At 38.3% G+C, this 60,948-nt stretch overlaps 1 pseudogene; it reads right to left on the minus strand.

The window, feature by feature from the left end:
* Positions 1-15,820: 15,820 nt before the first annotated feature.
* Positions 15,821-60,245, minus strand: LOC139715857 (anti-apoptotic protein NR13-like; annotated as a pseudogene).
* Between the last annotated feature and the right edge of the window lie 703 nt (positions 60,246-60,948).

Raw genomic sequence — 60,948 nt, forward strand, 5'->3', positions numbered from 1 at the left:
ATATATATATATATATGTTGATAAGGTAGTCCACGTGTTGGCAAGATAAAAAGATAAGTAACAAAGCTGCAACAAAGTTCATGCTGTATTCACCAAAAAAAAAAAACCGTTGGTGAATACAGCATGAACTTTGTTGCAGCTTTGTTACTTATATATATATATATATATATATATATGTATGTATGTAATGAATGTGTGTGTGCATACATGTGTGTTTAGATAACAGAAATCAAATAGTATATAAATTTAATTTAAATGGAAAGGGTTTTTTATTTCATTAAAAAGCAGGAATATAGTGGAGGTTTCATATTTTGAGGAAATATTTATTAAAAAATTGATATCTGTGATATTTCATGTATAAAGGTATAATTTGAGGTAAACTATAGTATCAATGATTTGGCCAAATTCCCTCATAATCATAAGCTGCCTAATCATCAACTTTTTTGATGAATTAACCATATATATACTGGTATTTCATCCACACTCTCATCACCATTTGATATTGTGCAAATTAGACTGATCTGTGAATTCTATCCCTTTGATTTGTGGCTGTTATTGAACATGCTGTGGCTCTTAGTAGATTTTGATGAAAATGTAGTGATGATGGAAACAAATTCTGTCTTAAAAATACCTTCAATCCTAAAATAATCCATTTATATGATTTACACATCTGTTGGCCCATCCATCACATATGAGCTCATTTCAGAAGAGATGTGTACATGACATGTCATGCCTCTATTCCAATCTTACAACTAAAAAAAAAAATGCACAAATAAGAGTACAAGTAGCTGGCATTGTTTGGGAAGGATCATGTTCAAGAAGAATTTTTGCTTAGAGTCCTGCATGTTTATAGGTTAAAGCAAATATATGTACTGCAACCCAAAATATTCATGGCATGAAATTTTTCACAAATTGGAGCCCATAGCCTTTTTCGCAGCATGAAATTTTCATGAATTGCCACTGGCATTCAATGCATAGTATAGACAAGAACTTGCATGTGCATTTTAATTTCGAGAATTTTGGCTCCTTTCGAAAATTTGCAATTTGCATTTTACAGTACCTCTGACATCATCAGTGATTGATCTTTCAAGAGACAAAAGTTTGTGGAAGGCGAATGACAGGTGAAGACGAAATATCAGTTACAGATTTTGATTATTAATATATCCTGCTACAATAACTGATCAACAACAGCACAGAAAAAAAAATTAATACCACTAATAATGGATGTAGCAGACTCAGAGTGTCTTTGTATCACACTGAGAAGCAAGCCAGGAAGGAAAATAGGGACCAAAGGTCATAATACCTCGGCACGATGAACAATGATTTTCCTTCCCGTCTAACTCCGCTGTCAAAGGTGAATTCCCCGCGACAACAATCAATGTCCTCAACATCCTGGTATGGTGGGTAATTATTCACAGAAGATCTGACAGACAAGTTTCACCTTACAAATTGAAGATGCAGGGGAATTTAAAGGGATGATATATAGTTTTGGTTGAGATGGGGATTCAGATTTTAACTTTTTGCGGGATAGTGATTAGAAACCATATATATATATATATATATATATATATATAATATCAAATAGCATACAATTCTAAGAGGAATTAAAAGCTAATTTGATGAAAATTGGTTTTTGAAATGGCCGAGATATTCTTGTACAAAGCAAATTTTATTAGGACCACATTGTTTTGCTTTGTTTTTGGATATATTATATCGCAGCTATTTCAAAAATGATCTTCATCAAATTAACTTTTGAATTGTTAAAATTGCATATGCTATAATTAATGTTTCATATAAATGGTTTCTAATTGTCTTAAAAAAATTGAAATCTGTCTCTCCATCTCAACCAAAACTAAACAATCCCTTTAAGGTAGGTCATACAGGTTGTATATCCACCAGGAAGAATACCAAAGCATTCATTGACACACATCAGTGAAATGCCATGGCCCACTGAACCAATGGGAAAACTTGCAAAGCACACAATATCGCAAATATTACTCAAAATGAGTGTTACTTTCTTAACCGCGAGCAGGTGAAACTCTTCGCTCCCTGTACAGCTATCTCTGTAAAATTTACCAAAAGGACAATTAATTATTTCTCCTTTTTTTTAACTTCATGCCAGAAGTTAACACATGTATCAAACACTGGAATATCAGAATGATTTTTCCTCATGATGTACCAGTAGTGATGGAAAGCATAACCTTATTTTACAAACGTTGTATCACCATTCCAGTCTCAAATTTATTATCTCTCTCTCTGGGTTTTTTTTCTTTCTTTCTCATCCAAATATACAAAGACCCACAGAAATGAATAGTGATAAAGATTATCATATCAACCTTTCATCCTTCTTGTTGTTTTTCTTTGTTTGCTTGGACCTGCAAGGTAATTACAGATTGATGACAGTGTATGTCTTCATTTACATTAATCATATGTCCCTACACAGTGGACCTTCTGTATCCCGATAATCCTATTGAAGATGGCTCCGTTTCATGACGCAACTTTACACTATGTGATCTGCCTGTTGCACTGTAGTAATCTTTAGCATCTCAAGGTGTATATACAACATATCGTCGCTGGGGTGATAAGACCTTGTATCTGCAATTTTGGTGAAAATGAGTTTCTTGGATTAATGGTCAAATAATGGGTTAAGTGATGTCCTGTCCAAATCCCAACTGTCTTACTCCAAAAATGAAGCCACCACGGCATGTCCAAGGAAAGGCTATCCCATTCGCCACAGTGCTTTGGCCGCCATGTTTTTTGGCTCTCCTGAACATTTGACATTTTGTAGATACGAGGTCTTATCGCCCCAGCGACGATATAATTATTGAGTGAAAAATGTTTAAAGTAAACAGACATTTTTGTAAGTTTAGGTGTCCACATGCACACATGCACACACACACACACACACACACACAAACACACACACACACACACACACACACACACACATAGTTTATACAGACAAACACAATTCTCATGTTCTTTTCTACTCAGCAATACTCGTTCTACCACCATTACTTTGCTCCTTCAAGAAATATGGCCAATTTGATCAAAAGATAAGAGTGCACTCCTTACAACAGGGGAAAGACAATGAAGAAACAGGACAACGTCTGTAGCTTTTATGCGCCAAATAATCTTATTCTTCATATTCATATTTTTCATATAATACAAACATATAGAGCAGGGCAGTATAATCAGATGTGGTTGTTGGAAAGACCAATCTTAACAAAAACAACAAGCAACAAGCTTTTGAAGACCACAGTTTTTGTATGTTTTCAAGGGAGAGCATGCATTCCAGAATTCACATCAACTCTGGGTCACATTTCATCTATAGAGGGCTCCCAACAACGATGACGATAGTACACACTACAAAACATTTCAAACAAAAGAACCAGCTATATTACTACAATGATGTACATTGTCCCACTTGTTGAATACAATCAACAACAACAAAAATACACATCTTCGAAATATCTTGCATGTCAAACAATGATGGGTGTACATACCTACCGAAGTCTGAAGTCGTGTGTATAATCATCATACACACAGTCTTCAGACTTTTTCTCCATTCTCATGCTAATCAAAATGTCTAGCAAACATGGTTAACACAGTGCACTAAAGTGATTTGCTCTTGAAAGTGCAGTCTCAGAGTTCATGCCACTTTTGGCTCCTGGTGAATTCAGAGAGAACAATGGCACTGAAACATCTAGTGGTAAATACATTTACAATGCTTGATACAGACTTAAAAGAATTAGAATGAGCTATATCAGAAATAAATACTTTTTTTTTTCTACATAATGTGATGATTCATCCCAATGATGTCCAAGAAACTGACCATCAAGCATATTTGCCATGTGTAGTAAATGTCTATCACTCACATAAAGTACTTTTTAAGTTTGGTTGTTGGTTTTTTGAACTACCAAAAATCCACGGCCTTCAAATTGAGGGATAGGATCAGCTGTATGTCAGAATTCTGAAGAAAATAGTTGGAATGACAGAAACAACGTACACAGGAAGTCTGTGACTGTCGCAATCCAACTAATCATTATATATAGTGACAAAAGAGACAATGCAACATTTTCAGCAGATAAAATCAAGTATAATTCACATTATAGAGATACTCTGTCAACTCTTCATTTGGACCTATGGCATCCTTGTTAAATTGTTTTTAAAAAAGGAGATGAATTACTCAATATGTGTCTCAGTGTTCATGCAACAAATAAAATGGGGTATTGTTCCAGATGACAATTCCAATGTATGAAGGACAAAGGAAGATGGATTTGAAAGCAATACATGTACCATAAGTCAGTGAGAACTTTACAAAAATCTTGAAAATTTAAAAATAAGGGCACCAAACATCAAGATCACTGTGGGGGGCTGCTTTTTTGTCAAACCTACCATAAAATCAGTACGAAAACTCCTCCCCACCCCCACCCCAACCACACTCTTGTACCTGGACTACTTGAGATACAGATTTCAGAAAAATATGTTTATTCCAGTATCAAACTACATCAACAAACAGCTGTAGACATAACTAGTGTACACACCAACATCAAACAAACACTCACAAAAAAAAATAACATCACCATAGTAACTAGTCCACTACCTATGCCCACTTTTCCTGTTTTCACATACGCACATGTACACAAAATAGAGCCGTTGATTTATGGAATCTACGCTGTATGTGCATTCCCTTCTGAACTGTGTATTTCATATCTGATAACACAGGTAAATGAGAAATAACATCAAATAGATGGACATTTTTCATATAAAGAAATCATACATCTACATCAGTTATCTTTGCACACACACACAAAAAATCCCTTTGACCATCCAAGTGTTTGCATCAGAAAATCTGATTGAAACGTAAGGTGGCACAGATGTACCTCACAGAGCAGCGAATGTTTGCATACAAAGTAAATTATAGGTTTCCTCAGGGTTCGTACACAGTTGCAATTAAATTCAGTTTCCATTGTCGCAAAGACAATTTTAACATGTTCAAAGGGTCTTTGAGACGAGACGTGAAAAGAAAAACTGCTTGTTACAATGAAAACTGCTTGCAAATTTGATTGCAACTGTTTAAGAATCCTGACAAAACCTACAATTCGCTACATTTGCAAAAACAATCAACATCAGTGAGATACCCAATACTGACATATCCAAATTTTATCGGTTCCCAAACAGTAAGAAGTGTGCTTCAACAGCAGAAAATTTAACCACCCTTGCCATTTTTGAGACAGTCAGTGACTGCCTACTGGTTTCAAACATTGTAATATGTTTGATAGCATATGGTGACTTGAACACCTTCTTTAACGAGCCCTCAGAGAGCCAAAAGATGCCATGAATTTGAATACATCAATTCACAGGCATACTGGGTGGCCAATAAAAGGATGAGCAGCATTTTTGACATTCAATAGTCTTAAGAGGACCAGGAGGACAGTTTCCCTATTTCCTCTTGAGTTGTTCAGTGACATCATCTTCCTGGTTATACTAGGCATGGTGAGGGAACCACAGGACTCCATTTCCAGCCAAACAGAAAAAAAGTGTTAACATTCTGATTTTTACACATTTTTGTGAGTGTGTGTCATGCACAACAGTCAAATGTCATACTTAATGTCCGTATGCATCACAAAATATGATTAATCCGTGCACATGTGCACACTTCTGTTGACAGCTGCCTACTGCAAGGTCTGCGACCTGCGTGTCAGCGTGAAAACACACTTAAAGCAAAGTACTGCTCTGGGCAATGCAACAAAAAAGACCGAACATGACAGGATTGGGGGGGGGGGGGGGGGTGGATATGAGCACCTTGTACAACACTATCAACATTTTACCATGCAATTCAATGTCCAGGTACATGGTTGCAAGTGGGAGATAGTGGCATGTTTAGTGGCAGCAGCTGCCCGCACCGAAATTACAAAGCGCAAGCTGCACAAAATGAGGCAACTATATCGCGCAGCATTGCAGGACAATTTGTCATTATTTGGTGCATTGTACTCGAAATTGAGCAGACACACATATTCAACTCTTTTTTTTCCTTCCTTCTAAGCAGTGGAAAACAAAAGTATGACATCAGAGTGGTTGAAACTCTGAAGAACACAACTGAAGTATCCTCCCAAACACACCCTCCATGATACCACAAGAAACATGGTACATCTCTCTTTTTGCTTCTGTGTGTATGCTGGTCTTTTCCTTTAACAAAATCTCCAGGCAAGTGTGAGTGTGTGTGTGTGTGTGTGTGCGTGTTTGGGGGGGGGGGGAGTGGTGATACTATCAAATCTCAAATAATCAAAAATAAAAAAAAACAGACAAAAGGACAATTAGTGATACATCATGAGAAGAGCGACCTTTGGAATCACATAGTAGAACAGGATCCTTACAACCTGTATTTCCTATGTTTACTAGCCAGGGCCATCATATCCTATACAACAAATGTTGTGCTATGACTCATACAATTTGTCATGGGGCTGTCTGAGAATACTCCCATTTCTGAAATCAAGACAGCAAACTGGGCAGGGGCAAGGAACTGATGAAGCTAGGGGAGCATTTCACAAACAAAACAATTGCTCATGTGCCTTTCATAAGAGATATCATTCTGAGATATAAATATTACATGTACAGCCCCAAATAGGTCAGGATAAGTTTGCTTTCAGCACCTCACTTGGCACATTAGAGGCATGCCCAACCAATAGCAAAACAGTGTAAACAGTCCTTCATTCCAACTGATGGACAATAAGGGAGAAAGAATGTACAGCTGTAGCTGACCACTAGCCATTAACAGCACGGACATTACTTGGCCACCATTGACAAGAATATTCAGGGGTCGAATACATTTACAGTGAGAGAGAGAGAGAAAAAAAAAAAACAATGTAGGGTTTTGAAGGCACACGTCTAACAACAGTCCTGTAAAAGGAAAGAGGGAGGGGCTAACAAAAGTTACAAAACCACGCAAGCAGCGTGGATGAACGCATTTGGTCCCAATGTCAAAACTTTCAATACATCGCTACACTGCAAATTTCTCTTCAGCATCTGACAGCTTCTACAACACAAACACAGAGCAGGCATCTGGGAATCATGACTCACGAAGGAAAGAAGAAGGGCAAAAATTTTCTATATAGACTAGATACCCTTAAAAAAAAAAAAAAAGGCTCATGACTGCCCCGTATGGTGAAGAAATCGTTATCTTTATAACAATACATGAACAACCTTACTTATCTTACACAATTACATGCTACTGTTAGTACTGGGAGGTATGTTCGGACAGTTTTATACACATAAATACATCGTACGTGAGTTCTCACAGCATTGTCGCTGCCACAGAACATGGGAATATGTACGACTTACCACTAATGAAAATACCAAACGAAAATAATGTGAAACAGAGAGATAACTTCATGCCAAAATAGCAGTCAACAGCTTCATACTATGGACACCTCATAACAAAAATACCTTACCAGGAGTCAGTAAAACATGTGCAAGATTCCAGTCAGGCAGAAAATTTTGATCGAAAACATTCACAGCGACCCACACATTATGCTGTGTCGGAGAAAATGGCAAGCAATAAAAATGTATAACTATAGTCTAATGTCAGTGCTAGTTCATACAATCAATATGGGATATCAGATTCAAACATAAATAAATAAAAACATTCAGAGAATATTGTAGATGCTGGGACACCAAGTTTCTGAAGGAGATTTATCTCAAGGATGTATAGAAAGGGAAAAAAAAAACAAACAAACAATGATTTTAACATAGTAAACACAGTTTCTTAACTACTTACGGGAAAGAAACACACCACACATTTAAACTTTACTCATTAACACATTGTACAAATTGATTGTCAGACAAGGAAGAAAACCAACCAAGTGTGGTTATCCTCTTAAATTACAAACAGAAAAAAAAATGACATATGGAACATTGTTTTTGGTTCACATGATGACTAATAAATTTCATTTCTAATCCATTACCAACTTGGGACAGTGTCGGAAGGATTGTAGCGAATGGGAACTTGAGAAATATTACACAGATCACTTTTTAAATTTTTCTTTTACCACACTGCATATAAATTACAATCCCATGACTGCAAAGTGAACTATCCTAATCTAATGCTGCGTAAACTGCAAGTCATCTTCAAAAAAAAAAAAGCTTGCTCATTTCTTCAGTGATAAGTTCTCTCTTATTTAATCCTCAATGTTTATGTACGAAAAAAGTATGGTATTGACATTTTGAAACGAGACCAAGTATCTCAAATGTGTAAATAAGCATTCAAAATGTACTGACTCTGTACTGGAATCTTTTAGATGAGAGGGACGTGAAGTCACTGTGATTTGGCTTAATTTGATGATTTAAATCTGACTCACAAGCTATGGACAAAATATCTTCAAACCAAAAAAAAACCCAAACAAACAAACAAACAAACAAACTCAAATTCAACCAATGACCTCACCTAAACATAATAATAAAATGCACTTTAAATACACTGACACAAGAGGCACAAACAGAAAAAGGTAGACCACAACAGCAGCTTTTAGCAAATAGATTCTATAGGGGCAATCAACAAGAGCAATCATATATCCTCATCTACTTACAAAACATTGTTGCACTTCTTAAATAGTATACACACTAATTACAGCATTTCATATAATGTAGGTAATCAACATCCCCTTTCCATACCACTCGCTGATCAGTCTTCCCCTCCCATTCACATTTAAATCAAACATGAATGAGATGCATATTCGTGCTACACAGACCAACCTAGCAACGCTTCTCTTGCAAATTAAGACCAGGAACTGATGGTGAATGATTCTCTGTAATTTTCTCCCTTCGTCCTAAACTCCACGGTAACACAGGTTTACCAAATGCGTCATTCCTGTTCGCATCTTTTTATGTGCACATTTTAGAACAAGACATTTAAATTTCGAAAATTCCTATTTAAAAATTTGTTTTTATTTGATGGAACTATGGATTTTGCAGGAGAAAAGAGGAAGAAGTCTACAATTGAAATATGTTGCCTCTTATGGAGCAACCGTAAGGAAAATCACCCAGGACAAAAAATAAGAGACCAATGTGAGTAGTGTGGTCTTTACTTCTCATTCAAATCACCACAGTCAATATTGTGGGACTACAGTAACCCAGAATTCCTTTCCTTTTTCAATGGAATGCTGTTTTGCCTTTCCTGTGATGCCAACCTCAAAATCCGAGTAGCAGAATACATTGGTAACAACTGATCATGCAGAATGCTCAAATATTTGGATACTCAGAAAATAGAACTGAAAACACTACATTACAAGATATAATTGATATAAAAATATATTTGACGAAGAACAAAGTGAGAAATGTGGCTGCTTATGCATGTGTTGTAAGCAAGAAATACATTTGCATATTCCATTTAACACTCTCACCTTCACTCCATTATTATTTTTTTTTTTGCCACATTATCATTTCTTGCTATCTTCTGTCTATGAACTTGTAGCATTTCCAAATACTGAAGTGACCTAGTTACCTGGCACTAATATGCTCGTGACTAAACTGGGAGTATGTGCACATATATCAACAGACAACAACCCAGGTTTACAGTATTTGTGTACACTGAGACAAGGTAACAAAAGATATATTTATACACACAATTTCAAATAAATACCCAAACACCACCGATGCCAAAAGATATCTGCAGATACTGAAATGTCTTAAAAAAAAGACTACAGGCATTTGTTTTGTAATGTTTTGTTTTTCCTTTAATAGGGCAGGCAGTGGAACCAGCAAAACACATAGAATAAAATAACTTACCAGGGCCCTGTTTTATCAAGAAATAAAATTGATTTTAAATGTCCTTACCACACAGGCTGCCACAGACTTACAGTTAAAATCAACTATATAATCAATTTTAACTATTCATAAAACAGGGCCCAGGTATTTTCTGCCCCCCCCCCCCCTCCCATAGCATAATATCAACAGCACCATGTGCCTTTATGTAAATATAACAAGACAGCAAAAACACATGTATGGACATGATACAATATACTGGCAATCAGACACACATTGTGGATATACATAAACTCGCCGTGATTGGATACAGAGCAGTAGGATTGCGTGTGTTTGTGTGTGTGTGTGTGTGTGTGTGTGTGTGTGTATGTGTGTGTGTGTGTGTATGTGTGCCTGTCTTGCACAAGAACAGAACATGCACACACAAACACATGTACACACTAGCTTTAAGCATTATATGTTTTTCAAATAACAGAGCAGGACTACAGAAAAATACAGCTGCTATCTTGGGATACACTCAAACCTCCTCCAGTTGTTGGGACTTTTTACAGCAGACAAAGAATATATTAAAAAAAACAAAAACAAAAACACATATTCAAAATAGTTCTTTACTCTGATAGGGTCAGGGGTGAGTTTCAAGCACAAATGCAATCAATACCAGTGCAAGTGTGTCAGTATACAGACCCTGTAATTAATTCTGGCAGTTGGGTCCAGAGTGTACCTGTGTATGTACAGTCTGTAGTACACACACCTGTGTAATATATCATTGGTGTGTCCTCTCTCATACGCTTGCAAACGGAAAACTCTGACATCTTGCTATTATCTGAAATGGGGCTGACTCAAAGAAGTAGTTGGCAGGTATGCAGCATGCATGAAAGTCTAATACAGCCCTAGTTACAAATACGTACCATATACGAAAGTTCATTACAGTAATTCAAAACCTTTCACCATTCAACACTCAGACATCACTGCGCAGGGGGATTGTGAGTGTGTTTGGTGAAAAACTCAATAGAAATGATAGCGCCCTCAGTGTCCATATACTATGTATCCTCCTGATACAGATTGGGGGCGTGCAAGAGAGAGAGAGAGAGAGAGAGAGAGGGAGGAGGAGGTGGAGGAGGAGGAGGAGGAGGAGGAGGAGGAGAGAGGGCTGGTATGTCCCAAACATGAGAATGAGTGCTTGAGTAAGAAGCAGCTGCCAAAACATATTATCTGCACATTCAATACCACATCAGAATATAATATTCAATGCTACGGGTGGGCCAGAAGCAACATTACCAAACTGCAGGCATTCCTTCTGAGAGATACAACATATATCTTATTGATGACAGTAACTTGAGAGAAAAAAAATGAATATTTCACAGAGATTGGTTTGACACACAACAAAGCAGAGCAAGCGCAAAGAGAGCATAGGGTAATGCACAAACTGTGTCATCTAGAAAGGCCAAGACATGTGGGGATGTCATAAAGAACTGGGATGTTGACAGAATACTGAAGTCCTATCGTCTCACTCACCACCTCCAACCATTTAAACAGCCAGCTGTTAAATGTCTACCACGCCGTACCTCAACTAGATTGGTGGGATCATATCAATGTACAGCTACATTCATATATCCAGTGTGTACACTGATTGAATTTTACTTAAAACTTATGATTAAATTCATCTTGAATCAATCTCATTGTTATCACCCAATACACGAGATTAAATATGATATTTAAGGCCTTTTGCTCTGTCATCACTACATGTATTTCACAACATCAAACAAGTTCCTAAAAATCATACAGAATAACTTACACCGTTGCTCCAAAACTGAGCTCTCAAAACATCAAACACTTTTTGCTTCAAAGTAGGACTAAGCCATCACGAAGAAAAACAAAATCACCGGTCAGGTTGGAAATGATGGCTTATGATTTAAACAATAGCCGGCACCCCCTAAATCATAACCTAGATACCAATCTGTGGCTACCCGAGATAACATGCCAACAATGGGTCATAATTCACAGTTAAACCTAAGACACTCACACCTACTATTCTATTAGTAGAAGTCACAGTGTCTGCTACCATTAAAAAAAATGAACAGAAAAAAGAAAAGACATTCACAAACAGCAACATCTAATTACGACTACATGAACGAGTTCCATCAACTCACGGTACAATATCCATCAATCATTCCATGAAGTGCCTAATGTCTGATGGGAGAATGGAATCCTTTTGCAGATGACAGAACATATACGCACATTACATTAAACATGTCACAAGACAACTAGAGTAGATGTATGCACAATGAACAGACACTAAAACACTACTCCTCACATGACAAAGTGCGACATGAACTGAATTCATGACCCAGTTTTCGACATGGCAGCTGCTTTCCAGTTTATGCCTAGTGATTCTTGCAGAGCCCTGTCGAGTTATTGAAAAACTTCCATCCTCCCTCAATGGTGTAATAGTTTACAAATCTTCATAATTTTTGTTTTTCACATGAACCTTATCACTGCACAGCAAATCAAGCAGGGTTTTATTGACCTCTACTTAGAATGCAAATCTTGGATTTTGTTTTGGTTTGGTTTGGATTTGGGTTAAATCCTAAAATGGTAACCAACAGAAAGTAGTATGGTAAATCTCTTTTATTGTTACAGCTTGGCGATGGACTGTGTTATGGTCATGAAGTAAAGACTAACAGTGAACTATTCGTGATGATTTCCATTCCATTCTAATTCTACTTCACATAAAATTTTTCTGATAAGATTTGAAAGCTACACATAAATTCATGTACAGGGTAAGGTAATATAACCAGTCGACTGAGGTATTCAAAAAATACTAAATGATGTTGTTCACGTTTTTTTTGCCATCCCAGCAAGAGTCAAGCAGGGATATACTCCACAAGAGTAAACTGGCAAGTACTTTATTGACACCTGTATTAATCATCACAAATAAATGAAACGGTACATAATTACGAGAAGTTTTGTAAAGGTACAACGGGAATATCATGCCATTAATACTTGACACACCCATGGGTGGGAGGGAGATAGTAAATATCACAATTTCTAGGTCGACTTCTGTGCCTGGAGCTATGTGATTCACTACCAGACAAGGACATTCCTGGACCTTCCGTATACCTTACTATTGGCATTAAGCCTAACATCAAATATTAAAATGTCTAATGCATCTGCCATCCCCCATGGGAGCACAGGTCTATCAAATATATATTATTTAAAAAAACACGCACAAAAGAAACAAGTTCACAATTCATAATACATATGTCTGACTTTTTGGAAAACAACACTACCCACATTCAACCAAAGTAGTGAAGAAAGCGAACTGATTTCAAATATATCACGAGAACATCTCACACCCCTGACATTGAAACACTACCAAATAGTCAATGTGCCCTTTTCTTCCTTGCACAAAGCAAAGGTAGTAATCTGGTACCATTCTCATTCAGACAGATAGCTATCTTAATAGTACATCTCAAAAAAACACAACCATATTTTTTTCTGTCACTAAGATGGTTGTTGGCTTCACATATAATCGGTTGTAGCCAAAAAACTTTCCCAACCCCCAAATACCCAATTTATTGGCAAGATATGATGATTCAAAATGCTGCAGTAATCTCATTAGTCCTCCCTTGGTCAACATGTAAGGGGATGTTACGGCAACCACAAAAACAAAGAAACAAAAAGTACTGCACAAACTACATAGTTTCTATACATCATTTTTTTTTCTACGTTGTCCCACTTTTTCATCAATTTCTCTTGGTTTATTTTTTCCAATGTATTAACTAACTTTCATGGGATTCAAAAACAAACATACATGAGTTGAAACTAAAATAACAATCTCAACAACAACAAAAAAGTTCTGTTTCACATGTCTTTGGCTATGCTAAAATCTCTAATACCTTCCCCACTGTTTTTGTACAGTCAACTAGTACTTGTAGTATAATGATCATCAGCTCATGTCAATGACTGATCTACATTTCTGTTTGTATTTGAGGGTGTAAACAAAAAAACAAGGAGATAGTGTATAACCTATGGCAATCATTATGGTCAGGAAGCAATGGTCAATCATGATTTCAGCCACAAACTGACCATAATAGTTTTAAAGTGTTGCAAGTCATAAAGCCAACTATAGTTGTTTTTTGTTATCACTCCAGATTACATGTGGTAATTCATGACCTACTCAAAATTTGCAATCGTTACTGTCAAAGATAGAATTCAATTTACATGTTTCCATATGTCATTATTAACATCGTCTTTCTCGTGTATTCATACACAAGTCTATACATAGGCTACCATATCTACACTTTAAAAAAAAAGATTAAAATTTAGGAGCATTTGATTTTACATGCTCAAATTTAGGGTATTAGGTGTATACGATTGTCACCGTTTAATCAGGATTTGGCAAACGGGAGGCCCTGCTCTGCACACCATTTTAACAGGACACTAGCACGGAAATATTTTCCAAGGCGTGTTATTCTCACTGCTTGAATGGTACACATAACATTTCATCAGATATACCATATGTCCCCCCCTAAAATTACAATCTGACTTTCTGCAATTTCAAGGCGTGAAACTATAACTTATTATGCACATCTTACAAAAAAAAAAAAAAAAATTCATTTGCTTCAGTGGTCAAGAAGAAACTGGACATTTTTGTAGAGCATGTCAGGAATTTCTTCCCTCCAAGTTCCATCCTAGCCTTCCATGAATGCATAAAGGTACATCATAGTCTAACTGTGATGCAAGTATGTGCACATTATGATGTGACCTGTAGGTCCACGTACTAAACTTGGTGTAGTATCTGGATGAATAATATCTGATCTCCTTTAGAGGGAACAGTTATTTACTTATGACCAGGGACAAAGGTCTTACTCAAAAGATGTCCTGATTAAGCGGTGGCGACTGAAAATGTCTGTCTGTCTGTGTGTATGGGCGTGTTTTGCAAGTGTCAGTGTAAAAAATCTGAAAAAAGGAACCTTCAATCAACAGCAAAGAATCATGAGAAGGATAAACACTACATTGTACCCCAAAATTTGCTACTGAAATACAGAGAAAACTTGAGATATCTACAGGGAGGAAAAAAAAAAACAATCCCATTCATATATGTTTACATTACATTGCACTTTAAAAGAGGTAAATTTTCTTTATCCTCATAAGTCACAAGGAGCGTGGCATCATCATTTTAAGGAACCATGACCCTTGAAGACTACAGCTCCATCTAGATAATCTTCTATTTACAACCACTTCTCAACCTGGTCTGTTCCAGCTTTGTGATGAGGCATACCTCGTCAAGTATACCACATGCCACACCAGAGAGACATGAAGCTGCATTATGGAGTAAAAACACATTTACATCTGAATTTGTCACGATTCAACAACACTCGTAAACAACTGACGCATCATGTGCGTGTGGGAAACTTGCATTTAGTTACACATAACCGATACACACAGCAATAATTGATGAGAAAAAAAATGGCACTAACAACCTCATTTCTCAGTTTGATCATTCTTTAACCCACTGTGCAGGGAAACAAGCTTTGCCTGGTATTTCTTATCCATGGGAATTACTACAAGTCACAAACAACGACTTTTTAAATGGATTTGTGGGAAGGAAGATCAAAGTTAGCCCTATGTAGTACTGCAACTGGCAGATCCTTACAAAGGATCCATGCACAGAAGGGATTTGTACGTCCACTGATGATGCTCCAACTGGCTGTTGCCATGCACAGAAATTAATGCACCGACTGACACTTTTTCGTGGACGAACAGCACATCGCCAGCATACCATTTCAGCAAGAGATGATGGGCCGTCTCTGGACTGACTCTTGACGAACAGTCCAGTGATGTGGTGAAGACTGCCGAGTTCTGCAGTGGCGAGGCCATCAGAGCCAATGCATGTAACTGATGAAGAACCACATACAGTTGATATTCAGTGGTGTGCAGCTTTAATTCTAACTATCAAACGTGATGGAATAGCTACAGGCACAGTGATCACGTACTGCATATGTTTCTAGTTTCCACTTGAAAATAATACTGGTTGCTTGGGATGGGGAGTCATGACGATCCTGCAGTTGACCGACAAAGAATAGGAACACTAGCGCGAGAAGACATCGATTGGCATTCCTCTTTTTTTTTTCTGGTGCATGGGATGACAGTTCTGAGGCTAAGCTCTCCAATCAACTAAAATGGCAGATGCTTGAGGGCACTTGAGCACAACATTCTCCCCCAGGACTCATACACAGAATAGCTAGCGTCACAGGCGGCGGCGGCGGCACGTGGGTACACAGTAACGTAGGCGCAGCTCGACGCGGGATGGCTTCCAATCTCACCTGCGTCGTCTTCATTCTGGAGTGCATAATTTCACCTCCGCAAGAACATTGTCAGTGCTGCGATCCCCACCCCTACCACGGCATAGCCGCAGGCAGTCCTTACAAATCCTGATAACGATTCCTGGGACCTGGCCGCCGCTTGATCCGGGTCGAAGAAGTGCATGAAGCCCTCCTTGATAGGCATCGTAAGGGGAGAAAAGAAAGAGAAGATCTCATTCGTAAATTATTTGTCCCCATTCATAAATATATGCATCAAAATATCTGGTTCAAATCTCATGCAATAATAATTTCTACACAGGCGCTCTCTTGGCATTTTCAGAGGTTTCTATTTTTCTTTGTCACGATAAATCTATTATAAGTTAATTTTCAAAATCATTAGATAATGAGCAATATGAACCATTGACTTTGATAAATATGATTCACAGTTTGCATGGCTTTTGGTAAGCTCCAAAGACATCTGTTGTCGTTGATGCTATTGGATTTATCTTTACAGCAATGAATGATGTCTGAAGTTTTAACACAAACTGCAGGGTTTGTTTTGTTTTGTTTTGTTTTGTTTTGTTTCTTTTTGCAAGATGGCATTACCTTTACACTTGATTAGAGTCATTCTAAAGGACATTGTGAACCTTTTTGTCTCATGCCTTATTCGCACCACTGGAGGGTGCCGTCTACATGTATGGCTCACTTTGTCAGCAAAAGTGACAAGAAAGGTTGAATTCCATTTGCTAAGGGGCATAAACATAGTGTTCAAAGTAAACCAGTGGATTTACACTTGGCAAACAATGGATACTGATTGGTGCATGTTGTATTGACTCACGATACCAGCATGTAATTCTGGTGCATCCAGTGCAACAAACTGTAACTTCCAGCGACAATACATTCAAGTGTATTCCTTTCTCTCTTGATTATGATATGATATCAATGACATATACATGTATGCGATATTATAGTAAAAGAGCCGGAGAGAACATAAAACATGCATTACACAGAAATCTACATTTAAGAATGCAAGAAAAGGTGCATCATGCAGTAATTTGGGAAAATAAATTGCTGTAAAAAATGTGCAGGTCTGTGTTGATGGGCAGAGGAAGAACCTTTTCAAAATGAAAAACCATGGATAAGCCCATAGTCTGAAACACGTCCATATATACAACAAGGCAAGTGCCAAAATGTGTCTCGCCCATTCGTGTAGAAGAAATTAATGTTTTTCTAACTCCCAGAAGAAGTTCTTGACCCTGCCTACGACCTTTGACCTTGTGGTGACCTTCATCTCCCCAAGGGACATTTACCAGCCAAGTTTGGTCACAAACGGACATAGGGATCAAATGTTACGAGCCATAATTGAAACGCGCCGTAAAAACTTAACATTAGGCCCTAAAGTTCATTGACCCCTGCCTGTGACCTTTGACCTTGAGGTGACCTTCATGTTTGGTAAAATGTGTAACTTTCTATAACCATTCTTCCCTCCAAGTTTGATTGAAATTGAAGTCCTCAGTAGAGAGTTATTCAAGTTTTTGTAGCGTTACGGACGGACGGACGGACGACAGACGGACAGATGCTGCAGGCGATCCCTTAGTCTCCCCTCGACGAACTACCACATCTAATACATGCATGGCATTCTTGCTCAAGACATAAGGTGGCACAGGGGGAAAGGTAGGAAAGAACATCGATAGCATGAAAAATGTACCAAGTGGTATATCTGGCAGGGGGGAATCAACTGATGCTTGTTCGTTTGTTCTGCATGAAAGGAACTATCACTCAGTTTTCCTTTCATCAATGAGTTCCCTTAATTCCCTAAATTCCCTGAAAATACTCAAGTGAAGATATTATACTCTCTGAAGAGGATAGCTCATAATCACACAGCGGCAACAAGGATGACAAGAGGCCTTGAAAATTGATGACGGGATTTAGCGTTCAGGCCTCATAAATAAAGATTTCGAAAGTATCAATGTATTTTCTTTTAACATTGTTGTTTTTTCGGTTGCCAGTCACAAACATAAAACGCATCATCAATAAAACAAGGAGAAGGAAAGGCATGCAGCAAACGTGCTCGTAACACACACATGCAATGGGACCACACAAAAGACTATATTGAGTGCAACCAATGTTAGTTACATGCAAAGGGATAATGGGTAGTAGCGATTATGTCAAGAGAGGACAAATTGATGAAGTCAATTCGCACTTAAAAGAGAAGTGACCGATGAAATGTATTCTGTTTTTACAGCCATACTGGCAGAAAACTTGCAGCACAATCTGGCAAAAAATAATTTGAGGGCCCTTCCACCCCCCCCCCCCTCCCTTCAACGTTGCTGTGCTGAATAATGTTAGCTATCAGGATATTTCATTGAAAAACGCATCTCCTCGTAGAGGAAGCATGCCTAATTCACCAATACGTAAAATTTCACTGGTGGCGGCTAACTATAATTCGTAACTAGCTCAGCAGGTGTCATGTAGCAGAAAGACATAACGCTGCTTGATACTTTTGCAATCAAACTGTGCATGTATGTTTAATTTCACTTTTGAATATTCTTCTGCTGTTTAAGTACGATGAAAAGATGTTTGTTTTTTTGCAACCAAAGGTACAGATGAAAGGACTACATGAAATGATAATCATAAACAGAATTTACAGTTGTTGCATTTTATCGAATTTTACATACAATGATAGGCCTCTTGGAGCACAAAAAGGTTTGTAATAAGTATACCCTTTGCTGGAGCACCTTCTTCTTTCTTTTTTTTTTACCACAGATTCAGTTTATAGAGAGAGATAGAGAGTGGTTAAAGAATTGAAGCCCCCACCAGTCATTTAAGAAAGAAACCACACCACACTACAAAACACACAGCAGAAAGAGTTCTTTTGTGTTCAAACTGCCCAAAATTCCCCAAAGAGGTTTCAGAAGCTGCAACTGACCAGCAGTGATTAAGAACAGTGCAAGAGAAATATTTTGTTCTTCATTTTTTTTTTGGACCAACATTATATCTACTTTATGTCCTCTTTAATCAGCCCTCAGAGCACAGAGAAGAGAAATGTACAAATTATAATTAGACAGTTCTTCACGTCAGATTGGACACGGCATGAATACGTGGAAGAACGAAAACCGAGTGCACACACGACAACAAAGCGAGTAAAAAGCTGTGAGCGTCTGCTTTCATATTGAACACATGACTTTAAACCAAGTTGTCCTCACTTTTTATTTTTTGCATAAACAATGCAACAAAACTACTGGACATAGAAGACTAAGGAGGAACATGTCCTATCTTCTCAGTAAACACGCTAAAGCTGCGATCCCGGCACCGAACACGGCCATACGGCATGCGGACGACATAATTGACGACACCGTCTCCCTCGCTCGAACTTTTCCTTTCTCCTCCTCAAAAAATTCCATAAAACCGTCCTAACGTTTCCGATCCCGAGGAGGACGTTTTAGGAAGTGTTTTGGATAGCGTCATGGAGAAAGTGGAGAAGAGAATATAAAAAGGATGGAAAACAAAATGAGTGTGTGAGCCAGAATGTTATCAAAAGAATGACAGAGAAAGGTTAATCTGCTCAAAGAATTTCATAGGGAGCTCTATGGTAAAATTCTGCAAAAAGGCTGAAAGAACATATTCCTACGCCTTTCTCAATGCCTTCTCCACTTCTCATTGGGATGTGTTTTGGTTGCTGCTGCTTGCAGAGTGTAAATACAGCCTACTGTTTTGACTCTCTGCAAAACTAGATTTCTTTTTCGAAAATTGTCGATGAAAGATACATTGCTGTATCATCATCATCATCATCATCGTGTACATACATAACATACAGCAGATTAGCCCAAGCATATGATACTTCTGAGAGGAGGGGAATCAACAAAAGATGTAATTCATCAAACTTAAATGCAAACATTTGTTTCATACGGATCAGATGGTAAAGTATACTTTATTTATGGGGTCTTTGAAAAAAAAAAAAAGGTGCATTTTGGCTTGCCATAAATCATATTGGACTGAGGGAGTGGGTGGGAATCGGGGTAGGGCGGGGGAAGAGCTTCATTCAGTCTTCGGAAGCCAGAATAACAACTTTCATATCACTGTTAATGTCATCAAACAGATGATGCAAACAAAATGAATGTAAGTTAGGATACAGCTACCAGCAGATACTCCAAATCTCAACTGCATACACCATATCAGACCCACGTTGAAAAAAAAAAAAAAGATTTGAAGGGAAATATTGTTAAGAATCATATCTGTGTACACAGGTGACTCCCATCATAATCCTTGGGGACCGGCAGTTTTCTTCCATGATACTGTATCGAAATTTTGTTATAGCCGAACAAAAAGATACATCACATATAAAGATGATAAGTTTGGGACTTGGATTTTTACTTCTGTGTGTTTTCAACAATGTTGGCTGTAATGGGAGCACCCTGCACATACGTATGTGTATATAAATATCGGTACATAAATTCCACATTTGATGGTTTGATGTTGAAACTTAATGAAGATAAATGCATAGCCAAGTGACTAATGCTTTAATACAATCTGCTGTGTACGACAGAGAAGTGAGAATGCAATTATTTTATCTGCTTCAGGCTAACCACAGAGGTACAATGAATATCATCTAGTCATCAAATACAAACTTTCTGTGCTACTAGCCTGGAATTCACAGCTAAATTATTCCCACCAGCTAACTCCACTTCATGAACCCAACATACCACAAAAAAACACACTGAGGAAAAAAGTAAATGGCTGTGAATATGCACATAGCACTGGGAACAGGAGGTAGATGCTCTGCTGAATGTCGCCCTCGGTTGTCAGCCCTTACCCAGTTTTGATGCTCCTGCATCCAGTCTATCAATTTGGTGTCCATGTATCTTGCGTCCATCGATAATACTGCCCACGAGATCCTCGAGGTTATTACTGGCGCAATGTACTGACAGGCGTCCGCTGAACGCAAATGAGGGCTGCTATCCTTCCCCATGAGACTCCTGCAAGTGAGAAATTTGCAGATGGGAAAACAAAGAGCAGACCGGTGAGCTATCGAACGATGAGGTGGTATGCACGAGTCATGACCACTGGATGGAAAAGAAAAAAGGCTCAACTATCAGTGATATCAGTCAACAAGATCAAGCGATTTCAAGATTTGGAAGACGTAATCTCTGTAACTTGTCTCACTTTGAAATTGATGGTGTGTCATGCATTTGTTCTTTTGGTAACAGAGCATTCTATACCGCATTCGTCTCAGAGATAGTACATTACATGCACAAATCTACAATACCTTGACCATGATTGTGTTGTATGTGAAGTCTACATCATCAGTTAGAATATTCTTATCTTTTAATACATATTTCAACATCTTCTTCATACTTGTGCATAAAGAGGTCTGTTTGTATAACTTACTGAAATGAGGCTAACAGACCCCTTTTCCAGTGTAGTGAATATCGAGGAGGGATTGCATACCAAAAACCAGAATTCACTCAATCAGAGAAATTAACCCATTAAAAATGCAAAATAAGGTCACATACATGTATTCTGTGGTTTCTTGGTTTACCACAATATCAAACATATCAGGATGTTTGCTCTACAAACACATTTTCCTAAATTACACCAATTTTCCCACGCACCCTCTAATTGAACGCACACATTATTCTCATCAGAGGGTAATTTTCATCGAAATTGCTTCTGACAATATCCGCACGTGGTAACCCATTTTACACACGGTAGATATAATGTTGTTGCTTCAGCAAAACGTAATCCTCTAATTTCGTTTCAACGCTGTTTCACAAAACCAGGACATTGTGGTAAAAATGTAGGGGAGACAGCGATCACATAATTCCTTCAAGTGGAATTAATAGTTCGCGGAGAGACAGAATTTGAGCACTCTTGCAGAAGGGATCAAAGGAAGGAAATTTGGAATGAAAAAAAGAGACAAGGGAGGAATGGTAATTTTGATCAAACATGAAAATGAATGTTTCGTGTAGACTACAGTTCAGGAATTGGTAGTGTGAAGCATCCATGAGGCGTATAACAGTGTGAAGCATTGAAAATATTCAATTTTTCCATCAACATTCAAAAGCCAGACAGTTGGGAGAGTATAGAAAGTAAGAGTTTTAAAAAACACTCCAGAAAGGGACATTGAAACTTAGAAAGAAAAAAAAAGACAAATGTGTATGACAAATATTTGTTTGTATATCTTACATGGCCATATGGTTGGTTCTTTAAAAAAAAAAATATATATATATATATATATTTTTTTTTTTTTTTTTTTTTTGGGGGGGGGGGGGGTTGTTACTGATATGGAAGAGCTCACACTTTCACTGTGAAACAAATGTGCATGAAAGTATAATTTGTGTATTTATAATCATGAGTGCAGCTGCCGTGGAAACTTTACACCTAATGAGCTGTGGCCAGTGAAAGTTTATATCCTCTGAGAACACTCAGGTAACAAGTGTAGCTTGACAGGGTGGGGCAAATAATTACCGAGCGGATGTTAGTAAGAGGTGGGTTGGTATGCTAGGTAGATGAGGGGGAGGGGAGAGTGGGTGCATGTTTATCTATGCACATATATGACATCTTTGTTTCCATTTCATTCAATCAAACAGGACACTTGCACAAGCTAAAGACTGGTTTGTTGGTCAGTCCATACCACTGAAAAATATTGCAGGATTACAGCGCAATCTTAGGTTAAACACAACAACATAATAGTAACACGATAGTGCCTATTAACAGAAAAACCACCTACATGTACCATGTATTGGAAAGATATAAGCAAAACAGAAGTGGTCTTTTTCAATATATCTGCATTAGTCTATCTGGACTTTAATCGGTATGTGTCCCTCAGTTGATTTCTCAGTGTGTATGCATCCTTCAGTATCTCACAAGTCCTTCTGTATATACACCTGTATATATCTCTAACTTTAACAAGAAACTCATATTTATCATTTGTAATTGATAATGTACACTGTAATCAAATCCCTGAATTTAACACTCTATAATGCTTTCCTTTCCATCTCCCTTTTACACAAGAGAAATAGGTAGGCATTAGACAGCAGCAGCAGTAGCAGGCAGTCTGTAGCAATAGAAGTTGTAGTAGGAGGAGGAGGAGGAGGAGGCTGTGTAAATGTGTAGAAGTAGTAGTAGTAGTAGTAGTAGTAGTAGTAGTAGTAGTAGTAGTAGTAGTAGTAGTAGTAGAAGTAGTAGTAGTGATAGTAGTAGTACTAGTAGTTACAGTAGCAGCAGCAGAAGTCGTCATTGATTTCAATGATAATTAAACCATTAAAAAATATATAAAAAGCACACAGGATATAGGGTAACCCTATTCTTTCCCTTGACATTTGTCACATCTACATGTATCTTTCACGTTAAGATATGTTTTTATGGACGTCAGAGTGTGGTCAGCAAAATATGATCCCAGTTCCTGCTTGGCTAACAATCATAATGGCATCTGACACGCAAAAGGACTTATCTCCACTGAAGGTAGTTCTCCCTCTATGATTCTGAACACAAAATCCTGTTCATAATTTGGCTTTGTGTGATCGCCTCGTAAATAGGGCTTTGCTCTAGATTTTAGAAATAAAACCCAACCACAAACATACACCAATTCATGTTTACAAAAATAACAGTCAGCCTCATGAAAAAAAAAAAAAAAAAAATCTGTTGCGGTAAAGTATGATTTATCTTTGGAAACAGATCTGAGTCCACAGAAACCACAGAGATCCTTAATAGATGTTTATAGAAACAGCAGAAACTTCGTATTGCAGAGTCTGTAGCAACACTAATCACTCTTGACACTGTGACACTTTATGTGTGCAAAGTGAAAGCTAACAAGGATATAAAGAAGTTTCCCATCCACCTGTTGTCCCCCCCCCCCCCTTTTTTTTTTATAAGAACGTTTATGGCATCATTTCATAGTAGGGGAAGTCTACTAAGAGCTAAGGGGATTCCCCCCATAAAATCTTCCGCAAAACATGCATGCAGTTCATGAGACCATGCCGTTTGCATTTCTTCGTTAACCCAGGCGGAACAAGCAAACACCTTCGAGCAGACAACATAAGAGATAAACATATATTCTTTTTAAATAAAAAATTCTCTAGTACTAGTGGAATGCAGCACTGAACTAGAAGGTGACACCATTTATCAAAAAAAAGAAGAAGAAAAAACAACAACAAATTGATGAAATCCTGTAACCGTCTATATGAAACAAACTGACAAACTCTTGGAAGTTATTTCTCACTCATTTCCATAAACTGAGGATGTGACGTCTTCCCAGTAAGAATGAAGGCATCATTCAAAGATATCTCTGCTATATTAAACTGTGAGTACCACAGTGTGGTAGAAAGGCACTATCTTGAGGAAACCAGTATTTGGACAATCATCACCAATGTCTCGTGTACATATGCACTGTAAATCAAAGAATTGTACAAATGTATGCATTTTTTGTTGTCGCTGCTGTTGCTGATTAAGAACTACAGACCTTACGAACTGCATGTACAGGGCAATGCAACTGCAGATATACAGTGACATAACCTCAATGCTTTCATGTACAATGCAGAGTACCAGAAAGGGTAAGAGTACCTATACACTCCAAACAATATCCATACGGGTGTGAAGCAAATCAGCTGGTACACATGTACATCACCATTACAACTGCCAGGCTACGACAGTATATACATTTTTTTTTTTTTTTTTTGGAAAAAAAAAAACTTCGTTTTTCACAAGCTGCCCAGAGTTGCATAAACTTGACAACACCAACAGCAAATGGCCAGTGGCATCTCATTATTCATGTCTGATTTGTGCAGCTTCATTTGTACGTATGTATGTGTGTGTGTGTGTGTGTGGGTGGGTGTGTGTGTGTGTGTGTGTCTGTGTGTGTGTCTGTCTGTCTGTCTGTCTGTCTGCCTGTAGCGTTTCACAGGGTTGGCCGAGGAACATCTCCAAAATGATAGCAAATGCTTTGATTGCTGCAAAGCCCCTACAGTGGGGGATAGTTTGAATTCCCTCCTTGGTTTAAGGGCACTCTCCCCTTACCTGCAAGCCACTGTGTGGGCAATCTAGAATAAAATTATTACGCTACAACCTTAAAGGGAAATTCCAGACGATTTTCATAATTTCACATCATGTAGCACATAAATCAAAAGCTCCATGTATAGATTCTTGAGCAGAGAAACAATACTTTGAAAAATGCTTAACAAATTACACTGAACAAGGATGATGACATAGGAGGCTCACATATTTCAGAAATGTATCAGTGTAATTCCATTACAATACTGCCTGCTTGCGAGTTCACCTGTGTATAATCTATACATGCCTTTTTCTTTTGTGCTGCTTCCTTGAGCCCCAACTCATGCATTCTAATGGTGACTCTGCCATACATGTCATCATCCTTGTTCATTGCAATTTGCTATAAATTTCGAAAATATCCTTATTCTTCATCCAAGCTATCGTAAATTCTGAAACTCTGTCCTCAGTATAACTAATTTATGGTTGTTCAAATGTAAAAATCTGAAAATCATTCGGAGGTCTCCTTTAAACTAATATCACATCCACTCCACATGTGCGATGTCTCATCCATCAACTACATTTATTCATTTCCTGTTATAGGGCAGCTGAAGGAAGTCTTGAACCTTGGAAATTTTTTCATGTTCTTCCTCACTGCTGAATCAGAGGGGAATTTGAGCTGAAATTTGACTTACTGCATATAAGCTGTTATTTTTGCATACGATGTACATGTTCTTACAAATGAAGAGGTCACAGACATTTTCGTGAGATGTTGTTTTTGCGACTTGACACCAAAATTATCATAATGCATTATCAACCTAGCGCATGGCGACATTTTCGCTTGTTGTTAAATTTGGGATCCAACTGTGAATCACGAAATTAGTGAAAATAACAGCTTATACTGTATGCTAATCTTGATCATGGAACACCGTATGTTACTTTCAGACAGAAATCACATCACTAGGGAAGGCTGGGAAAAAAAGACAACCAATGTTCTGAAATTATCATTTCCAGACCTACAAGTGGGTTCCAACGCAATCATACAAGATTGCTGCAAAAAGAATGGTACGACAGCAACATTCAAATTAAGGTCTGAACTGAATCCATCATGGTCATAAGCAGAGCAGTTTTAGACCACAACCACCCAGGAGAAAACAGGACCGATGCACTGGCTGCCAGACTTCAATTACCTTTTGATCCGTTGTCTTGGTCTCTGAACAGCTCGTCGGCGAGGTCTTTGAATTTGGCATATGCCGTTGTCGGGCTGATGTTGAGCTCCTGGCAACATCCAGCGAAAAATTCGGGGTTTGTTCGTTCAATTTCTTCACCTACTCGAAGCAGACATTGGAAAAAAAATAGGCAATTGGTTCACAAGCAAAAAATACACATATATATCTACATGTATATATTTCAACTTTCAGTTTGGTGTATTATGTCCAATGATTTTCAAATTTGTCTGGTATCAACTGCAAACGAAAAACATTGAGAAGACAAACACACAAAATAACAATAAGTGCACAAAAATCTTCGTACTGGTAATTCAAGAAAATTTTTCATTTAAAATTTCAACGCACTAGATAACACAGAATGAGACAACTCAACTGAGTAAAACAGTAAATTAATTTTTTTTTTTTCTTGAATGACTCCCCACCGAGAATTGTTTCAATGTTGCAGATACGCAAGTGGAAATGGTGCCAAGTCGAAAGGTTTCCTTAAAGAAAACACAATATCAGCCTACTTCAAGTCCAAATCATTATGAAGAATTTTAGTTACGTGACAGGACAGCTGGGAGAACCGTGAACACAATGACTTGCTGGACAAGTGGTATTGAAACTGCAAATTGTGCTATAACGTTTTGTAAACTCATTAACTGGTTAAAACTTCACCCATTAATTATGGGAACCGGATGTGTAATGAGTTACCCTTTCGGGAATAACAGGCAGCTTAGATCTGCAACAATAGTGCTATGACACGCCTCCTCCTGCTCACAGGTTGAACTATGAGAGCTCTACTGGGAACAGATGTCTTGCACATGGGGAGAACAAAATTGTTTGCCTTGTAGGCATGTAGTAGCATTAGTGTTACAGATCTAAAGCTGCCAAGTGCCAATGACTCCAGTATAAGCAACAGGAGGAGAGTAGTAGCACAGGTGAATGTCATCAACATGACCAAATCATGACCAAAACCAACTCATCTTCAACTTCAAGTTTAGACCTAGATTCCCAGGGAAGATGACATAATTACGCATCTACATCTCACCTATTTCTCTCATTCTTGCGGCAACAGGAGCGTAAGGCTCTCTGCTCACATGTTGAAATTCGGGAAGTTCAATGCTCTCCTTTCGTATCCTGTGTATGCAGTAGTCCTCAACCAGCCTAGCAGTGTCACTCCCATTCATCTGGAGCAGAGAAAAATGAGAGATAAATGTAAGAGGTGTAATCTTCTGTTAACGAGGTGCAACAAAGTCCAAAGCTTTTCTGCCTTGGAATATGCACATAGTGTATCCCACTGATATGGGATATTTTAATGTTTTTCTTGCACAGGTACATGTAGTTAAGATCATTCTCTCCTTCATACATTCCACATGAAAAACATTTGGGGATATATTACAACATATTCTGCTTGAAAACTTGTCACAAAAGGGCGGCCTATCACACTGAAACATACACGAGAGTGATATGCTATTGGGTATTGAGCCTGCAATTGCAGGTGAATGCAAAACCAGATGGCCATGTGTAATTTCTAATTAAAATTTTTGCTTTGGAGAAGGGCCTTATTATCTGATGATGTATTGGAGAAGAGAACACTATATAGTCTCTGAGTCCAGACTTTTGACTAGTTTGGTCAGACAACCATTTCACAGATATCAGCTAGTCAGCATTCCTTGTACAAGTACAGTGTAGTCTAGTGTATGTCATTACCTACCAGCTCAGCATAAATTCACAAAAATATTGTACATAATCATTCAACTATTTCCACGATGATGCTTTTGAGCACAAACAATGTTCACAGAAAGAAGGGCAAGTGCGGGTCTTTAAAATCCAAATCAGCACAGACTATTACTCTATGGAGAATGCATGCCGCAAACGTCAGCGTTGTGTACCTGCCAATGAAAGATGACAAACAGATACACAAGGTATGCCCACTCCATTCGTTAGGCCAGCGTACAAGTGTAAGTGCATTTGCAAATTCATGCAACAGTGTCACTCCCAAAGCACTCGCATACATCACTTCTGTACGGCATAAAGAGGGGATCAAAACTGGATTAGACTGGTAGTGGTGGTGCTAAGCCCTGTGGTACTGTATTGTGCCCTATATAAATTTATCATAAATCTGCCTAACAGCAGATGCAAGAAATCCACAGGGAATGGATATGGACAGTAATAACTGCATGTCATCTACATTTAGAATCTCTCCCCAAAATAAGAATACATCATGCATTATCTCTTGTTTTACCGTGATACTCTAAGCAGAACACAATTTTCCTTTTCATTTAAATCTAGCAATGCTATTGGAACTAGGAAGGCAATACTTGTAACCAGGAATGTGTGCGATGTACAATACATGTAAACAAATGGGTGCATTGAACCCATTGCCAATATAGGGTCATCGTGCTAGAAATCTCTAGCTTTTCGATCACAGCATGTCTCCTCACCAGTTGGGCCTCATCATGGTGGCATGCAAAGAATTTAGATCGATCCTAGATCAGTGAGGAATACTGATAGAGATCTACATGATCTACACGGATCTCCTATGTGTGGAAATGAATGTGACGTAACGCACCTCCTTGCCCACTGACAAAACAGTCATGTCATACAAATCATGACACTTCAGTGCATGGGCAATACTGCCAGTTGCAATATTTCAGTGTACATTTTCATGACAAACTTGACGGAGACCCAATGACTAACATTAGCATCAACAAAAAGACAGACACACACTTCACGTTGAATTAATGGTCTCTCTGTGTGCTACTTTGCATGGTACACATGTATAATTTGCAATTAGTTTTCTATTTCATTTTTCAATTTTGATTGACCATTTAATTTACTTTTATTTATCCTAATGATTTGGCAGTGAGGGCAGCTCCCAGTTCCCTTTACAATATCGAAATGCTCAAATTCTGTAAGTCACTGGCATTTTGAACTACATACAACTGTACCTGATTATGTTAAAATGATGAATCAACCATAATTATTAGCTATATATAGACTATCTGAAGGATTCCAACCTAAGTTTTAAGTATCCCTGTATCTCCTTGTTACCTTATAACTTTGGCTGTCCATATTAAATCTGACATATGTAAGGGTATATTGAGGCAGTATAGACTGCAGTTTTGACCCTGATCTGCATATGACATTAAATATATGGTCACAATAACAACATCTAAGTATCTCTGTGCAATACTCAAAACAAAATAATAAATGCATTGCTACAGCATAATTACTCTTAGTGTATTGTACATTGCAGCATTCACAACTGATGACAAAATAAGGTCCTATCTTAACTAAAGCATAAAAAGAAATGAGTGGGCATGATTGGTATCAAAAGTAGAAACAGAAATAGAATCGGTATCATTGCATATCATATAGTTTTGAAATTACATATTCATAATATCACAGTAACTATATATGGCATCTGTCTGCACAGTAAATTCTTGAATGCTTATCCTTTCTCATGTATTTCATTTTTTTTTTCAGAGTTAACAAGATCTTTGTGAAGGAAATCATTCTTCTGTTATGAAATCACCAAGACATGATAGAGAACACTTTGTATAAAGAGGGGAAATTTCTCTAGGGAATGATGAACAATACATAGCGGAGAATGAAGGCCAAATCTATGCAGCTGAACCTCAGTATGATGAGGTCACATAGAACAAAACCCTTTGATAGCATGGTGATTTTGCAAATCCCATCTCTTTATACTTCTTTGTTCTTGTATACCCTGAAACAGTGAGAAAACCAACAAGGTAAATGCTTTTTAGGTCTTCGTGATAATGCGGTTCCCCCATGTACAAAATCAAATGTGCCATCATCAATAGACCACAGTGGACTACACAACACTGAGTCAAACTACCTTGTACCATGCATCAAAATGTGCAGACTGTGATTATCAACTAAGCAACTACATTTAAAGAGGTTCTGCAAGTTTTCAAAAGAGATGATTAAAAGTAAGGCACACGGCGCACAGCAGCTGTGGGTTGTACATTACCCTTTTCCTATGACTGGACTTTGTCATGATCACAGATTGCTGCTTTCCTACCACACACAGAAGATTGATCGAGGGCGGAGACAACGGCTCAGTAGTCCTACTCCTTCAGCCAAACCTTGATGAATTGATCTATTCATCTCATTTTGACAATTTATAAATAGCTGCCTGAATCCTCGATATAGCAGTTGATCTAAATAAAGACTGAGCAGATGCGCTCATTAACAACTATCATCTACAACTATTGCGCAATACAGCCATCCTGTAGAAACCCTTTTGTGCAATCAGCACTGAATTGACAGATACATTTTCCCCACTACAAAGCACAGACCATTCATGTTCCCAGCCACCCTACACAGTGCACATTCATGCATATCAATGCACTTGTCAGGTACTTCCCCGCTGACTGTGTGCGTACAAGGAGAAACAGAGCAGAGAGACACGTAAGTGATTTCCACGACAACATTCAACTAGCATGTAGCATGTTTGTATCTTTCCCTGTGCATGGAAACAAGAAATGACATCATCTTCCAGCGTGAAAGGATAAAAACCAGTGGGTGGGAAAGATTACTGTGTCCATTCCGTGTCTTTTCTTTTGATTATGTCATGCTTTCTGCTCGATACCCTGGTTGCAGCAGTATTAAGCCTGTAATGATCCTGAGTTACTCAGTACTCTACAAGAAATTACTTGACGTCTTAAAATCTGTGAAGCAAAGCTTGATGCCTTCATGTGGATGAACTGTGTATACGTGCAATACAAATCTAGGGTGTGTAATCACTCTTGGGGGCAAAGACATCTTTACATACATACAATATATACACATTGTACTACTAGCCTGGACAATTATGTTGAAACATGAAAAGGTGCTTATCACAGGTCAACTAGATAAAAGACTTTTTCTTTACATCTGACAACAGGTTGTTGTACCAGGGGTAATGGATACCCTCCTATGCAATCCCACTGTCAGCAACTGTCATTTCTTCTATACATGTTTGTCCACAAGCATGGAAAAGTGTTCTTCTAACTTGAGCAATAACAAATCACTCCTCATCCTTGTGTATTCCTTCAGTTCCTTGAAATGGCTATTAAAAGTTGTATTGTATCATCATCTTCTAGGTACTTATGACAACGTGAACTTGTAACTAGAGATTATAATTTGTCATCACTGACAAATTAAGGTGATCCTATTTTTTTAAAAAAATCAATGATTCAAGTCCTGATCGCAATAGGCATGACCATGACAGGTTTCATCTGTGTTCAGAGACATTGGCCGTGTGATGTTTGGATTCTCATTTAGAAAAGGGAGTCATATCTGCCATCTTTGGTACCAAATCTGTATACACATAGATGGCATCTGAGCAAAAAATGGTTATTTTGTGAAATGATTCTTGTAACATGATCTTTGCGTGTGCAACATATGGGAAAGATAAGACATGTATTCACCAAGATACAGGATGAAACATTTGTGACCTTTGACCCTAATTTACATACCCAAGATGTTGTCCGATCAAGTAGTTGTTATTTTATGAAATAATGTACGTGACATGAGCTAAACATGTGCAAAATATGGGGGTGATAGGGGCTGTTTTTCTTGAGTTATTGCAAAGAAAGTTGCAGAAACAGAAATATCTCAATACATCGAAGATAAGCTTAATTTCAACCAAGTATTTTAACATGATCCCGACATCATATAAAAAAACAAAGGGCACGTAACGATAGCGCAAAGTCTAAGTTACAACATATTAAAATCTGAGAAAAATTCACCAAAGGGTAATTGAGCTAGTGCTCGATAAAGACAATCATGTCAATTTTCACATCTAGAAAAATTCCCTCCCATAGAGATAACACGTCATAACGAAGAAACAGAAAGAAGTACATATGACCTTTTGACCCCACTTTGCACAGACAAGATGACATCTGAGCAAAGAGTAGTTATTTTGTGAAATGATTCTTGTAACATGATCTTTGCGTGTGCAAAATATGGGAGAGATAGGACATGTATTCACTTAGATACAGGATGAACCATGTATGACCTTTGACCCTAATTTACATACCGAAGATTGCGTCCGATCAAGTAATTGTTATTTTATGAAATGATGTACGTAACATGAACTAAACATGTGCGAAATATTGGGTAGATAGGGCTTGTTTTTCTTGAGTTATTGCAAAGAAAGTTGCAAAAGGAAATTAATATGAAAATACATCGAAGATAAGCTTTAATTTCAACCAAGTTTTTGGACGTGATTCCGACACCGTATGAAAAAATGAAGGGCACACTTACGATAGCCCAAAGTCTCAGCTACAACATATCGACATCTGGGAGAAATTCACCGAAGCATAAGTGAGCTAGTGCTCGAAAAAGATAGTCATGTCAATTTTCACTTCCAGAAAAACTGCTCTCCCATAGAGATAACACGTAAACTGGTCAAATTTTACAAGGATACTTTCAATCCATTTTTACGAGGTGATGACGTCATCCAATCAAATTTTTGTAATTATAAATATGAAAGTACATTTAATAAGCTACAACATACTGAAAACTGGGTGAAAATTGGCAAAGGATAAGTGAGGTACGCTCGAGTGAACTTGAAATTTGATGACGTCATTTTGAAAATTTACTTTTTTTACTTTACTAAGAAATTTGATATCTTTTAATCATTTTCTCAGTATCGCCAACCCATGAAATGATATGTACAACTCATCAGCTTTCAAAATATGTAAAGAAAAGGGGGGGTCACCGTCCATCCTGACGAGTAAAATCGGATTTAAAATTGGCGGTTTTTTGGCATTGTTGCACTGTATATCGCCATTGACGCGCGCGCGGAATTTCAACTTTGACGGGCCCGTATGACGTCATATTGAGTCGGATTGACTTGAAACTTGGAAGAAATATTCCTTGACATTTCAGGCATCTGATAAATGTGAAAAAACGGGAAATTTCTATTCCATATGACCTCTGCGTGCGTATATGAGCGCGCGCGTACGCGTCCGTCCAATTTTTTCAATTTTTCAAAAAATGCTTTAAATGGTCTGAAACGTGTGCAAAAAGATTTTGAGCTCGATTGGAGCATACAAATATTTCAACGCGCGCGTACGCGCACGTTTCAATAATAAATATGAATTTTGATAATATGAGTAGAATGCGCTTGAATTGAAATATATGTGACGTAAATTTCATTGAAAATGTCCATTCCATTAATGAGTTATGAATGAAAATGTGTTTTCATATAATGACGTCATAGTGACGTCACGGTCGACTGATCACTATGCTTTTACTTGCGCTGTCGTCTTTGCGACATGATACATATATGGTATAAGTTTGACATTGAGAGGCAATGCACTTTCTGAGCTAACCTCTGCACAACTTTTGAGGAGAAATAAAGAAAGAAACAAAGAAAGAAGAAAGATTCAGTACAGATACAGAAGGTGATCCGAGAGGATACTCGGATCACCTAACAAAAGCAGTTTCTCGACAATCAGAAAATCATTCACTTTCATGCACTTGCTTTGAAGACCAAAATATGAATTGTAGAAATAGCTCCATATTGTTCACACTGCATTCTTCTGAAATTCATATGAAAGAAAATGTTGCACAGGGTCACATTTTTAGAAGTGAATAATAATTTCACCACTATAACACACCCTGTAAGTTCTTTCTATTCACTACATTTGTTTTGATTTTGCCAGTTGACAAGAAATCTATAAGTAATGCTGACTCAAACATCTTGAATGATAGACTTCTTGAATGTTGCAGCTACGCAAGAGGCTTTAATAGCTAATATCTTTGCCTTTCTTTCACTGTGGTAAACAAAGTCGCCTACATGTATTCACAGCAAACTTCTCCCCCCCCCCCCCCCCACAAAAAAAAAAAAAAAATCTTTCTATGCCTGTGTTTTATTAACACACCAAGATCATAAGGGTGGGAGTGGGGGTAATTGAGTAGAGGGTTGGAAGGGGAGGGATAAGAAGAAAGGTTCCAGGACCATTCGTATAAATTGAATTGCTTTCTATTTTAGTCCAGTAATTGTCTACTGGACATCTGGTGTGGCGTAGAGAGCTACAGGATGTAATCAGTTTGGGGATGTCAGTGAACACACAAATACACAGCAATCAGCTCTTGCCAGCAACAGAAGATGATAATAGTAGGCCCTCTATCAACTGATAGTGAAAACCAATTTATTAGAAACGGAAATAAAAGAAGGTACTAGAACTTGCAGTAAAGCAGGCTATAAGGATAAAATAATTCACAAACACAGAATGACTACATGCTTTTCAATATCAGACTCAAAATGAATGGAAAATTACAGAATTGATGGTTACAAATGATTTTCATCTAATTTGTACATACAACGCATGAGGTTGCTCCTCATGTCACTGTCTGACACAAAACGTAACTTGAAATTTGCTTTTGATTTTCTCATGTTAGGTATGAGTTTGATGAAACCTCTACAAACGTTTGATTTAACTCTCTTCATCATTAAAGCCGAGACAAACATGGTGTGAATTTACAGTTCATTATACTTTGGGAATTCAAAACAGAAGAAATGGCAATAGAAGAAGTGACAGTAGAGGTGGTACACTCATACATACAGTATCATAAGTAGGCCCTAGTACAGTATGTCAAAAAAAAAAATAGATATATCGCTACGGCGACTGATATGCCTCCGCTATAATGCATGGTTCTCCTAATAGGTCTATAGTACAATGTCTTGACAATGTGTGATGACAGTTTCACACAACTGGCAAAATATTAAAATGACAGGTTTGATACAAATGTGCTGAATGTTCACTTTCCTAGAACTAGGTTCAATTGGATGAATGATTAAAATGTCAGAGTGCAGGTATTTGGGGAACTGATGATTTTTACTTGACTTTTGACCCTTTTATAAGTTTATGCATTGAGTAATTTTCAAGGTATTGAGAAAAAGTATAATTTCAGTATCAAATGGGAAAATAGCATTATCTAAACCTGGCCTTTGACCTTTGACCTCACAGTTCCAAAGAGAATCACTGTTAGGTTGAGCATGCATAAATATGTAAGTTTCATGATGATACCTTGAGTTACTTTTGAGATATGGAGGAAAAAGTGCAATTCAGCACTTTCACTTGACCTTTGACCTTTTGACCTTTGACCTTTTGGCAAGAAACTTCCCACAGAATATATATTGGGTAATACATATACATCAAGTTAAAAAAAAAAACCCTTCAGGCATTGCATAAATATAAGGAAAGTAGTGATATTTTGAGGAGTTGACCTTGACCTTTGACCCCTGACCTTTGAATCATGACCCCCAACTTCCCTAGATAATCACTGCCCATTGGGACAAGCATATATACTACGTTCCATGAAGATACCTTGAACCATTTGCGAGATATGGAGAAAAACATGAATTTTCAACCTTTTTTTCACAAAATAACCTGTGACCTTTGACCTTTGACCCCGTGACCCTAAAATCCAAATAGAGTATTATCCCCCCAGGATATATCCTCATACCAAGTTTGATGTAAAACCACCACACGGTTCTTGAGATATCGACAAAAACAAAACGGGACAGACGGACGTACGGACGGACGACCCGAAAACATAATGCCTCCGGCCACTTCATTGGCGGAGGCATAAAACTCCAATCCGATTTTCGCATTGATAACACCCAATATGATTAAACTGTCTATATATGCTACTTCAGGGTCTTAACATATAACATCTTAGCTCCATTTTGCAGAAAACCCCATTCAATTTGGTTAAGCGGTCACAGAGAAATGTGGATTGTTGTAAAGCATGTCATGAGTCTGATTCTTCCGAGTTTAGTACTTGGATGCACTTGTGTGTGAAAACAATACTCAGTAGACAGAACTTGGAGGGAAGAGATTCCTGACATGCTCTACAAAATTCCTCATTTCTCTTTTACCACAGAAGCAAATCAAATGGGGTTTTCTGTAAGATGTGGGCGATGAGTTATAGTTTCGTATCCTGAAATTGACTGATTCACTATTTTTACAGTTATCATTGCGTAGGGTCCCGTTGTAATTCTTTTGGGGACATACGGTAGTAGAAGCAGCAGTAGTAGAAGTACCTGTAGCATAGCACCACTAATGAAGAGGCAAGGTTTTAGATATATCAGATGTATATATATCAGTCGCAAAGATTTACGTTGCCAGAGAGCTGGCACAGTTTTGTTCCAAATGACTGATTATGCATTCATCTCTAATGTATCACAGCCTTGTGATACCTCAAGTACCAGTAGTACCATGGCCTTGTGATCCAGGGTAAGGCCCTCACTGAATATGTCACCCTGATCCAATATGCATTAATGAGGTGTTATCTGGATTTGAGACAAGGTTGAACTTGACCATGCTAAACAAAATCTCTGCATCAAATGAGATCTAGGTATCTACTGTATGCATCTCCATATGGGTGAAAATAAATCAACCGTCACAAAGGCTTGTCTATCCTTCTGTCAGGATATGAAGACTGTTGTGCAATTTTAAGTAAGTACAAGTATTGTTCTCACTGCATTCAAAATAATGCACTATTTCAGGTCACGACCAGGATCGCGACCTAAATTTTGAAATGTTTACAGTGAGAACAAAAAAAATAAGTTGATTTGGGTTGAGAGACAAATCGAAATACTTGGTGTGATTTTTTTTTTAAATTCATTTTTATTCATTATCATTATCTTGTTAAATACTTTCTTTTTTTTGAGAAAGACGCAAAGCTGTGCAGTAAAAACGGTGACCGTAGCAACAAAAAAAATCAAAATTTTATATCCCACAAAGCAGCATGTGTGTTGATCCATGCCATTCTTTAATACCAGGTGTGGCCTGCCGCGGTATACTGAATTTGCCTTGTGACGTAGACTAGCAAGGATATCATTCACAACAAGCCTGGATCAGTTCTTTGCAAATAATCGTGGCCCCAAAGTTTAGAAATTTTTTTACAGTGAGAATGTTGAATCAAAAAGATGCGACCCTCATCACAACCAAAATTTTGAAATTCGGGCAATGAGAATCAGCACTACACTCAAGTTTTAACTTTTAAGATAGCATTCTGCCAAATCAGAGACTTGAAAGCTCAGTTAACCCGTTGAGGACGGTTTAATTTTGCTACAACACGCATTTCCCATAGACAGCTGCCCGAGTATACTCGGGACTCGTCCTCAACGGGTTAAGATTTTTACTCTTTGGGAAAAATTTTGCTTAGTCCTGGCAATTGGTGGGGCTAAGGCTCCCCTTTAGCCCCACCAATTTCGCAGCGTTAAGCTTAGCATTGCTTCAGTTCTTACTGGTATTTTTGAAAGTGGGCTAGCTCAACCAATGTAATCTAGCACTGCAAATTGGTAGGGTTAGCACTGCAATTGCTGTGCTCAGCACAAATTTGTTGTGTTGAACACAGAAAGAGTACACCGCTAAGGAAGTCAACGAAAAAAACTTGCTTTAGGTAGTGCTGCAACCCGTCCGAAGAAAGATGACAATGAATGTTCAATTCTTTACTGTGATCACGATGTAAAAAAAAAAAAACAAGGCAAGTGCCAAAATGTGTCTCGCCCATTCGCGTAGAAGAAATTAATGTTTTTCTAACTCCTGGAAGTTCATTGACCCCGCCTATGAACTTTGACCTTATGGTGCCCTACAACTTCCCAAGGGACAATTACCAGCCAAGTTTGATCACAAACGGACATAAGTAGGGATCAAAAGTTATGAGCCATAATCGAAACGCGCTGTAAAAACTTAACATTGGGCCCTAAAAGTTTGTTGAACCCTGTCTGTGACCTTTGAACTCGTGGTGACCTTCAACTCCCCAACGGGCATATAGGCCTACGTCAAAAGTCTGGTCACAAACTGACGTGTGTAGGGGTCAAAAGTTATGAGCCAGTCGAAACTTAACATTGGGCCTAAAAGTTTGTTGAACCCTTGTCTGTGAACTTGACCTTGTGATGACCTTCAAATCCCCAAGGGACATCTACCATCCAAGTTTGGTCACAAATGGACATATACATGAAAAGTTATGAGCCATATTCGAAACGCCCTGTAAAAACTTAACATTGGGCCCTATAAGTTCATTGACCCCTGTCTGTGACCTTTGACCTTGAGAAGACCTTCATGTTTGGTAAAATTTGTATAACCACTCTTCCCTCCAAGTTTGCTTGAAATTAAGGCGCTCGGGAGAGAGTTATTCAAGTTTTTGTAGCGTTATGGACGGACAACAGATGGACAGACACCGCAGGCGATCCCCTAGTCTCCCCGCACCTCTGGTGGGCTCGACAAAAATGAAAAAAAAACAAAAAACTAAACGATGAAAATTGTTTTACAAAAAGTTAATTGTTACATTACTTTGATAGGTGTGCATGTTTATGTCACACGATAGGTCTTTTGTACTTCATTTACACACAATACCGCCATAGCTAGCTACCTGTAGGACCTACATCTTCTGTTTGTGGACTGTCCTTCTTTGGCTTGGTGAACTGAGAAGCCTTCATAGTCTGGGATTGATGATAGTAAATGAGAACAGGCACCATTTTTCTTAGCCCTCATTGCGTCAATAGTATGGTACTACAATGTAAGTATGCTAGTGTGAAAAGGGGCTACGGGTAGTACAGGGCTAGGAAAACCAGGTGAGAAAAGGGCTTTAATTGGACATCATTAAGTTCCCACTACTGTAAAACCAGAAACATTTGCACCCTGAAACTTTCATGAATTGCAACCAACAGCTTCTTATGCGGCAAAATGGTGACTGGCATTCAATGCATTGTTTTTTTGACAAAGATTTGTGCACGCATACTACTTTTGCAAATCCTGGCTCCTCTCGAAATTTGCGAAAGTTTCACACACTCAAAAATTTATGGTTTGACAGCAACGGGAGGGAGGGGGGGTCTTGATCATGCAACGAAAACAGCACTTTTGAAAGTTTGTGACAGAGACTATCCAACTTTCCAGGCACTCATGCTGTTACCAACCACAGGGGGGCTGGGGCTGTACTTCAGAATCTGTGGTGGGATAGAGGTCAACCTGTGGTTTACAGGGCCCAGAAGTCAATAGTCCTTGCAGGGGGATTAGCACACCACAACTATGCACCAGAAACAATAGGGAAATATGCGAATTCTATGCCTCTGTCTGCCATTGTGTACCTGTGTGTGTCTGGCCGAGCACTTGTCAACCTTCACCAAGGCTATTTTTATTAGCAGTGGCCACATTTTCACTTTCATTTCTGATCAGAAAGGCCACTCAAACAAAACTGAAAAATGTGAAATATTTGAAGTGAAATGACACAGATAGAAAAGTTTGACTACAGTGCTCCTAATGTGCATAATAATAATAATAATATGGTCTCCTTCATCTGGGATACAGTAGCTTCTTCAGTGTTGCCACTGCTGTACCTATGTGTACTTGTAGGGAGTTGCCCACCTCTATACTCTACCTGAGGGCCCTGCCATGGTTATTACCCTAGCATTACCAGGTACCCCTTTATACACCTAGGTCCAGAGTGTCATGGTGGGTAAAAACATCTTGCCCAAGGGTGTACTGTAGGCCCTTGACGGGACTCAAACTTGGACCAGTCTTATCCAGTATGCCACAGCGCCCCCACAGTCAAGAATAGAGACATTATAACTTGTGTTGAAACCTGCAACACATGACCATGATAACAAGAGTATATGTTTACAATTGCTTGCAAGTAACTCAGGCATGAATTGAAAACTCCTCTGCTATGTGACTTCCAATACCTTACCTGCTTACCATATAGGCCTATAACCTAGCTTTTTAGATAACAGGATGCAGAATTATCTGATCATACATGGTTTGACAATAACATTGGCCCAGTGGTCCTAGGGGGCAATTGAAAAATGTCCTAACTTGTACCCATGATGCATTTTGGTAGTTTATTTAACAAAAACTTCATCATGCCTAAAGGTGAAATTAAATCCTCTTCTACCTTACTTTGATGATGAAAAAAAAAATCTGCAATATACACAAGATCCATCTACTGTACATTTCTTTTCCAAAGCACAAAAGATTTTTTTTTTTTAAATCTAGCATTGAACTACTGACCTACCGTATATAACCAAGAAGACCTGACCGACATAAATGCAACCATCAAAGCTGATCCAGGGATTTCAGATACATGGCAAATATTCCACATTCTAAGAACTGTAGGAAGAACTAGACCTATAACTTGCACATAATAATCTACACAATTCAATACTGTAATCTAATGCACAGCATATTCCATTAAACAAGGGACCCTGCTTTATCTTTTGAAATAAAACCCCACAAAATTCATGACTTTTACAAATTTCAGAAAATCCATTTAATGTCAAATAGAAATTCCAATTTCCTTACAATGCTTCATCTTTTCTCTAACTTTATGTTTCATAGTCCTGCTGATTGATATCAGTTCTTGCCAAGGATATTCTTTTTTTTTTTTCAATTTGTATTTCTGTTCTTCACATAATCTAACAAAAATGTATGATATTAGCAGTTCTCATTGCATCCTTGTAAATGCTAGCAGATCAATAAGCCACAAAAATTAAAAGGCTTTTTATTATGGAGCTACAAGTCTATCTTTGTGTTTATCCCAGCAAGGCAGAAATATCAAAGAAAATGAGACATTAATACACACATGGAATAATAACATGTACAGCATAATCCATTGGTCAGTAATATTTAGGCCTACAAAAACATATTTAAAAAAATCAACATGTTCTTTTTTTTTCAATTACCTAGGAAAATATCAAAACAAACATGAACAACACATTCTGTTTTGAGACTCATATCATACTTTACAAATTTATGACAAAATTTGCACTTTGGCAACTTCTACACTGACGAACAATGCTATATTGCACAAACAAACACAAAAAGAATCAAATACAGTACACACACACAGAAAAAAAAACCTAAAATGATTTCTGTGCCACTGACAAAATAAATCAAACAATATTTGCCATCCCAGTTGTCTCTCCCAATATAACCCTGCCAATAGCTTGGCCTAATACATCTGAATCCCACATGGAATCAGATGCTACTATTCCATTTGCTGAACGTAATAACATTTGTGCTCGATGCACACAGGAAAGGGGGTTGGTTTCGTATCACCCAGCACGCCATAAATCCACGCATTTGTCTTCGGCAACGCAGTCAACTACTAAAAAGAGATCCATTTATAGATATTTCAATCTGTGAGGCTGTCCGATTAAATGCAACATGGAACGAAGGAAAAATATGGAATGAAATGAATGGAGAGAAAGAGTAAATATAGCCACTTTCATTTATCGCTTGTCAAAAACAAAAAACAAAATGCAATATTGAGAGCAAAGCACTTGCGTGAGGAAAATTGTCCCCATCATGTAGCCTCCTACTGTATGTGCAAAGGCTCATTATTCCTGCTGTCACATTTGCACAAATCATGATCAAACCAGTGCAACCTCTACAGTACAGTTTTCAACTATAACAATGCCAGCGCTGCACAAAAATAGCACGACAGAAGTGTATAATAAAGCTATTGTGGAAAAGCATTATAACTTTGATACAGGAGGCACTTTACTGTAATGATCCACGCCACACTAGATAACTATTATACAATGTATCTCTCCTTCCAAAACTGCTTACAGTATTTCATAACTATATTTCAGCGGCCTCAGATGCCTTTAACCGACTCTTTCTTGTTAAGAGTCGGCGAAAATGCCACCAGCCATTTGGAGTTACAGTCTAATGTGAGTGTAAAAGCCTATTCACGTTAATTCTGCAGCGTCATTTTTCTTTACAACACAGTTTGCTCATCAATATATTCCAGTCAAATTTCTCTTCATCATTCTGAACAACATCATGGTCTGTGACCCTGTGCACACCTCTTTAACCAACACAAACATCACTATTGTCTTGATGAAATTTTATCAGTCGGTACCTGAAGACACTTTGAGCATGTTTCTACTGAGAGCACCTCGCATCCCTCGCATCGCCACAAATTTTGTCTGACGCAGCACCTCGTATTTTACGACCACTCGAGCTGTTTCTACTGAGCGATAAAATATGCGGTGATGCAAAGGTGACGTGCAAATACGGTGATTCCGGAAGTCACGTATTTTCAGGTCACAGATCCGGTCACGCGCACTGCCTTATGGGAAGGTAAACAATACGAAGATGGCACCAACCACAGACAACCCGTTTCTTCTTGCCTTACTCATATCAGCCGCTCAGACATCGGCATTGAGACATGAATCGCGTTCAATTCAATTCAATTCCATTCAATTCATTTATTTTCATTCTTCTTTTTTCCAACAAAACATAACACAATATAACTCAGGTATTACATCACAAATAAAAACATTTGCGTTTGCAATAGATAAATGATAATGATAAACATAAGAGCGCATACTGGCAAAAAAAAAAGTAATACAAAGTCATGCTTCAGTTGAAAAAAAAAGAATAGAGAGGTCCACTAAAGTGTCGGAGTGTGTGCGATGAACCGATTGAAAAGCACGGGGCGAAATTCTAGACGTCCGGTACACAGCGAATTTCGCTACCCGGTGTGTTTCTACTGAGAATCGTCGCTCGCATCACCACGCATCGACCACCTCAATAGGTGGACGACGGAGCACCACGCATCGGCTACCACCCGATCTGTTTCTACTGAGGAAAAATTTGACGTGTCACCACGCATCACCACGCATCGGCTGGTATCACCAAGAATCACCACGCATCGTCTGGCATCACCTCGAATTTTCGTCGCTCAGTAGAAACACACTCTTTGACTGACTGTCGTCAAAGGTTGCTTCAGTCGATGCATGACCTCACCCTTTGATTTTCACTGGGCAACAACCAAACATTGGCACAAGTTGAACTCATCCACTGCCACAAGGTTCAAAGGTTCATCTTAAATTCAAGTTTTGTGCTCTTTAAATTATCACTTGTAATCAATCAGCTTAAATTAATTCTACTTAATTAAAAGTTCGACCTCTAACTTTGATCTTGTGACGTATCAGTTTGACCTACTGCATCTGACTTTGAAATCATGTATGCATATGATTTCTCTTCGTAATCTCATAAAGCATATAACTATCAATCAGAAATCTGATAATGATCATTCACAGAAATGAAAAAAAAAAACCAGAAAGATACAGGCCCTAACTGCACAAAGACAACTGGACAGACAGATGGAAATACGAAAAAGTATAATGTTTCTTGCACAGGTTTGGGTGGGTTTTGTTTTCAGTTTGCTTGTTTGTTGTTGTTCTTTGTGTATGTGTGTGTTGGTTTTGTTTTGCTGTTGTTTTTGTTTTGCATTTTTTTTTGCTTTTTGTGTGTGACTGTGCATGCATTTATATGTACTGAGCAAAGTGATTGTTGGCATTATTTATGTTTTGTTTTCGTTTTTGTTTTTTGATTGCAAGATACAGTGCACTCCTGTTATTTATGAACACGGTGAAAAAAAAAATTCTTGTTACAATGAAGTAAAATTTCAGGTCCCAAAATTATCATCTAGACATCTTTATATACTTTACTGTACTGTTCAGCTTTAACGAAATTTTGATATAATGAAAGAAAACTGCCAGTCCCGAGGACTTCGCTATAACCTGGAGTGCACTGTTAAAATGCACATCACTGTCATGCAAAGGCTATTCTGTTTATGAGCACATTGACAAAACTCTGCACAAGGTTACTCATCAATTACTTAATGCACGAGAGTATTAGATAAACAAACCTGTCTTTTCATTGCCATCAAAGGATGATTGCTTTGCAGAATGACAAAACACTAACTTCTTGCTTGAAGAAGTACCAATTACATAGTAGCCAGGCCTGTCACAAGCTGGTCAAGCACTCATTCCCTCTTGCTTGAAGAAGTACTGATTACATAGCAGCAAGGCCTGTTACAAGCTGGTCAAGCACTCATTCCCTCACAATGTGTGAATCTACAGCTTGTCATTCATTATTCATCTCATCCAGACGGTGGATATTTTATACATCAAATATATCAGCATCAATCAATCACAAGTGTAGCTTTTCATATAAAGGGTGATAAGTCCTTGGGTCGAACAATATCAATTTGGAAGGCTTGCGTGTAATAGTACAGTCAGTATCATACACGAAAGCAACAACAAAAACAAAACAGAACGAAAAACAAACTATCGTGTGCCATAACAGACCACATGACTTCCATGTTTTTAAGTGTCACACTTGACATCCCATACATGTTTACGACATCAAAAAAAAAAAAAGTACAGAGTACCTCAGACCATGTCAGACACTTACATTTTGGCTGAAATGTTGGCTTTACACATGCTTCAAAATGTGCATGTTCAATTACACTGTACAATGTACTTTGCCAGTATCTGCCCCAAGCTGTAGGTCAAAATGATAACTAATCTTCCTCATCCAACTTCACTGAATATAATGTTGGCCTTTATCAAACAATCTTTCCTCGATTCTAATCCTCCATGGACTCCCATTCCCCCCTTCCTCACTTCACAGATGATATCATAAGTAAGCAGATGGGATCTTCCTAAACCTAATCTATGTACAGAATTTGAATCTAACAGCTGACAGATTCACTATCAGCACATAGGCCTACAAGTTTTCAGTTCTTCTTCATTTTGGATTAATCTTCTTAATCCGTTTTGGCTTCTTGTTCAACTACATCAATTTTAAGCAGTAGCACTGTTGCCTAATTAAAGATGAATCCATGATGTAAGTAGGCCTATAGAATTTTGTAGAATATTTTTTTCTTTCTGCACCAGATATATCTTCAAATATGTGGAGAATTTTACAATAAACCACACTTTCTAGTCTTCATTGAATGTGTTGGCAATTAAAAATCTTTCCTCGATTCTATTTTACCATGGTCTCCCTCCCTCACTTCACAGATACATCTTTAAGTGGATTTGCTTCCTACATCTAATCTATGTACAGAATTTATAATCAAACAGCTGAAAGACTCAAAATCATAACATCACATACAAATTTTCATATCTTCTTCGTTCCGGGTTGATAGGAAATCTAATCAAGTATCTCAAAAGGAACACAAACCTGTCAACTTTCTAGAAGCTGCGGGAGTGTTCATCATATTTCACCTGTGCAGGAAATGGTGCTTTACGAACATTATCATATGTATTAATTAATGTGCATTGTACAAACTTTCCTCCGAGTTGGAAGGACAAAGGAGGAGTTTCCCTTCATCTCATATATCCCACAATACAATCTCACAGAGTGCAGCTGTTGTGCACATGTGTGTGTGTGTGGTAGAGACAAGCTGTGGTCACACTGGCAAAACTACGAGCAATCTGACTCTGTGAACACTTTGCAAAGTTTGCTCGTCTGTTCACACTGGAGGCCAAACTTCTCAAAGTTTCAGGTCCTGATCACCGATTCTTCTCAAAGTTTGGCTCACTGGCTCTCTACAAGTGTCAACACAGAAGCAAGTGCAAGTTTTCTGACAGCTTTGGAGGCACTGCAAACAGAGAGTGGACTGATCAAATGACAAACTTTATGAAGTTTCACCTGCCTGCATTCAGACTGCACAAACTTTGAGAAGATTTCTGGGGGATCTGGAAATTTTCCTAGTTTGAGCGGGAAGTTTTTCAAGAAGTTTCAGGAAATTTGTAGTCACACAGCAAAAGTTTGAAAGTTTTGCCAGTGTGACCATGGGGGGGGGGGGGGGGGGGGTGAGACGGAGGATACAAGAGATTTGCTGGAAGAATCCCCTTCAAATGAGAAAGGAAATCTCAGCCTAAGAGACAAACGATATCAAGGAGTGCATAGTGCTCAAAATCCTACCTGGAAGTACTTAACCACGACTAAAATTCCCAGACTCATTTTTGGAGGCACGTCCGCAACAAGCATCCCTCTCCACAAATCCATGCGAGGAGGGGAAGCCACAGAAAAGATCACCTTTAATGCGACAAAAAGCCTGGACAGGGAGTCAACATAATTTGCTGGACACTATTGTGTATTTACAATTGTGTGCTTTCAAGCATGACCTCGCTGCAGTCTTCCATATTCAACATTGCAATTGGCACTACCTTCTAGCCACAGGTATCTGTGGGAAACTCTGAAGAAATGTAACAATAGCCCCTGCATAATGTGAGCAATCGTTAAAGAATGCTAAGAATGCACGTCTATGGGTGCAATTCTATGCTGAGGGTCACCCGTTAGGCTCAACAAGTAGACTCTTTTATGCACTCTGCACTCTGTGGAAAAACTGGAAAATGTGGTTTAGTGTAAAATTCTCCACATATTTGAAGATATCTGTTGCAGAAAGAAAAAAAAAATATTCTACAAAATTCTATAGGCCTATTTGTATCATGTATTCATCTTTAATTGCGCAACAGTACTACTGCTTAAAATGGCTGTAGTTGAACAAGCTGAAAATTGCACTGTAAATCACACGTTTAGTAGAAACTTGTTGCAGGTGTGCCGGGTAGTCCCATACATTCTTCCTTACGTTTTTTTTTTTTTTTTTGGGGGGGGGGGGTGGAGTTGTTATTTTCTTTCAATAATCATTGGTCCACATTATACACAAGTCAGGAAAAGTAATCAAATTATATCCAGTCAACATTAGGGAAGATAACATTCATACTATTTCTGTTTTTCTGTTTCTGAGTTTTCACTGTAGGAGCCAAAGCTTTAACCTGAAACAGTGTAATTCTGTGAGACACATAGATATGTAAGTGGATTCTTCGCTTTTTTATAAATTTCTGACGACAAGAATTTTACCCCTAAAACTTACAAACCCTCCTACAGAGATCCAGAAAAGATTACAAATGATACAATGAACAATATTACTGCAAGATACATTGTTCTACAACGGCCTCACTGACACAAGTTCAGTGCATTATGTTTACTGCTTAATTTGGCATTAACAGATTGAAGTATCATCTGTATGGATTGATGTTATTACAAATGTATCCCACTGGCATTCAGCATGGATAAACTTGGATTGGATGTCCTTGCCGTCTTATGATGCTAAGATTGTATGGTATTAAAAAAAAAATGGCTTACTCAATACTGCATCATAGAGACTTCAAAATTATCATCTAGTACATGTCAGCAACCGAAATGTAACATCTTTTGGTTAACTATGGCAATAGCAATGTGGATACCAATAGCACAATGATGATTGAAATCATCATCATCATCACCTAGATGTACAAAGTAGGCCTATCTGTATGGCGTAAAATGTTTTAAGCACAGTCTGTACGTGGAAAGACATCACAAAACAATAATTACTGTAATCATCATTAGTATTTTTCTTATCACTACTGCCACTGCTACAATACCTACTACCCTATTGTTATTGTTATCAGCACTTTCATCATTACATAATGCAAACATAAGTAGTTAAATGAGCTCTAAGTACACCCAACATATATTGTATGTAAAAACAACATAAAATCCTATGGCACAATGCTGCAAGCTTGCGAAACACCATAACACTCAACAGCTTCGAGAATGGACAGAGCTTCATCAACCCAAAACTACAGGAAATTACCTCCCGATGATGACAAACCACTCTCCCACCGCTAGCCTCCCCCCTAGCCTTCACATCCACAATGGAAGATGATTTCCCGTGCATCTGGTCAGTCTGAAGAACTATCACGTCCACTTGGATAAAAAAAATCCTTTTACCAATTCCACTTGTTATGCACCGGTACATGTATCCTGGCCAACACAGAAACTGCTCATACGCAGAGTACTGTATGATTTGCATGAGGGATGCCAACTACCCTGTCCACTGGCCCACTTCCACCCACCAAATGAATTCCACTCAAAATTCACTGCATACCTTTGGTTAAACCACACCATGGAGAAACATGTCACATGTATTGCACAAGACTCAACAGAAAGCACTGTGCTAACTGCTATAAAACTCTTGACAAAAGACTGACTTTTATAAATTAATTTCATGCAGTTGCAAACAAAAATAAATGATCTACAAAGATTGAATTCCATAAACAAATCTTGAAACTCCGTACCACCTAAAATCTACAACATATATTGTAAACAATCCATCTTTGAGATGATGTATTATCATGTTTTATGCAGGTACATACATTTTGTACAAGGGTCTTTCTCCACAGACTAATCTCCATCTGACAGGGTCGCTGAACTATGCCCCAACAAACTGTCTCAAACTGCATTTTTAAGCTGCCACTAGAACACACACTAGCAAGGGGAAAATGAAAGTACAGTTAGACTGCTTTGCACATATCTCTGGGTCTAATTGTCACAATGTTTGCATTATATGCGAACACCACGGGATAAGCTGGGACATGTCCGAGCTGTAGGGTATTACCTGAAATCAAACACGCACCCACTGATTTTCTTTTATCCTTCTACTGTTCAAGAGTGGGTAACATATCGGATTAATCGCCTCTCCTTCAACAAAAGTGATCATAGTTCCTTTTAAGAATTCACACAAGTGCAACAAGTTTCAAAGCAAAGGACTCAAGAACTTTTGACAGAACAGTTATTCCACTGCATAGGAAATGTCAACACAAGCGCAAAACAACCATGCAACTGCAAAGTCACAAATGCCACGTTGAGGCTAGCAAACTGATATGGATAAATGGATGGCATACATCCTTGGTAAGGTAGTTGGATGGATTGATGGATGGTCATGCTTAGCCTGTGAAGAGCACAATGCATTGGTTTACGATGTCCACATCTATCATTCTATTCAAATTCTGAATGTTTCAACAGACCTAATCACAACTGTGTGCAACTGCATCCCTTCAACTTGGCTAGCATTCCAGGCTTTACATTTAACTGTCCATTAATTTTTTGTTTTGTTTTTGTGTATCCTGCCAAGAGCAAACAATAACTAATTCAAGTGTCCCTGCATTGACAAGAGTCCCAAAATTGATAGGCTAATCAAGTGGTTCATTGCTGTTCAGAAAAATAAGTTCCAAAAAATAAAAAGCATCAGGGCCTATCTAATAACAAACAAGCAAACAAGCCAACAAACGAGTGCCAACTCTTGATATGTCAAGAATAAATACATTGTAAACAGAGGAAGAAATCATGGCAACAAACCCATCACGTGAAGAACTATGGCCTACATAACTGTATCACAGACAAATTACCAGTGAAAAATGTAAAATGTACCAGTGTTTGTTCTCTTGCTCCCATTTCTTTTGATGGGAATTTCATATGCCAAGAATGCTTGATTCTGGTAATATGATCATCATATTTCTGTTTTCTGACAGGGTATCCTTTCATAAAACTTGCCTTCATAATTGCTTTATTATGAAGCCATATGATTTGCTGAATCAAAATGCATGTGAACATCACTGTTTTTTAATACAGTAGTGCAATTTGGGCATAAAATAGTGCAATTTTAGAATTTTAACCTGACCTCTGACCCCTGACCTTTTACCTCATGATCCAAAACGTTTGAAGAGCATCAATGTCAGGAAATACAAGTATTAAAGTTTCAAGAAGATACCTAGAGCCATTTCCAGGAAAGGGAGGGAAAAGAATGATATTTTGGCATTTTCACTTGACCTTTGACTGCATGGTTCATAATGCTCCCTAGATAATCTTAATCTGGTAATACATGAACATACACAAAGTTTTATGAAATACCTCCATGCATTGAAGAGATTGGGAGGGGGGATAGTGAAATGTAAAAATTTGACCGTGACCTTTAACCTTGCGAGCATGCACCCACAAGTTGATGAGTGCAACTTTGTCCACTTATACATGTGTACATGCATGTGCCAAGTTTCATTTGGACATCTCAAACAGTTCCTAAGTTACGTACATCATCCACAAATCAATTACAGATGGACAGACCAACAGACACACGAAGGACGAATGTAGAATCTGAAAACATAATGCCTCCAGTGACGATTCATGGCAGAGGCATAAAAAAAGACAGGAAGAAAACCCATTTTAAAAAGTAAAAGTCCTTCCGCAGCTTGCAGACAGTCTTTAACATAAAATGTCACATGTGCATTGTAGACAACTCTGGTACTGGAGTCAAGCCAGCCACCATCTGGATCTTTACAGAAGGTTCACAGCCAAACACCAGCACAAAGCCATTCATCAGCATCAAGTGTACTCTTCAACACCTCAGCATACCATCTCTATACTCTTCAGACAAATTTGCACACATGGCACTTGACTTTCCCCTGCCTTTTATACCAAGTTCATCCAGCAATACTATGAATTTAACATGGGCCATAAAGCTCTGCATTCATTCTCAGCCTACCTGATGACAAAATGAGTAATGCCAAGGATAGTACATGAATTGAACTAGTCAAATTACATTAATCAAATTAATCTGCAGGCTCACAAATTTTGAAATATAAAAGAGATCAGTCACTACACTGCTTCATAGTGATATGGTGACATGTAATTTGATAAAATAACACAATAGTACATTGTATATTGACACATTCATACAAACTGATGCGCAATCACAATATCAACTGGTGCATCCTGTCCTGCTTTAAATGGAGTTTCATAAACCATTAATGATTGTATAAATCTATGTTGACAACACAGTACACATACTGCCTTGTCTATCATTGTAATAATGCTTCATACTCCTTCGGAAGTTAATGGTTACATATTTTTCAATCGACATGATATTTTTCCTCAGCGCCACATGCTTTGGGGAAAAAACAGTCTTTCGAGGAAAATCGAAAACTCTCGCGGGGATGTCAAGTGTTAAATTACACCTCTAAAAAGGCAATATTTACATTTTATTACTATCCTCACCATCATTTCTAGCTACTATCATTATTATAATGTGTATTATTGTCCCCTTCATTATCATCATCGACATCAGCAGCAGTAAATTATCACAGTCACATCTTCTGATGGGAAGATTCAAGTATTCATTGAATATGGAGACAGTTCTTTAAAAACAGCAAGGGACAGACACTGAAAATATTCCTTGTAGCTCTGCAGACAGCACCAGGATTGATCATCATCATACAAGCATGTGCCACACACATGAAATAAACAAACGAGGCACTCTGGAAATATTGCGGAACCCTCCCCTTTCCCCACATGCCCCGATGTTTTGTTGTGAGCAAATCCAAGTGTGCAGGTGTAATGTGCATATTTAGTGGCTACAGAATGGGTACACACATTGCATGCACACATGCACATGAAGAATCTGGGTTTGCTAATGGCTTACCGTAAGTGTTCTGACCTACATCCTAAACAATCAAAGAGCAGGTCTACTGGCATTTTGATCAAAGTTTCGGAGCAGGATCATGCACAAGATTTCGTAGTCCTGCAACCCAGCATGCACATTACGATCTTCCCTCCACGCGATAATCTTTCAGTGGGTCATGACACAGTAGCCTTTCTCCAAGGCTGAACACTATTTCAGAATCTCCAACTGCCATGGTATATGCCTAGTCTGTAAGTATTTACCTTGGTTTTGATTTTAATGAAATTATATCAGAATTCTGGGGGTGGAAAAGGCTAAAAATGTAATGAATATCACGATTAACGTTAATGTCAATGCCAAAATGTCCCCCCCCCCCCCCCCCCCCGTCAAAAAAAGAAAAAAGAAAAAAAAAAAGAGGAATAACAGTCTAGCCAACTAAAGCCTTGGCAATAACAAAACAATGTGGTAGCACACTTTTTTCTTCATTTCATACATTCATGGTGTCCCTTCTACGTGTAGACCCTACTTGTTAAGTCTTTAAATCTCTTGCTCCCTTCACTTTACATTTGACCTTGATCTATCCCTTACTTCTCCCGATTCATCTTTCTGATGTCATCTCTAATCTTACAGTATCCATTAATATTACCAACTATCTTACCCGTGTACAATCCATCTATGGATCTATGCACTAAAGTTGCTCTATTTCTAACTCTCAGACAGGGAGCTATTCACGGTCTGAAGCAATAATCATATAAGATGCAATTCAGATATATTCCAACTACTATTTCCAGGTTTGACTACAATAGAACTTGACATTTATAATGTAACTGCGGATCTAGGAAATAGTTTTCCTTTTTTTATAACTCCACTATGGATAAAAAAAGAAATACAATACAAACACCCCCCCCCCCCAAAAAAAAAAAGACATTGAACACTACGTGATGCAATAAAGAGGACACTCTGTGAGGTTTCATGTATCACCATCGTGATTTAACAATTCAACTTATTATTTATTTATTCTTAATTTTTTGTACAGACATCATTCTGTAAAGTGTGACATCAGGTAAAGTCAGCCTTCAGAAATGCATCATCACTACAATATATTCATATTCTGTTAGAGGGCTTATATCCTAACATGCACTCACGATGAGATCTTTGTATATTATATTTGCTTGTAAAGATACTTGGTGCATATTATATGAAAGGGTTACCATGTACTTGTACTACATAAACTTGTAAGCTCATATCTTTCTTCAACACTCTAAACACATAATTACTCATTTCTGGATAAGGTGCAGCTATGAGTAACACAGCACTAGAACTAGCAGAAGGAGCCTGATTGGTGGTTGCGTAACAAGCCTCAAAGCAAATAGCATTTCCGATAATGCATCTTTGGCAATCGGCCATGCCAGTTGTGAATGACTTTGGGATTAATTAGTCACAAAACTAAGCAAACACTAGAGAGTAGATCCCTTAACAGCTGGTGATTGCCGGCTCTAATGCAGCCAACACTCCTTTTTTTCAATTGGCAAATATCTTGGGAGTGCTGTCATGGCAACTGCTCTACACTTTCCTTTTAAACTCCTGATTACACCTTGCAGCAAGGCATGCCATGCTTTAATTTGTGATCAAGATCCACAGGGACCGACGAAATGAAAAAATAACTATTATCTCTTTGAAAGAGGTAAGGTTGATAATACACCATCTTGGATACTATTGTATATATTCTACACATTGTATTTGTAGAATACAGAAGACAATGTTTTGGTGTGTTGTCAAGTTCCCAATAGACTTGCAAAATTTGCCAAAACAAAACCATACGAAATATACCACACACATTAATTTGCTAGCTAAATGGGGTATCTCTCTGAGTGGCAAATGTTTGTGAACATAGCAAATTTTAGGTTTTCTCAGGATTTGTAAACAGTTGCAATCAAATTCGAAGACAGTTTTTACTAATGCAAACAGTTTTTCTTGTCGAAAAAAAAAATGAACATGTTAATTTCATTGCAAAACTCTTTGAAACTGTTTGCAATAATGTTTAAAATTTCTTTGCAACAATAAAAACTGTTTGCGATATTGAAAACTGTTTGTGAATTTGATTGCAACTGTTTACAAAACAGTAACAGTAAATAAGAGTGGCGAAATCTAACATTTGCTGTAATTCGCTATGGTCGAAAATATTCGCAGCTCAGTGAGATAACGCCTGTAGGAATAAAGTTGTACGTAGAACTGTTCGTGCATGAAGATTCACTTAACGACAGAAGTTGAACTACACACTGATGGATCCGGCAGACCCTACAAACGAGACTTTATAAAAGCATTCTGCAGGCATAGCTAGCATTCCCAGTTAGTTTAAAGTACATCATTCTTACTAGAAATGAATGCTGTTTACCGTTAAAGTCAAGATCCAGTACTGCCAACAAAAGAAAATTAGGTACAGATTCCAAGCGCGTTCCGTGACCACTTCCAACAATGACAACAATACTGTTCTGAAGTTCTCACAAGCGTTGAGAAAACACTGCTGCATGACAAGAAATGACAACCCTAGTATACACTCCTTAAATCCACAATATATAACAATGACACGCATAAACAAGAAGTTTGATACCCTCCATAAAATTCAAGGGAAAGTTAAGGGTACGCATTGAGGGGGAACTGTCAGGTGACTTTTCGCTTGAACATAAACCATATTTGCATCATATAAAACTCTATTATTCTACTTGACTCGATCACGCAAGAAAAATTATATACAACTAACAAATCTGAAAAGCATTTGGAAAAAAAAAAAGATGTCTTGGCACAAATATCAATGGCTTTTGAAATTAGGATATCAAAAACTGTGTCACTGATAAGTGATATCTTCAAACACTTTGCCTGTGTCCCAGTTCTTCAGTTTCAAATGCCTTTGCATAAAGTGCCGAATACACGTAGCTACTGAAAATAAATTTATGTATTGAATGTATAAAAGATCCTGATATACAAGAGGAATCACATACAACATAAGACAAAGATTGTCTCATTTCAAAGCTTGTAACCTGTACTAATGATTAAGTAAGAACAGATAAAACAAGAAAAGAGAGAATATGAATGTGTGTGTGTGTGTGTGTGTGTGTGTGTGTGTGTGGTACAATTGTAGTTATCAGGACTTGATGTGCATTGAAACTAATGAAATATCCTCACTGCAGTCAACTGGCTTCTTGAAAATCAATGATTATGAACAAAATATAATGAAAATCAATGAAATATCAATGAAATATATTGCCCCTCTCCTCTGATGATTGTATTGCATTCATTTGTGTACAGTAAAGTCCTCTTGGCTCTATGAACAATATTCTAGATCAAACGAGTGTAAACACTGTACAATGTATGCATGACATTATACATTCCCTACAAAAAGCCCCCCCCCCCCCCCTAAAAAACAAGAAAAAAATGCAAGTCGAGCTGAAGGGAGATCAGATCCACTTTGAAAACTGAGAAGTTTTAAAAGCTCTACGCTTGTTTGATTCATCTTTGTGTAAATATTGGCACTGATGGATTCCTCTATTGTGTGTAATGTACATGTACATTTACATTGTATGCTGTACTTTGACATTTAAAACATACCCCTTAAGTCACCCATCTCCTCCTCCCCCTTCCCCCAAAAACAAACAAACAAACAAATGATCTTTTCAATAGGCCTAAAAATACCACTCGCAATTAATTTTCATACTACAATCCTGTAAGCTCCACTGATGAAATGTACACAAATGTACATGTACAAAAATTGTACAATGTAGAGATGTTTCTCCATCAAAACTCTTGCCTTCACAGATGAGGAGCCATAAATAATTATGGCCTGTCACAGCTTCAATTGACCTCCTTACAATGCCAATGGCATGTTTCAAATTACCAAATTCAATGCCTGATGTCAAGCATAAAATCAGCAGTAAACATGAAATCGATGTCAAACAGCTTGGGTCAGTGCCGTTAGGGGTGCTGGGGCCAATTTCTTTCAGAAGCCGGCTTTGAGACAATGACATCAGATACTGCACGTGACCTCTTTACAATCAAGGACAAAATACTTGTGACCCTCAAGACACTACAGATATTGTCTTCTGCCTCATTACATCATGAGTTGTAGTCTTTTTATCCAGCCACCGCTGTACCAAAATTTGAAAAATTCCTAACTTTGAACGGATTGTTCGCTTTTCCTCAAACTTCATTAATGTGTTCGACTAATATTTCTGCATTCACTCAATACACATACATATTTTGGTTTTATCCCCTTTAAAAAAAATTTCTTCTTATCTGACCTGTAATACAACCCAAACCAATAAGGGTGAATGTTGTCTTTGGTGTGAGAGTTTTGAGAGTCTATGTTATTGTAGGAGTATGGTCATTTCCGTTACCTGCATCTGGCAACTTAAGAGCATGTCACAGAGCATTATTAAGTGCTCTGCATGCAAACTTGTACAAATGCTATGATATCACTTCACTGCCAGATGACATACTGTTTACGCTTTACAGTTAAATGTTTGAATGAACTTGACATACCTCTTACAAACAAATCCGACCGAGGAAGAAAAACACTCTTCCTTCAAAGTACACTGTCTGTAGGTCATGCATCCCAGCCAGAATTGCCTTCTGCAAAAAGCTCCTTAGAGCACAATGCAGTGTACAAAGACATCGCAGGTTTTCTTTATCCCTGTTGCAGAGTACATTGACGTACTAAAGTAGTGATGTGTACATGTGAGAACACAACTCAAGTAGAGACAATATGGGACATGCAGGTGCCTCCTTGCCTGAAGTGAAGATAAGTGTCATGAAGATATTTCCTCTTATATAAGTACCCTGGCAATTTCATCATCTCCTTGAATTTCCTAGGATCATTATGCACTCAGTCTGATGCAAAGGATATGAACTTGTTAGTTGGTTCAATAAAATTGCCCATAATTGTATCTAAAAAATAAAAAAAAAAAATGTATGGCAGTACTTGTGACATATAACACATACAGTATCACAGTATCTAATACTGCCCCTATCCTAACCTACCCCCAGACTACCGGTACATTGTATTTCATACCATTCAGATTGACCTATGATGCATATACAATGTAGCTGAGCTTCTCATTGTGGTCACTGTCCCTTGAGAAATTCCTGCTCAATGCAAAACTGTCATATCATAATTGAATCAGGAAATGAGATTTGACTTCAAGTATGGAAGTGCTTCATTAACACAGGTCATTATTTCTTATTCTAACCATTTCAGACTTCGCCCCTTGTAGAACCCTGCAAAGACTATATTCATTTCATTAATATCTTATGTAACACCTAATTTGGTATTAATGCGTATTCTCCATGTGACATTGCATAACTCTTATTCAGAATCTTAAGGTTCATTTAAACTTGTCATGCCAATAATTAAAGATGACATTATGTAAACTTTAATTTCATATTTAGATAAATACTGATTCATTATAGGTTGTTGTTTTTTGTTTTGTTTGTTTTTTGCAGAACAATGTTTTGCAGAATGAGAATGCTAGCAAAATTTGTGCAGCTGTGAACTAGGACCCCTGTTACACATGAAAGGTAGCCCGAGGTCTGCTTTTCGTGGCCGGCCCGAGGCCGGCCTGAGGCCGCTTTGTGGACCGTTTACACATGAGCTTCGGGGCCGCCTCAAACAACAACGCTCCTTATGGACACTGTTTACACATGAGCCGGCCTCACATCGCCTTTCCCTACTTTGCCGTAGGAGCGCCCTTTAAATGAATAAACAAACATTTCGCTCAGTAGATTTGGTTTTGATACTCTACCTGGCTATCGCCCCTGCCGAAGGTAATGTGACCAGTCAACTGCAGCTCCGAAAGCCAGCCTCGGGCCCGGTTCCTTTACACATAGCCGGGGCCGGCTCAGACCACCTCCAGAGGTGGCCTGAAGTGGAGTCGGCCTGAGGCCGGCCCGAGTTTTGTGTGACCGTTCATACATATGAGAAAGCCGACCTGAGGCCGGCCTCCGGTCGGCTTTCTTGTATGTGTAACAGGGGTCTAAGACAAGAATATCAAAAGTTTATATACCCTCAGGAAGGATCAAAGGGGCTTTGGGTTCCTGGAGGTCTCTGATTAGCTAAACAGGTCACAGTAGGTAGGCAGGTCATGGTAGAGTGTAAAATAAATGCATTTCAATGGGCAAAATGATTCCGGGATCAGACAGATTCTCATATTCTCTATATACCTACATTGTAGACATGAGGAGAGATTGAAGTTATCATGAAGCCTCCAGGATAATTAGAGAGACTTGGCAGCTCTGTAAGCCCCTTTTGAGATGTTGGAAAGACTTACTTATGTTCCCCTTCCCCCACACTAATTTTGCCATACCACTCTACACTACCCTACCCTTGTTAGATTATGCATGGATGCACACACTCTCACACAATTGGCATGAGGTGGGGTATGGGGGGGGGGTGACATTGTTGTTGTTTTGGTTTTAATGGGGACATAAGGTACAAGTAGTCTTGCTCCGATGTTTGTGGTCAAATTATAGCATCAAACTAATGCAGATTAAGACCAATGATTCTAAAGATTACGTCAATAACTTTGCAAAGTCCGCACTACAGTACATGCATTTCTACAATACGAAGAACTACTTGCACCAATTGTACAAAGATACACTAGTAATGTTTCCCAAGAAACAACGGTTTGTACTCCTCTGACCACTTGCTCCCATCTGAGCAGCCAGGCAGCCAGTGGTGTGGAGGGGATCAACTCACACACTCACAAATGGAGAAACACGAAGAAACGTGTGATGTACATCGCATGCGCACAAAGTCCACCAGGTGACCTTCTGACCAGACTTTGCTGTATCCCAACAAGTTGTTGGATATTTTCATGTATTCTCACAAGTCTGCAGCAACACAAGAATATTGTGAATAACTTTAGTTCAGTCACATTCATCTAACCAGTTTTATGACTTACATGTAGCAACTCATATTATCTGTATCTACAATGACATACATTGTATTTGTCTGCATGAGGAGGGGTATCAAATAGACTTGCTGGTGAACAGATGCTAATGCTTATCAGAAGGCCAGGGACACACATCCTAACTTAAACTTGCAGGTAACTGCAAATCCTCTCAACAGCTTTTGGAACTTTTCTATAATGTAATAACTGGTTGTCAGCACCAAAATTCTTTGACTAATGTGAAGCTTTACGACCGACAGATACCAGTATGAACTATTAACATGTATAGTTCATTCATACCATACATCCTCTGAACAGCATTTATTTGAAAGTCATATGAATAGACAGTCCAATTGCAAATATCTCGCTGCCTGTATAGCTGTATTGCTATACTCCTACATGTAGGGCGCCACCACTGTCTGTCTGTACTAAATATTACGGTAACTCACACTTACCTACGTATAGGCCTACCTGGCACTGGCAAGACTCTAGTCTATTTCATAATCATACTCATGAATTCAGCCCCACTATGTGGCGTTCAACGGTCCCATCATAAGAACACCGGTCCATTGGGGCTTTCTTGCACAGTATAATAGTAACTTGTGAATGTGACCCCATCAAAACAGCATTCACACGTGGGTGATACAGCCGCACGAGGCGGGCCAATTTTGGAAGCGTAGCATTTTTTGTCCTTCCTTCTTTTTCTTTTCTTTCCTTTGATAATTATATATTCTCATTCTTTCTTTTGATTAATATTGGAAAGACTTCCTAAATGCCCCTCCACTATCAAATTTCATCCATAGATACAACCCTTCACTATCTTAACTTAGTTTGCTTTTAGTTTTGACAGATACACATGCTCTGCAGTGGGACCTATTTCACAATTTTGCCACTGTATCACCACCACTGAACTGCACTCTGTCTCTAGAGCCTAGAGGAGTCTGCATGTTCAGAGAGTCTAGAATGAAACTTTGGCTTTGCCTTTTATGACCATGGTGATGACCGATGATGCGATACAGATACGTTTGGACCTACCTAAAACTAGTTGGTTTTATCACTTAAATCAAATGCAAGAGTGGAGAATCATAAAAAATCTGTGAAAGGTTTTGTGCTAGGTCTAATACCAGCAGTAATGAGGGTTAATGTTTAAGTGGCACGACTGTCCAATATACCACATTCACATTTAGAAAGAAAGATCCGTCTGTCCCGAGGACTCTTTAACTTATTTTGCCATTAACGCTGTCCGGGAGGGGATCAGTGAAGCCAGACGCAGTCTCCGCGGAACATTCCCCGACGGACAGATACAGACCGATCTTTCGGTCAAATTCACATTCTATTTCTACTGAATTGCACCCCACATATCCGATCATACCCAGAGTAGGTGGCAGTGAATGTAAAGTTGAACACATAGGCCCAGCTTGTTGTAATTAAGACAAATGGGAGTATAGATTAAGCCTTTCTATTTAAAACTGGCCTTCCACGCCAGCGTATGCCTACTACTGACACTGGATTCTACCGTACAATCAATCCGACCATGGTTGGTCACAAGTACAAGAGTCAACGCAGGCAGGACTACACTACTCTACTGACTGCTGCAACTGTAACACACGAGCAGTCTTTTCACGATCGAGCATCAGGCAGCAGTTAAAATTCATACCTAAATTTCGGCATGATTTGTGCTAGCTTTCACATTCAGATTAGCATACTAACCTTATTCATTTCATCTCAGGTCTTACGAAACGTTCTACCTTCATTTTTTTCCTCAAAGCCTTTCAGAAATACGCCAAAATCCACTCATCTTCGGTGCCTTACTCCCGAATATCGAACAGCCAAACGAAGGGGATGTACGCATCATCAGTATGCGTACGGACGGCCACAAGTGTTCGGTATAGGGGCTAGCTAGTGCAGTGCAGTAGACAGTAGTGCTGTGGTGGCTGCACTGTACCGATGTACCGTTGAGCTCTCGCTCTTGATGTCGGGGGTGGGGGTCTCTCGTCGAAAACGAGAGGAAAAGAGTGGTGTCAACCTCATCTCGTATGACTACGGACACCTGTAGTGACGAGTGACCTATATAAAGATCATAGAACATTCGAGAATTATACGCCCTCGGTGCCATATGAGACCCGTACGTTTGATACAGTAGTTTGCCATCTCTTGATAGAAAGAAAGGAAATGAGTTCAAGCAAGGGGACATCTAGGGGTAGAGTTTAGCAATGTTATGTGAACAGTTTTTAATTATGATTTCTTCACAAGTTCTATAATACTGTTGGAGAGTGAAGTCGGTTAAAACTTATAAAGCGTCAGGAGTTGGTTTGATTTTGACAGTACACTGTATTTTCAGGGACTGTTTATTTGTTTGTTTGTTTGTTTGTTTGTTTGTTTTTCACATACAAACTGTACTAAATTTCGAAGTGAGAGCCAGGGGGGATGGGGAGGTGGCATATGGGATAACGGTTCAAGAAAGAGGGCAGGGTGGTGGGGAGATATAGACGGAGAGGTTGGGAACGCCAGGGGTAGGTTTTCGTTTTTGTTGGTTTTTATGATATATTTCATTCAAATGTTTCGCATTCCATTTAATGTTTTGCGTATCGCATGACCGAATTCCCTTGAATTACTCAGTTGACT

The sequence above is a fragment of the Diadema antillarum genome, unplaced genomic scaffold (genome assembly GCF_040938485.1).
Source record: "Diadema antillarum isolate AM-2024a unplaced genomic scaffold, OU_Dant_1.0 scf00000057, whole genome shotgun sequence".
In the NCBI taxonomy this organism is placed as follows: Eukaryota; Metazoa; Echinodermata; class Echinoidea; order Diadematoida; family Diadematidae; genus Diadema; species Diadema antillarum.